This window comes from Eptatretus burgeri, chromosome 16, assembly GCF_056783735.1.
Source record: "Eptatretus burgeri isolate ZD-2024b chromosome 16, Ebu_testis_v1, whole genome shotgun sequence".
NCBI classification, from domain to species: domain Eukaryota; kingdom Metazoa; phylum Chordata; class Myxini; order Myxiniformes; family Myxinidae; genus Eptatretus; species Eptatretus burgeri.
Genome location: NC_140976.1, coordinates 21,214,519 through 21,285,885, shown reverse-complemented (window position 1 = coordinate 21,285,885; position 71,367 = coordinate 21,214,519). Strand labels below are relative to the sequence as shown.

Sequence of the window (71,367 nt, the reverse complement as noted above, 5' to 3'; positions counted from 1 at the left end):
ACATAAATAACGTGTCATATTTATCTGTTTTCAATATGTTAAAGTTAATTTGTCCACGTGATATTTTGAAAATAATTTACAGTGGATCCATTATTTTTTTTTTTTTAACCTCCGCCCATCGAATTAACCAATGAGGATAGCATTGGTTAAAAACCTCCGCTCTGGGCATTTTGAGAACTTTGTAAGAAAATAACTCCAGAAGAATATAAACAACAACTCGAACGGCACTTGGTGGAGCGTATTCCTCCGCCAGGCTGAACAGTTTACATCTCACTCATCGGCCGGATCTGGATTCGGACCTCAACCAACACCGAATGGCCTTGTTCTGGTCACCAATTCCAACTCATCCTCCAAGTTTAATCACAACTCGTCTACAACTTTTTGTAATATCTTGATACATATATATATATATATTTTTTTTTTTACGGCTATGGAAATTCGCAATACACCATAAAGGGTCCTCAGGTGAGATATATCGGTAAGTTCATGTGTAGTTAGCCCACACCTGTTGTTTGGAGGGAATATGTGTGATTCATCCGGGCTGTGATGCTCTGAGTTAGCCATTTTTCTTTTTCTATCGTTATTTTGGACAATTAAGCCGCCAACAACTCAAACACCACCACCTTCGCCTCTTAACCTCCACAACTCCATCCCGCAAACATCGCTTCACCGCCATTCCCAAACGACGCCCGCCAACAACCAAACCACCACAGCAAACCCCCCACCACCTTCGCCTTTCTCCTTCCACAACCATCAACCACACCACCAGTCAACACCAAACGTCATGCTGTCCAGGGCCCGTTCGGTAATTGATGCCGAACGTCTCGAGCCGCAGGTACAAATGGGTTCCCTTCAGGAGAGGAAAACGGATCAGGAAGGCTTCACGCCCCTTTTTGCCCGACCAATGGCTGAACGTCAGGTGGCATGGCCCCGCCTCCAAGCGCGTTTTCATCCGCGAATCTGCATACAGGCTCCTCCCCCAGTCTATAAAAGACGCGAACACGATGCAGCTCGTGTGTGTGTGTGTCCAGGAAGGAGTATGAAGAAACATGTCCAGAAAGGTGTCCAGCTCGTGTGTGTGTCCAGGACGGAGTGTGAAGAAATGTGTCCAGAAAGGTGTCCAGCTCGTGTATCCAGAAGGGGTGCAGAAAGTGGCGCCGGTCAGAAGTCATGAAATCTGAGGCATGTGTTTGCGGGGATCAGACGGCGAAGGGGACGGAGTTCGGAGTGGAGTTCGGAGTGGAGGTCGAGGGACGAGTCGCGGAGTGAAGCAGGGACGCAGAGGAGGGCGCAGGGGCGAGAGTTCACCAGAGTGAGGTGCGGTCCCGGGACTCCACTTGTGGGACGGAGCGTCCGCCATTCCCCTCTCCCAACCCCGAGTATCAACAATTCCCCCCCCCATCCGCGCTGAGATAGTGCCGGAAACCCCGTCCATTCCCCAACCCAACCGTGGTGCCTGTGCGACGCACGCCTGGAGGAGCTCACCGACCATCCCAGGGGCACGGTCAAGCGCGTTACGCGGATATTGCGGCGAGCCCGCCATCGCGCCACGAGGGTGCGGGTAAGACCCCTTCGGTCTCGTGGACCTGGCCAATCACCCAGGTCCCACGTTCATTTGGTCCACGGACCTATCTGCCCCCTTGCCTATGAGGATGGCTTTCGTTTTCTTTGCTTTTTGTGTAAATGTATGTGTGGCGCCAGTCTTGTAATTAAACCTGTAAAAGTGTGCTGTAAATAATTGCTTTTTATTCGGTTATAGCTCTGCGTTACTTTTATTGTTTTAACTGTTATATGTGCATTTTTGTATGGCTGTGTGTGTGTGTGTGTGTGTGTGTGTGTGTGTGTGTGTGTGTGTGTGTGTGTGTGTGTGTGTGTGTGTGTGTGTGTGTGTGTGTGTGTGTGTGAGAGAGAAATAAAAGTGCTTGCTTGTTGAACTGTTTTCCCGTTTCGTTGCATCCTTTCCTCCGTTGAAAGTTCCATCTTGCATCACGTAAGGGATTGGTAGTGGGTTGAAACACCCGATAAGTAATCTGAACCGTCGAGGTCGACGATAACTCCGCTCGGTTATCCCTGCAGTACGGAACGAAACGCTTAAGCGGTTCGTGTCCGAAGTCGACCTGCGGCGAGGTACGATCGCCCGGTCGACCACTCACGCAGGTACTTGGGTAGGTCGAATTTGGCAAGCAACCCTATCCTGCGCGGGTGGGCAATTGGCACGATCGTGGTGAGGTTAAACCCCCACACATGACTGGCTCCTGGCAGTAGTTCCAGGAGGGTCACGACTGAATTGTCCGTTCCGGTGGGCGATGCGTCACGATTCGAGTCACGTGGCCGATCGCACACCGGGCGGGCGAAATTCGTAACAATATATATATATATATATATATATATATATATATATATATATATATATATATATATATATATATATATATATATATGTCGTTTTTCACCCCATCTCTCAATGGTGAAGAATAACTTCAAAAACGAGGTAAGACGTTTCTCTCAAGTCCTGCGCACATTCAGTGTGGTCCCTTTATTGTATGTGAACTGGTGCAATCACCACATCCAAAACTCCACACGAGTTCGTGCTCCCAAGTCTTTCCAAGAGTGCTGCCCTCAGGACAGCTCTTCAAACATGATGCCCTGTATCATTAGTTTATGATGATGCATGCATACATGGGTGCACCAGAGCGTGGTTAAGCAGAGTCATGTGACCCGCCCATGTTCCGATGCTGTGTTGTGCTCGTGTCCGAATTAAACCTGTTGTTCCCACTTCAGAGCCTTCATCCCTGTCTATCGAGTACATTACATGCCTCCAGAGCCACAATCATTTTAATCCAACACAACAGTTCCAATGTTCTCATGGTTGATCGAGATGAAGGTTCTTTCTCTCATGATGAGGCAGATGTGACTATGATCAGCTCTTTGCTTCAAGGTGCTGATGCAGGGAAAAAGATCATGAAATGCTCAGTGATGATACGGACGTTTTTGTTCTCCTAGTTTCCTGGGTGTGGAGAACAGTGGTGTCTGCATCGGTCCAGATGGAGCGTTTGGATGGCTCAGTGTTAGATCTCAATGCTTCAGCTTCTCTGATTGGGCCAAAGTGTCTGCAGCTACTCGGTATGCATGCTTTGAGTGGTTGTGATACCGTTTCCTATCCTTACAAGGGGGTGGGGGGAGCGATAGTGCTGAAAGTACTCATGGTTGGTGATTTCCTAGGTTTGCTTTCCGTTCTTGGTGAGGAAGAAGCCTCCCAGTCTGAGCTGATGGAAACAGGTCTCTCCTTCTCTGTTGCACTGTATGGCCAACCACCTGGGACCAGGCTGCACGACACACGTTACACTGTGTACTCCACAAAGCAACGCAAGTGACAATCCATCAAGGCTCTTCCACCTACTGAGTCCAATCTGGTGTTGCATGTGCTCAGAACACACCTTCAGGTTATGCTGTGGAAGTCTGCTGATTGACAATCTTCTCCCTCAGTTGACATCACCAAGTTTGGTTGGGAGGTGTCTGATGACAAAATTCCTTCTCCGCGCAGAAAGCTTGGTCCACCAGTGCCTCTTGAACTTTCCGACATTGTTAGTTGCAAGTGTGGTGCCGAGGGCAAGGCTTGTAGAACAAGTCGCTGCACTTGCCATGGTGAGAAAATGTCTTGTACTTCATATTGTCTCTGCTCTGGTGAAGAAGGATGTAAGAATCCTCATACTCAGCGAGCTGAAGCTGAAAAATCTTGGGGCAATGAGTAGAAAGCTGACGAGTCTGACGATGACTATGGTGATGATTGATTTGTGTTGGAATTTTTTGTGATGCTGTTCCTCCATTATCTAGAACTGATGTTTTTCGATTTTTCATTCTTGTTCTTATTTCTCTCTGTCTCTATGACATAAATATCCTAAAATGAATAAATAAAAGTGTTCAACAAATTCATTTTGTCAATTTAGATGCCAAACTTGGGTGCGGAGACGAAGATGAACCACCTTGATCCATTGGGTTAAAATCGGATGGATTTGACATTTTGCTAAATTATTATCTGTGGTGGTAATATTGGATTTATGCTGATAGAGAATGATCTGAGAAGCTTCAAAATGGGTTAGATTAATTCCTGAGATCCAAAAACATAGGTGTAGACACCAAGATGAACATCCTTGCTCCAAAGGTTCAGAAGTTATGATGATTTAAAAATCATCTGGCAAATACGTTTTTCTATCCAATATGGCTGCCAAACCACATGACTTATGACGTCATAATTTTAAAACGAGATGCAGCAATGGTGTGAGTTTATATTTGTGAAGTTTCATGTCGATCGATGAAGCGGTTCAAGAGAGAAAATTTTAAAATATTTTCCTTCAATCCAATATGGCTACCAAACCATATAACCTATCAATGAATTATTTGTGAACACCCTGGTATCCCAAGGCTTGGGGAACGTGTGTGAAGTTTCCCCTTGATCGGTCCAGCCATTCTGAAGATGAGGATTAATAAAAGTTTAGGGTAAATCCAATATGGCTGCCAAACCATGTGACCTATGACATCATATCTGGGGAACCTTTTGTTCCTCATGGATAGGCGGTCATACCTGTAAAGTTTCGCCTCGATCTGTTCAGCCATTTTGGAGAAGATTTTTGAAGGTTTAAAAAAATAAAAAAATAAATAAGGCTGCCATACAACATGACTGATCACATCATTATTTATTTCTCTTGACCAATTTATCCCCTGATGACCCTCAAAAAGTTTCATTCTGATTGGGTGTGGAATTCTACGTATGAAATTATGATGTCATTACGAAGGCAGCTATGACATATAAAATCATTTATTCCCTATGGGGAGTACTTAACATCTGCCAAGTTTCAATTTTTTTTCCATTGAGAGGTTTTGGAGATATAGAGGTCCAAAGGTTTTCCTTTTTTTCCAAAACGGCTGCTACACCATGTGACTTCTGGCATCATAATTATAAATAAACCAATATACATGAGTAGTCGCACCTATGGTGAAAATTTCGTGTTAATCCGACAAGCGGTTGCAGAGAAAACTAGAAGGGCGCTCGGTCGAGCACATACCTCCGCCATGCAATGCCTGAACCACAAGAACATGTCGGCCCAACACATTTTTAAATGAAATATCATGCTATATATCATTTTGGGCCCCATCTCTCAATGGTGAAGAATCACTGAAAAAATTCTCGTAGTCGGATCTGGATCCGGATCTTCACCAAAAATCGAATCGATTTGTCTTATTTATTCCTTCGATTTTGCAAGTAACAAACAGACAGAGAGAAATTGGTGAAAACATAACTTCCTTCACCTTCGGTGGTGGAGGTAATGAACTTAAAAGGGAACAACAAAATGCAGACATGCACAAACGTACGTGACCGATTGCTTAATCCCACTTTTCGCTTTTTACGTGTGGGGTAAAATATTTTTTTTGGGGGGGGGGATGTATCCGGATTCGGATCTTCACCAAAATCTAATCAATTCTTCCTTGTCACACACCCAACCTGTCCACCAAATATCATCTGAATCCGTCCACAACTTTTTGAGATAACCTGTTCACAAACAGACAGACAGGGATGAAAACATAACCTCCATCCACCTTTGGTGGTGGAGGTAGCAAATCGAGAGGACAGCTCGATTTGTCTGTGCTGACTCGTGTGTTTCGCTTCACTGGCAATATGAGTAACAATAGACGAGGCCTGAGACAAGCATCTTCTTCTATATTCCTCTGCAGTTCGATCCGTGCGCCGCTCGGCAGATGACACTCAAGCACATATCAAGCACTTGGGACTCTGCCCCCTCTAAATCCAAGGGCTACCTAGAGTTAACAGAAAAATCCTCTAAATGCTGAGGTCGCTTTCTAATCTGTACAGGGCGACGAGGTAACACCGAAACAGATTCTTTCTGAACATAGTAATAATGTTTCAGACAATTATTGATTGTCATCATCATGGGCTTTATACATTAGAAAGGAGGCGTTACAAGGGGATATGATAGAGATGTTGAAGATAATGAAGGCTTTAGACAAAATAAGTACAGACGAATTATTCAGCACAGTAGACAGTGATGGGACCAGGGACCATAATGCCTGTAAATGGTCTCCCTGGAAAGGTAGTGGCAGCATAAACAGTGGTTAAGTTTAAATTGGAATTAGATAGATACCTGGAAGTATTGAAGATATAGGGGTATAGGGATATTGGCAGGACTTTGAGGTAGCTTGAGCATGGATGGGTGATTGTATGCCTCTGTGTGCCGTATGGTTTGTGGTGTTTTGTCAAGGGGTGATCTGTGATTGATGTGTGTTTGTCACCCAAGAAGCGCCTTCGCCCACTCCCCTCCCCCCACCCCAGAAAGAAAAAACCTGCAGAAAAACTACAAAAAAACTACAGAAAAACTACAGAAACCAGAAGGGCACTCTTTGACATCATAATGTCACTAGATATGCCTCCGCCCATATTATTACAATTATTACATCATTATAATACTTGTACCAAGTTTGATTTAAATCCCTGAAGCCAGATTCAAAATATTAAATAATTCTGGCTGCCAGACCATGCGTCCAATGAGGATGAAATTTAAAACATATATCCCCCATGACTACTCGATCATAACTCTGATGTTTCATATCGATTGATAAATCAGTTCAGGAAAAATAATGTTTTTAGATTTTTGTTCAATCCAATAATGGCTGCCAGACCATATGATCTATTCATGAATACCCTGGTATCCCTAAGGCTTGGGAAACATGTGGGTGAAGTTTCCTCTCGATCTTTCAAGCCATTCTGGAGAAGAATGTTTTAAAAAGTTTATTCTTCAAAAAAACTCAGAGCTGCCAAATCACATGACCTATGATGTCATAGGTGGAAAACATTTTGTTCCTCACAGATAGGCAATCATACCTGTAAAGTTTCACCTCGATCTGTTCAGCCATTTCGGAGAAGATTTTTTAAGGTTTTATGTTAAAACAAATATGGCTGCCAAACGACATGACCGATGATGTCATCAATTTCCCCCCCTCCCCCCCCCCCGTACAATTTAGCCCTAGATGACCCTCAAAATTTTTCATACTGATTGGATAAAGCGTTCGACTGATGCAATTATGACATAACGAATCCACCTGTGACATCATCAAAAAATCACACTTGTTTCCCATGGGGAGTACTTGACATCTGCCAAGTTTCAATTTTTTTGCATTGAGTGGTTTCAGAGATACAGAGGTTTTTCATTTTTTCCAACATGGCTGTCACACCAAGTGACCTATGATGTCATAATCATCATTAAAACAATCTACTTGAGTAGTTGCACCTTTGGTAAAAAAAATTGTGTTCATCAGATAAGCAGTTGCAGAGAAAACAGAAAATTAGCATGGACGTACGTACATCCGAACAACCCGAAAACATAATGCCACCGGGGACTTGTGCATCGACTGGACGCTCGAGCATGCGATGAGGAAGAAGGGGTTCGGGGTGAGATGTCAGGTGGTGGGCAGTGCAAAGCTTGTTACGTTCCGATGTTCGGTTGAATCTCATTCTTGGAGCATTTTACGACACAACAAACTGGCGACGAAGATGGGATTGAACTTCAATCCACCGACACCCTTTCTGCAAAACCCTGATGAGCCTTCAATGCCTTTTCTGGCCTGGACCCGTTTCTTTGAAAACTACGTGCTGGTGATACAGGATAATGCACTCACTGATGCCTGAAAGCACGCACTTTTGATACATGGCTCGGGAACAGAAGGTCAGAGACTCTTCTATGCACTAACTGTGGCTGATAATATCTATGAGACTGCACTTATGGCCTTGAGGATTTTTTTGTCTCAAGAGTTAACGTCGTGGCAGCATGATATAAATTTTGTCAACATGGTCAGAAAAATGGCGAGTCTACGGAACAATATATTGCTTCATGAAGGGAGATGGTCGTCACATGTGAGTTTGGAGAGCTGGCAGACGAAATGATCTGGGACCAGCTCGGCGAGAAAACAAACTCACCTCACATTAGATAACGTTTACTGCTACAAATGGAACTGACATTACAGAATAGAAAGCTATAACCATGGCACGACAGATTGAGTCAGCAATGTCGGAGGCACAGATCATAAGCCAAGGCACTGCCAGCGACATACAGGCCATACACCCTGTTTAGACACAGGATTCGCAGAGCAGAAAGAGACCCTTTAGACTCGCTGTGAGAGGGATGTCAGATGAGCGATCTCAACCGGCTCAAAGGAAAACGTGTTTATAGATGTGGATCTGTAAATCACACAGCCAACTCCTATGGATGCTCAGCAAAGGACACCCAGTGCAACAGCTGCAAAAAGAGAGGACACTTTGCTAAAGTATGCCGGGGCTCCAAATAGGTTCACAAAGTGACTGTCCCTGATGATGAAGTGTTGAGTGGAGACAATAGGGCTCGATATGCTGATAAGATAATGTGAACTGTACAAGTTACTGATGCCGGGGGAGAGCCGATGGACATTGAATTATTGTTAGATACAGGCTCGGTAGTGTCAATACTTCCCGAATCCGTCTACCTGCAATGTTTCAATAATGTGTCACTGACTGAGCTAAAACTACACCTGGTTAGCTCCCTGAGAAATCCGATACCTGTGCGTGGTTGCCTGCATGCGGATGTGACTTTCGAGAATTACTGTGCGCCCGCTGAATTTACATAGTGCGGAGCGGCACTGCCATTCTGGGCAGAGACCTGTTTGCTGCACTTAACATGCAACTACTGAATGGCCGTATCACTTCCACCACCCAAAGCACTGCAAAACAAACCCCAGTCGCAAATGTTACAGGTGACAGCATGGAGGGCACCATGGGTTGTGCAAAGGGATTTATTCATCTCGTTAAATTGTGACCCAATGTGACTCCAGTCCATCAAAAGCTGCACCATTTACCTTTGTCTGTGAGAGATGCTGTTTCACAGGAACTGAAGAAGCTTGTTAAACTGGATGTAATTGAGCCGATCAAATCATCGGAGTAGGTTTCACCAATTGTCGTGACGATGAAGAAAAACTGAGGGATTCGTCTGTGCGTGGATTGAAGAGAATCAGATAAAGCGGTGGTGATTGACGGATATCCTCTTCCGCATATGGAGGAAATGCTTGTGGAGCTGCGAGGTGGCACACTTTTCTCCACATTGGATGTGCAAAGTGAGTACCACCAGATTGTGCTGCATGAGCACAGCAGGGACCTTACTGCTTTCATTACACACGAGGGACTGTTTCGCGACAAACAAATCCCTTACGGGTTTGCTTCAGCACCAAGTTGTTTTCAGAGGATGATGTCTGATGAAAAAATTACGATGAAAAAAAAAATGTACGCATTTTCATCAAAAAAGACAAAAAGGTTAAAAAAAATCAACCGAAAAATCAACCCGAAATCCTGAAACACATGACAAACACCTCAGAGCGGTGCTCCAGCGCATCGATGTCGCTGGACTGAAACTGAACCTTTCAAAATGCCACTTCAGACAGAGCTGTTATTTTTAGGACATGTGGTGTCACACATGGGACTGAAACCTGAACCTGCCCATGTTGTTGCGGTGTCAGAAGCACCCCCACCGAAAGACGTACAGAGCTTGCGCACTTTTCTCGGGCTCACGTCATGGCATGCGAAGTTCATCTCTAACTATGCATCGGTCGTTGAACCCCTGAGAGAATTACTGCCGGGACCATCCACCTTCTCCTGGTCAGTCACAGCCCAGCAAAGTTTCGATTCAGTTGAATAACTGATTGTCAGTCGTCCAGCTCTCGCTCTCTTTGATCCAGAGCTGCACACCATAGTGACAACTGATGCCTCATATTATGGCCTTGGAGCGGTCCTGACGCAAATTCATGCTGACAAAACGGAGAAAACTATCGTATTTGCATCCCGAACGCTGACTGAATCGGAAAGAAAATATTCCATGGGGGAAAAGGAAGCACTTGGATGCATGTGGCCGACAGAGAAGTGGAGGACTTATTTCTGGGGTAGACATTTCACTTTACGGACTGACTACAGTCCTCTCACTACACTGCTTTCCACGAAAGGATTGGGAAGAGCTGGAATGTGCGTGGCCAGATGGTCCGCACGGCTTCTGTCATTTAATTATGACATTCAGCACAAGCCTGGCTCTGAAAACGTTACAGCTGATTGCTTGTCTCGCCTTCCACAACCTGCTTCAGAGCCCAGTCTGGAGGATGATGTTGAGGTTGTCATGCTCACGTCGACCCTCACTGCGGTGACAGCTGAAGAATTCAAAACTGCCTGTATTTCCTGCCCCATTCAAACAAAATTGCGTGAATTGCTTACAAAGCGCTGGCCAAAAATGTCAATCGGCTTGGATCTTGATCTCCTTCCTTACTTCAGATTGCAAACTGAACTGTCACTACAAGAGGACTGCGTGATGAGAGGTACTCACCGCCTTCTTGTCCCAGAGGCGTTACAGCCGCATTTCATCAAATTAGCACATGATACACACCAGGGCATAGTAAGGACAAAGCAGCAGTTAAGAGATCTGTATTGGTGGCTGGGAATGGACGTGCACGTCGAGTCCGCAATCAAGGCTTGCATTACTTGCCAGCAGCACAACAAGACAGCTGTGACACATGCATCACCACCATTACAGCTGGTTCCTTATCCTGATGCCGCTTGGGAGAAATTGGCAATCGACATAGTGGAACTCTTCAATTCTGTGCCACTGAATTGTCGTTTCGCTATTACTCTCATTGATTACTTTAGCAAATGGCCAGAAATTGCCTTCACCTTCCTGGTCACTTCCACTTCAGTGATCAAGTTCCTGTCAACTGTCTTCAGCAGAGAAGGTAACCCAACAGAGTTGATATCTGACAATGGTTCACAATTCACATCTCAGGAATTTGAAACCTCTCTGAAAGACAGAGACAGGAAGTTAGCAGTGTACTACCCGCAAATGAATGGGGAGATTGAGCGATTCAATAGAAGCTTAAAGGAAAGCGTTCTCACTGCTAACGTTGAAGGGAAAGACTGGAAAACATTTACAACAGACTTTCTGCAAACATACCGGGCAACTTGACATGCCACAACACAGCGATCACCTGCTGAAATGCTTCATGGAAGAGAGATGCACACCAAGCTACATGTATCTGGTTTGCAGATGCCAAAGCCAACACACTGTCACACAAAGACACGAGACTCAGAGTACAAGAGAAGTAGAACAAGAAAAGGGTGTACACCGCCAAACGCCGTGGAGCAAAGGCGGTGAACTTTGAATGTGGCTCCTTCGTCCAAGTGAGGAAACCTGGCGTCCTCCGAAAAGGACAATCCAAATTTTCAGCACCTCTCCAAGTTACGGAGCAAAGAGGATCTCACGCATACAAACTGTCCGATGGACGGGTCTAGAATGCGTCTCATTTAGTATCTGCCTGTCAAAGGAATGCAAGAGATGATGCCGAGCTACCACTCCTTCCTGACATCACTGCACCACCAGCGCAAGACACATCAGAATCTGTGCCGGTCGACTGGGATGCCAGAATTCGCAGACCTCCAGTCTGGACTCAAGATTATGTGATGAAGTAATGTGAAGTCCTTTGAGAATAAAAAAAAGGAGGCTAATTTAAACTGTTGCCATGTTTAGTACTACTTGTTGTATAGTTAGTCCATGCTGTGGCAATTACTACATTTCAACTTCGAGTTAATTTATATAATTGTTGTCCACTGAGATACGGCATGCATGTGGTTAAAGAAAGGGAACCCTCCATATGGTGTTGTGTATAGACTGGACGCTAGAGGGTACGATGAGGAAGAAGTTGTTCGGGGTGAGAGGTCAGGAGGTGTGCAGTGCAAAACTTGTTACGTTCCGATGTTCGGTTGAATAAAACCGTTGGAGAATATTGAATTCCTCATTCTTGGAGTATTTTACAACACAACAGGACTTCATCAGCGGAGGTATAACCAGAGAGTTGGTGTCAAAGCCACCCAATGCTCGCCTGTTGATACATTTATCGTTTTTAAAAGACTAGTCTTATAATATTTTATATAAAGCATTGCAGTGAAGTCTGATCCAAATAATTTTAAAGCAATATATGTATTTGTATATTGTAATCAGTAAAAAATAGTGTGGAAGATAAAAACATTAGAAAGGAAATAACTTGCACCAAAAAATTTAACATTTTCACGCTCACACTGACGCTCATGCCGGGGGTATCGCTATAGCTCTCTGTTCTTCGAACAGGTGAGCTAAAAACTACAGAAAAAAAATACAGAAAAAAAACCGACAAAATTTTGCATTTTTCTTTTTGATATAAATTGGTGTGATGTTTATGTGGCGCAGGCACGATGGGCCAAATGGCCTCCTTGTGCGTCTAAATTCCTCGTGTGTTCTTGTGTATCATGCACCAAGCTCTATACAGAGTATCAGTTCAGCTGAAGCAGTGTCTTGGCCAGAATGCAATCATGAAGAGCTTCCCACTCTGACGCAGGATACATACACACAAGGAAGTGATGTCATCTGGGGATCCTCTATAGAAAAGAGAAAGAGAGCTAACTTTGCAGCATAATTTGAGCTTGTCGAGTTTTGAGGTCACATTTTTTTTTTTTTTGTATACCTTGGTCGAGGCTCGTATGAGAGCTAACACACAACTCACAGCAAGGAGGCATGAGACAAGAGGGGCGGGAGTGGAAGGGACAAAACAGTGGGGAACAGACACATTAGGTGAACTGTGGAAGGGAGAGGGATGGGGATGGGACGGGGAACATGGCGAAGAGAAGATGGATATTACAGGGACTTTCAGGAAGGAAAGCAGGAGAATTGAAGGAAGTGGGGTTGGGTGGATTATCGGGGGTAGAAAAGATCAAGGATTTGGATGGGGGAAGATAAGAGGTGGTGGTGAACAGCTGTTTTGAAAGCCTGGAGGGAAGAATGGGAAAGAATCGAGTGAGGAAGTTTATTCCAAAGGCGGGAAAAAAGAGGAATGAAAGAGTGAAGATGAGCAGTGATTCGTGATTTTGGTAGTTTTACCAGAAGGGGGTTGTTGGCGGACCTTGAGCGCCCTGTGGAAATGTGGTGGGGACAAATCGCAGAGAGAGCAGGGGGGGCAAGGCTGGAGAGGAGTCGGTAGAAGACAGAAAGACCACCGACCAACCTGCGGTGATTGAGTGAGAGGCCCAAAGACTCAGCTTCATTGCGGGAGATGCCGATGATCTTAAATGCCTTGGTTTCGACAGCGTGAAGCCGAGAAAGGTGGGAGGCAGGAGCACCAGCCCAGAGGGGAGAGCAGTACTCCATCAGGCTACGGACAAAAGCTTTGTAAGTGGTCAGGAGCTCAAGAGGGCCGAGGAAGGACTTTGCACGACGGAGGATTCCCAGTCGGCGACTGGCTTTTGAGGCGAGGTTGGAAATGTGACTTTCCCAGGAAAGGTCATGGCAGATAGTGAGACCCAGAAGCTTGAAAGAAAAGACTTCTTCCAGAGGATTGTTGAGAAAGTGGATGGGGGGGGGGTTCTAAACGTTCCTTTTGAAGAGACATAGTGAGAGTGTGAGATTTGTCTGGATTGAAAGACATGTTCCACGTGTTGGACCAGTTTGTGATTTTATCCAGATCTGCAGTGAGCGAAGAAGCTGCTGCTTGCCGGTCTGAGGGATGACAGATGGTACGGCAGAGGGTGGAGTCATCGGCAAAGAGAAATAGAGGATTTTCCAGAGAGTCCGAGAGGTCATTGATGAAAACCAGAAAAAGAACAGGGCCCAGAACGCTACCTTGAGGAACTCCAGGAACTCCAGGAACTTATCAATATTATGAGAGTTGATAAGTCGGATTACTTTGGATTACATTCTGCGCAGTAAGTCCGAGAGGAGCACTCTATACAAGGATGAATCAATCATATATATATAGTTGAAGCAACTCTTCAGATGAGAAGAATCTTAAACATTTGAACAGGACTTCTAGTTTCTTGGAGGCAGACTTAGCTATTTGCTTAATGGGTGGATTCCAGGATAAATGTGTGGATTCTTGTGGGCAGGTGTGTGGACCACTTCCTTGAAAGTCAGCTGCAACCTGTATGCTGCCTTCTGTGTCACTGTTGTGAAGTGAAGCAAAAGGTGTACACCGACGGTGTTGGGACTCGCACCTTGATCCCTGGATTACTATGCTGTAATTACGAGAGACACAATCATGAACAAATATCATGGCTTATCACAACAAGGATAATATACCTTCACACAACACAAGAAGTCAAGAATAGGTCTATAATTTCTTTTTCATCATCAACCAAGCAATCAACCAAACAGCCCATCAATCAAACAGCCAATCAACCTGTGCACAAGCCAAACAGAATGATATCACGAGTATAACAAAACTACTCTGTCTATCTTCAGTCACCCCTGGTTTTATATTCATTTATAGAGAAGTACTCTTGAGCAAGACACATCTTGCGTTAAGTGGATCAAGCAACTTATTCCTGAGTAAAACACATCTCATGGTTAGTGGCTCAACTTGTTCTTGGACAAAGCACATCCCGTGGTTAAGCCGATAAGGACGTGGGTCCGGAGAATCACCGTATATGGGAGTCTTTCTCTGGGAAAAGCAATCAACAGAGTCCCTATTGTGGAACTTTTACAAGACATCAGCATTTCAAACAAAGTATCTTCACTTTGTCTTCAAGCACCAGATAGTGCTTTTCGACAGTACAGTCGTGCCATGGAGATGGGGAAATATTCTCTGCGTTGTATTTTACCAGATACAATTCATGGTTATATTTTGAATAATTAAGAAGCATCAGAACAGTAATAAAACAAATTTTAACTAAATGCAAGCAATAAAGAACTTTTAATCAAAAGAAGATATTTAAAAGTAAGTTTTGAATGAAAGAAAAGCTGACATCTCTATTTCTGCAAAAACGGCCTGCAACACGGTGGCAGTGGGCACCAAGCACCGCTCCACTGGAGACAGTGATCACCCAGGACTGCACTGGAGGGTCACTCAGCCTTTGTGAATGGTGAACCTGCAGCAGATGTGTAAATTCAATACAAATTTCACATTTCACAAACGCCTTGGGTGAAAAGTTAATTGGGTGAACTTTCATGTAACCATGAAGGGAATAATCAAAACACACACTCACATGGCTTTTACCTACAACACATGGCTCCGTCTCAGCAAAAACCCTAACTTTAACATTTCTGAAAATTTCATGCTGACAGAGTCATAATGAGTGCTTCGACGAGCATATAGTTTAACAATGAAAAACTCATATGAACCACTACAGTAAGTGTAGGGAGAACACAGTCAAACTCACTTTGGCAGTTACTACAATGTTAGCTGGAGTTGGTCCTTTTTGTCACCCGTCAGTCCATGTCGCCACCTCTCTCACCCAACCGGACATCAGCTGATTGTGGCTACCAAGACTCTTCACCGCTTTGAACTCTTCCTTTGTGTATGTGCTTTTCCTAACCATCAGGTAATCCATCATGTCCTCCTATCCAAATTGTGGGACTCTCTCCTCAGCGTTGCACCACTCACTCAGCTCGATTTCATCTGCATCGAGACCACCAAGAAGTTTGAGTTTATCCTCATACCTCACTTTTACAATGCCTGGGAACATCTCTGAATATCTCTTGCTTTCTTTCAGCATTTTCTTCGGCTGCTCCGACATTTTAAATAGCAAAGTTTTTCAATGGGCAACGCGAACAAAGCAGCAAACAGTACGTTCACGACACCACATGACATGATTCCGGTAAGAACCCAGACAACATGGCCGCTACAGCGTGAACTACTGGCTCATTTGGATATATCTTGGAACCCTCCATAGATATTACTTCAGTTTGTGCTCCTAAGAACTTGCTGCTTGTGTACCTCCACCATTAGCGAGATCACAAAATACTCGACAAGCCACTACATCGCATGATTATTGTGTGGCCATTGACAACTCAAGGGTGGGCCATTATGATGTTTGTTTCTTTCCCTTCACTGCCAAACTCTGGAACTCTTTACCTTCTCATGTCTTTCTAAACTCTTATGATCGGCCTCGATGAGGACTCATAGTCCGTGACGGAGCCTTTAACATAAACAGTCCTCAGATATCAGGGGTGTGTTCTGTTAGCAAGCTGCTTGACACTGGCTTGCTTGATAAAAACCTCTCAAGTATGCACTCCAATGGAACGGAGTGCTCGGCACCGCTTAACAACATGGTGGTCGTCAATAGTAACAATGCCATTGTGGGATTTGAGCAAATGCTGTTAAGGGCTGTCATTTTCAGTTTTGCTTCATCGTCTTGTGACAACTTCCAGTTTTTACCTCTGACACTAAAGGTGGACAGAGGTTATGTTTTCAGCCTTATCTGTCTGTTTATTTGTTTGTCTGTCTGCGGGCAGGATATCTCAATAGGTTAAGGATGTATTTGGACGAAATTTGATAGACAGGCTGGGTGTGTGCCAAGGACGAGGTTGGTGGACAGGTTGCATGTGTGACAAAGACGAAAAGGAAGAATTGATTCGATTTTGGTGAAGATCTGGATCCTGTTGTGGCAATTATCTGGGCCAAGTTATCTGGATCTGGGCCAAAAACGATCCTACACTCCTACAAAAAAAACGATCCTACAAAAACGAGTGTGTGTGTGTGTGTGTGTGTGTGTGTGTGTGTGTGTGTGTGTGTGTGTGTGTGTGTGTGTGTGTGTGTGTGTGTGTGTGTGTGTGTGTGTGTGTGTGTGTGTGTGTGTGTGTGTGTGGCAATTATTCCTTTCAATGTGCTGGTTATGATGATGGTGTTTAAACCAAAAGAAAATAAATCTCACTCACATTTAAAATGCAATGACATGCTGTAAATGGCATCCAGCTAATGGTTACTCCTCCGTCCTCTCCAGTGGTTGGTGAAGAAGGAAGGATTTCTTGCGTTGAGCTGCCGTGGCTTTAAAATGGTGTTGAAGATGGCAAGCAGAAGGGGAGAGTCTTTTGTTGTCGTTGTGGTCCTTTGGCCAAACAAACAAAATCCACTTTGCATGAATTCCACGTAAAACTTGACAAGCAATGCAAAAATTAAATTTCATTCTGACGACAGCAGAATTAGTTTTTCATTTCAATAAAATACCAAATTTCATGTTTTTGATGTTTTTAAATGATAACGATTGAGTTTGCATTTGCTGCGGACCTATGATGACATTGCATCCAGATCATACCCGCGAAGTTTTCGTGGCGTGCATTTCAAACTGTTAGATCTGATAAATTTGGCCTTTGAATTTCATCATTCGGTTTGCAAATTTTGTGATTCCATCACTGTGCACATCGAAAAGTTACGCTGCGTTCAAAAATAATGGATTCATTCACGTCACCATTAGTAACCAATCATAGAATTGACCCTTTTTGCAAAAAAAAAGTTTTAGGGACATTCCCGCCTCCAGGTAACGTGTACGGGCCATGACGGAATCACGTTTTTCCGTGACGGAGTCACAACTCCATGTGACTCCATCACAATTCGATGTGATTCCATCACAATACCATGTGATTCCGTCACATGCGTTTCTGGTTCCTAGGGGTCTTCTGCTCTGTTCAAATCAATTTGAAGTATCATATTTCGAACAATCATAATCATTCAATGATGTAATTATCCCCATCCATTTTTCCTTTAACATTCCGATTGAACATGGTGAAAACAGCGGCCGAACGTCAGAGAGAAAGAAGAGCGCGGATCAAAAGCAATCACAACGATCAAGGAGTTTATAAAGCAACGGAACGTTCACGAAAGTCTGCGGCCCGTTTGCGAATGACGGAGAACCAGCTCAGGGAATTACGAAAGCACACGACACTATCGATGCACAAACACAGACTCACACTTGTTGCCCAAGAAGACGAAGACGCCACTGTGTATTCTCCTTATATGTGCACGGCAAGTGCCGGTAAGGCCAAGGGAAGAGCATCCTGAGCACTTCCTAAAAGTCCAAGGAAATGCAAATTTGTTGTGCAAGCTCTTGCTGCCGAATATGGAACCATTTCGTCCATGTCTGGCTTCCCCTCGTTCGAGTGGTTTACCTCCCGAAGATGTCGATCGCATTATAAATTTCTACCTAAATTATTCGATTTTGCGTGTGATGCCTGACAAGGCCGATACGATGGTCATTAGGTCTCCTGGTCAACCAAAAAAAGAGAGACAAAACTGCATCTAACTGTCAGGAGTACCATGTCTTCATCAAAGACCATCCGAACGTATCTGTCAAACAGTCGAAATTCGCCGAACTACGACCAGCGCATGTGTTGCCCTTTTTGTTCGTTTTCAACTTTTATTGCATTTTATGCAATGAACAATATGTTGAGCCTGTATTCGAAGATTGGATACAGTGTTGTGCATGCAAACTGTGGGCACATGAAGTGCTCAGCTTATGAAGTGCTTGGGGACTTCATCTGCGATGAGTGCATGTAGTCTACGCAGGTGTATCTGAAATGTACGTTCATGCGTTGTGTTGTGTTGTTTACGTTGAATAGTTTGTGCTTCCATTCCATTTGTTTATCAAAAAGTTGCACTCGTGATTCCGTCACGGATATTTTGTGATTCCGTCACGACAGTTTACCGGCCGTGAAAATTGGATGAGACTACTTTCGAGCAGAAAGTGGGTGAAATTCATTAGTTCATCAGTTGAGCTTTTGTGATATGTATCGCGCAGTTGCAAGAATTCGGCATACGAGCAGAGTTTTCGTAATAAAGATGTCTTTCCGTAACCTATGTCCTTTGGTGTGTGATTCCGTCACACAATGTCAATTAATGATTAGTAATGAAGTGCTATTTGACTTGGAATTTATTTTCCACTGATCATTCCTATTGGTTATGTTTGTCATTACAAAAGCATTATCATCGTGACATTTTGGGATATAACTTGAAAATGTGAATCTGAATTCAGAAAAGTCTCGTGCAAATGGCGATTCTGTCTTGCTGGAATTCATGTTTGCTCAATTGTCATGGAAATGTCGAACAAAAGTCACTATAAAATATTAATCTGTTGAGTGACTCATGAAAAGGGATGATGAAAGGCTTGGAAGGAAAGGCATGCGAGCGACGAACGTGTCGTGGTGATGAGCTCCCGTGAAGTACGCCTTACAGTATCCATTGTGTCTATTGGCTCTCTGGAAGGACTCCACTGATTGGCTACGAGTGTTCATATGTTTTCTTTATCACAAATATGACCAAAATGTAAAGAAAAAAGATCATGACTTACGACACTGCATGCAGTACAACATGATATACAACATGAGAAAAGGATACGAATAAAAAAGCAGGTGTGATATTTAAATAATTTAATGGCATGATGTTCATCAATCAGATGCTGGGAAATCTGCAAGAAGAATGGGAAACAATGACAAACATCATGAGAACAGCAATGTCCGTCCCGTTAGAGTTAAGAATAAAACGTTACCAGGAGTGGGGTTCGAACCCACGTGGATCTAAATCCATTGGATCTTAAGTCCAACGCCTTAACCACTCGGCCATCCTGGTACTTGTTGAGATTTGTACCTGTAGCCCGACAGATGTTTCACTCATTTCCTCCACTTGGAGGCAGTAAAGACAAGACGATTCTGCTTTCAACCTCGAACAGCTCCGTTTGTTATCAGATTTGCTAACATCGGTTCATCCACAGCAAATTATGCTCCCAGGAGTCATGTGTGTGTGTGTGTGTGTGTGAGAGTGTGTGTGAGTGTGTGTGTGATTGTGTGTGTGTGTGTGTGTGAGTGTGTGTGAGTGTGTGTGTGTGTGAGTGTGTGAGTGTGTGTGAGTGTGTGTGAGTGTGTGTGAGAGTGTGTGAGAGTGTGTGTGTGTGAGAGAGTGTGTGAGAGAGTGTGTGTGTGTGTGTGTGAGTGTGTGTGTGTGAGTGTGTGTGTGTATGAGTGTGTGTGAGTGTGTGTGTGTATGAGTGTGTGTGTGTGTGTGTGTGAGTGTGTGTGTGAGAGAGTGTGTGTGTGTGTGTGTGTGTGTGTGTGTGTGTGTGTGTGTGTGTGTGTGTGTGTGTGTGTGTGTGAGTGTGTGAGTGTGTGTGTGTGTGTGTGCTGCGTCTGACTGAGTTGGATTAAGAGGAAGAAGAAGAAGCCGTCGTTGTTTTCCCACGCATTGTCAGCACAAAGTGAGAAAGACGTCATGATGTGTTTATCAACCAGGAGATATGAAGAGAAACTGAACAACGAACCGAACAGAGAACACAATGTCCAGAGGGTATGTGAGGGTCTCAGAAGGCCCACCAGGTGTGTAACACAGGTCTCTCGGAGGGGAAGCACCGACATCATGAATGTTCTCCGAGTTTCATTCGGTCAAGTTCCATCTGTTCAACATCGTTTAAATCCATTTCTTGTCCCTTCAATTATCGCATTGCTTTGACGTCCGAGATCCGAGGCCTCCCTGTTCCATGCGACGCCATCTATTTATTACGTACGAAAATATGGCGAAACTTTTTCCGACACTCGTCCAACCCCTGACCCTTGCCCCAAGCATGCCCCAGCTCGAATCATTTTGTATTGAGAATGCCAGGCCGTGGAAGGACTTATTAAGCTGCTCTATACACCTTGACATGGCGTGTGTTTAAAACATGGGCATTCTTCAGGTTACTTGTTGTTAATTAGCCTAATCAACGCAGGAGACCATGACGATCAGTTTGTTGTGTCATATTCTACATCAGAACGCTCCAGTAGAACTCCACAAAAAACATGCCTCACACACCTCATCCATTTATGGTCAAGATGTCGGACTTCCTGTGTGGGGAGGGCACAGACACTCTCCATGTTTACTTCAATAAAACTCCGAAAAAACCGATTTCCTCATGCTTTCAAGCAAAGATATAGAAAAATAAATGTGTTGGTCATTTATTTATTTCGACATTATCGATAACGATGTTTACATCTCATTCAATGCATGAACATTCAGGAAAGCCTCCTCTCATGGCTACTCGTGTTCACATGTTTGCTTTATAACAAATATGAGCAAAATGTAAAGAAAAACATGAAATTGCTCATTGAGCAAGGAATTGCCGGAATAACTTTGTCATATCTCCATGATCTCTGAAAAAATAAAAACCTGGAAATCAATTTGGTTCTTATAAGTCGATAGTGCTCCTGTTTAATGAGTTATAGCACTTAGTTTGGTCATGATCAGAACTTGGAAGTCAATCGGACGTGAAATGGTGTTTTTATCACAATTTGAAACTTTTGACCCCCCTGATATTCAACCCCTGACCACTAAGAAGGGTGTTGGTGTGACACCCCAATGAGACATATGGTTGGATGCAGAATTGGAAGATGCACATTTTGGATTTGGTTTGAAGTCGATACGACCATTTTAGCGGAGGTTATTGCGAAAATAAGAATTTCGGTTTTTCGGTGACCTTGACCTTTGACCTAGATTCACCAAAAACGACAAGTGTCTAAGTTGGACCATGGCCGACGTCTGTACCCAGTTTGGTCATGATCGCTGAAACGGTGTGACTGCTACAGGGTAAACTAGAAAGGCCACTCAGTGGAGCGCATACCTTCGCCAACGCTACATTTTGCCCCCCCCCCAGAAACCATTGATTGTGAGGGTATTTAATCCCATACCACATCTGCCATCTCATATGTGTTATGATGGTTTAAAAACATTAAATTTCCTGCTGTTTGACACTGATTCACATACATTGTACAATTTCTGTATGAACTCCCTGACCTTTTTGGGTGTCAGTGTCAAATCAATCTGATGACACCACCACCACCACTGGGACCATACTCTGTGCAGAGCGTTGGTGCTGCCGAAGCAGTCTCCTTGGCTATTGGGAACAATCCTGGATGGGTCGCCACTCCAACACAGGATACCAGCCAGCATGCTGGCACTCATTTTGCCGACCTCGGAAGGATGACAGGCAGAGTCAACCCCACCTGGTATTAATTCAACAGCCGAGTGGGATTTGAACTCAGGATACTCGGATCCTAAGCCCACCACCCTAACCATTAAGCCAACACCAGGCATATCTGATGACAACTGGTCACATTATAAGAAATCAAATATTACACATCACAGGATAGGGAATTGAATTCTAAACATTTTGAATCTACTTACATGCAAATTGTATAAGAATTGACCGCGTTATGATAATAAAGGTCGTTGACCCCCCTGACCTTTGACCCAAACCGCTAACAAAGGTAATGACGTCATTGTATCATATCATATATCACAAGATTGGGCATTGAATTCACAACATTTTGGCATTGGTTGCATGCAAATTGGATAAAAATCGACCGCACTATGGTAAAAAGATGATTTTGACCTTTTCATGACCTTGACCTTGACCTTTGACCCGATCGCTCCCAAAATGTAATCAAATGGTCCTCGGATAATAACCAATCATCCCACCAAATTTGCTGCGATTCAGTTCAATACTTTTGGAGTTATGCGAATAACAAACAAACAAACAAACACACATATTCACAAATAAATAAATAAATACACAGCGATCAAAACATCACCTTCGCAACAAAGTTTGCGAAGGTAACAAACACACAAACAAACAGACAGACAGACAGACATACATAGAATGAAACACACAACTGACCAACATAATTGCGGAAATCCAAAGGATTACGATAACTAATAATGAGTGACTACACTGTATGCAGTACAACATGATATTTCAAAACGTTATGGATGGATTATGACAAAACTTGTTTTTTCAGTTTTGCTTGATCCTCTTGTGACAACTCTGTACATACCAGGTATGCGTCTGAACATTTCATTGGTTGTTGTGTCATTTTCAATCCGACAACGGCAGACATTTTTGCGAACATGACGAAGTTCCTCCCTTGATCGCTTTGTCCATTTGCAAAATGACTCGGTGAGCTGTTTGCTAAGCGGTTGATATGCACCGACTGGCTTGGAAAGCGAGAGAGAGCTGCTTGCGAATAGAAGCCAAGATTTTCATTGAAACTTATCATTGTACAGTACAAAGTAAATATAATGTCCATTTGAAGATTATTCAACAGCCTGGTCCAGAGATTCGCCAGTCGATTCCACAAAGTGAACCGATTTACAATCCAACGGTGCAAACTCCGAACAATCCATTCAACCACTTGTAATGAAGAATCCATCGGTTTGATTTTTGATAAATAACTCCTCACACTGAACTCACAAAACCTTCCACAACTACACTGGAAAGGACAATTCCTTCAGACTCTTGAAACACCCACACAAGCATCTGTAATACAAAAGGAGCTCAGTCTCGGTATACCTGTATCCATCCCTGCCTGTGTGCATCTTGATGGCAACAATTGTCCTGAAGGGGATTCCACGAGTCAAGCCGAATCTGCAAACAGCATGATAAAAAGATGAGTAAGGTGAGGATAGATGGGCCAGTTTCAAACAGTTTGATAAAAAGATGAGTAAAGTGAGGATAGATGGGCCAGTTTCAAACAGTATGATAAAAAGATGAGTAAGGTGAGGATAGATGGACCAGTTAAAAACAGAATGATAAAAAAATGAGTAAGGTGAGGATAGATGGGCCAGTTTCAAACAGTCTGATAAAAAGATGAGTAAGGTGAGGATAGAATGGCCAGTTTCAAACAGTATGATAAAAAGATGAGTAAGGTGAGGATAGATGGGCCAGTTTCATACATTGTGATAAAAAGATGAGTAAGGTGAGGATAGATGGGCCAGTTTCAAACAGTCTGATAAAAAGATGAGTAAGGTGAGGATAGAATGACCAGTTTCAAACAGTCTGATAAAAAGATGAGTAACGTGAGGATAGATGGGCCAGTTTTACACAGTATGATAAAAAGATGAGTAAGGTGAGGATAGATGGGCCAGTTTCAAACAGTCTGATAAAAAGATGAGTAAGGTGAGGATAGAAGAGCCAGTTTCAAACAGAATGATAAAAAAATGAGTAAGGTGAGGATAGATGGGCCAGTTTTAAACAGTATGATAAAAAGATGAGTAAGGTGAGGATAGAAGAGCCAGTTTCAAACAGTATGATAAAAAGATGAGTAAAGTGAGGATAGATGGGCCAGTTTCAAACAGTATGATAAAAAGATGAGTAAGGTGAGGATAGATGGGCCAGTTTCAAACAGAATGATAAAAAAATAAGTAAGGTGAGGATAGATGGGCCAGTTTTAAACAGTGTGATAAAAAGATGAGTAAGGTGAGGATAGAAGAGCCAGTTTCAAACAGTATGATAAAAAGATGAGTAAAGTGAGGATAGATGGGCCAGTTTCAAACAGTATGATAAAAAGATGAGTAAGGTGAGGTTAGATGGGCCAGTTTCAAACAGAATGATAAAAAAAATGAGTAAGGTGAGGATAGATGGGCCAGTTTTAAACAGTATGATGAAAAGATGAGTAAGGTAAGGATAGATGGGCCAGTTTCAAACAGTGTGATAAAAAGATGAGTAAAGTGAGGATAGAAGGGCCAGTTTTAAACAGTATGATAAAAAAATGAGTAAGGTGAGGATAGATGGGCCAGTTTCAAACAGTATGATAAAAAGATGAGTAAGGTGAGGATAGATGGGCCAGTTTCAAACAGTGTGATAAAAAGATGAGTAAGGTAAGGATAGATGGGCCAGTTTCAGACAGTGTGATAAAAAGATGAGTAAGGCAAGGATAGATGGGCCAGTTTCAAACATTATGATAAAAAGATGAGTAAGGTGAGGATAGAAGGGCCAGTTTCAAACAGTCTGATAAAAAGATGAGTAAAGTGAGGATAGAAGGGCCAGTTTTAAACAGTATGATAAAAAGATGAGTAAGGTGAGGATAGAAGGGTCAGTTTCAAACAGTGTGATAAAAAGATGAGTAAGGTGAGGATAGAAGGGCCAGTTTCAAACAGTGTGATAAAAAGATGAGTAAGGTAAGGATAGATGGGCCAGTTTCAAACATTATGATAAAAAGATGAGTAAGGTGAGGATAGAATGGCCAGTTTCAAACAGTATGATAAAAAGATGAGTAAGGTGAGGATAGATGGGCCAGTTTCATACATTGTGATAAAAAGATGAGTAAGGTGAGGATAGATGGGCCAGTTTCAAACAGTCTGATAAAAAGATGAGTAAGGTGAGGATAGAATGACCAGTTTCAAACAGTCTGATAAAAAGATGAGTAACGTGAGGATAGATGGGCCAGTTTTACACAGTATGATAAAAAGATGAGTAAGGTGAGGATAGAATGGCCAGTTTCAAACAGTATGATAAAAAGATGAGTAAGGTGAGGATAGAAGAGCCAGTTTCAAACAGAATGATAAAAAAATGAGTAAGGTGAGGATAGATGGGCCAGTTTTAAACAGTATGATAAAAAGATGAGTAAGGTGAGGATAGAAGGGCCAGTTTCAAACAGTATGATAAAAAGATGAGTAAAGTGAGGATAGATGGGCCAGTTTCAAACAGTATGATAAAAAGATGAGTAAGGTGAGGATAGATGGGCCAGTTTCAAACAGAATGATAAAAAAATAAGTAAGGTGAGGATAGATGGGCCAGTTTTAAACAGTGTGATAAAAAGATGAGTAAGGTGAGGATAGATGGGCCAGTTTCAAACAGTATGATAAAAAGATGAGTAAGGTGAGGTTAGATGGGCCAGTTTCAAACAGTATGATAAAAAGATGAGTAAGGTGAGGATAGATGGGCCAGTTTCAAACATTATGATAAAAAGATGAGTAAGGTGAGGATAGAAGGGCCAGTTTTAAACAGTATGATAAAAAGATGAGTAAGGCAAGGAAAAATGGGCCAGTTTCATACATTGTGATAAAAAGATGAGTAAGGTGAGGATAGATGGGCCAGTTTCAAACAGTCTGATAAAAAGATGAGTAAAGTGAGGATAGATGGGCCAGTTTCAAACAGTGTGATAAAAAGATGATCAAGGTGAGGATAGAAGGGCCAGGTTTAAACAGTATGATAAAAAGATGAGTAAGGCAAGGAAAAATGGGCCAGTTTCATACATTGTGATAAAAAGATGAGTAAGGTGAGGATAGATGGGCCAGTTTCAAACAGTCTGATAAAAAGATGAGTAAAGTGAGGATGGAAGGGCCAGTTTTAAACAGTATGATAAAAAGATGAGTAAGGTAAGGATAGATGGGCCAGTTTCAAACATTATGATAAAATGATGAGTAAGGTGAGGATAGAAGGGCCAGTTTCAAACAGTGTGATAAAAAGATGAGTAAGGTGACGATAGATGGGCCAGTTTCAAACAGTATGATAAAAAGATGAGTAAGGTGAGGATAGATGGGCCAGTTTCAAACAGTGTGATAAAAAGATGAGTAAGGTAAGGATAGATGGGCCAGTTTCAAACAGTGTGATAAAAAGATGAGTAAGGTAAGGATAGATGGGCCAGTTTCAAACATTATGATAAAAAGATGAGTAAGGTGAGGATAGAAGGGCCAGTTTCAAACAGTATGATAAAAAGATGAGTAAGGTGAGGATAGATGGGCCAGTTTCAAACAGTATGATAAAAAGATGAGTAAGGTGAGGATAGATGGGCCAGTTTCAAACAGTATGATAAAAAGATGAGTAAGGTGAGGATAGATGGGCCAGTTTCAAACATTATGATAAAAAGATGAGTAAGGTGAGGATAGAAGGGTCAGTTTCAAACAGTGTGATAAAAAGATGAGTAAGGTGAGGATAGAAGGGCCAGTTTCAAACAGTGTGATAAAAAGATGAGTAAGGTAAGGATAGATGGGCCAGTTTCAAACATTATGATAAAAAGATGAGTAAGGTGAGGATAGAAGGGCCAGTTTCAAACAGTGTGATAAAAAGATGAGTAAGGTAAGGATAGATGGGCCAGTTTCAAACATTATGATAAAAAGATGAGTAAGGTGAGGATAGAAGGGCCAGTTTCAAACAGTATGATAAAAAGATGAGTAAGGTGAGGATAGAATGACCAGTTTTAAACAGTGTGATAAAAAGATGAGTAAGGTGAGATAGATGGGCCAGTTTCAAACAATATGATAAAAAGATGAGTAAGGTGAGGAATGATGGGCCAGTTTAAAATAGTGTGATAAAAAGATGAGTAAGGTGAGGAATGATGGGCCAGTTTTAAACAGTGTGATAAAAAGATGAGTAAGGTGAGGAATGATGGGCCAGTTTTAAACAGTGTGATAAAAAGATGAGTAAGGTGAGGATAGATGGGCCAGTTTCAAACAGTATGATAAAAAGATGAGTAAGGTGAGGATAGATGGGCCAGTTTCAAACAGTATGATAAAAAGATGAGTAAGGTAAGGATAGATGGGCCAGTTTCAAACAGTATGATAAAAAAATGAGTAAAGTGAGGATAGAAGGGCCAGTTTCAAACAGTATGATAAAAAGATGATTCAGGTGAGGATAGATGGGCCAGTTTCAAACAGTATGATAAAAAGATGAGTAAGATGAGGATAGATGGGCCAGTTTCAAACAGTATGATAAAAAGATGAGTAAGGTAAGGATAGATGGGCCAGTTTCAAACAGTATGATAAAAAAATGAGTAAAGTGAGGATAGAAGGGCCAGTTTCAAACAGTATGATAAAAAGATGATTCAGGTAAGGATAGATGGGCCAGTTTCAAACAGTGTGATAAAAAGATGAGTAAGGTGAGGATAGATGGGCCAGTTTCAAACATTATGATAAAAAGATGAGTAAGGTGAGGATAGATGGGCCAGTTTCAAACAGTGTGATAAAAAGATGAGTAAGGTGAGGATAGATGGGCCAGTTTCAAACAGTGTGATAAAAAGATGAGTAAGGTGAGGATAGAAGGGCCAGTTTCAAACAGTGTGATAAAAAGATGAGTAAGGTGAGGATAGAATGACCAGTTTCAAACAGTGTGATAAAAAGATGAGTAAGGTGAGGATAGAAGGGCCAGTTTCAAACAGTCTGATAAAAAGATGAGTAAAGTGAGGATAGAAGGGCCAGTTTTAAACAGTGTGATAAATAGATGAGTAAGGTGAGGATAGAATGGCCAGTTTCAAACAGTGTGATAAAAAGATGAGTAAAGTGAGGATAGAAGGGCCAGTTTTAAACAGTGTGGTAAAAAGATGAGTAAGGTGAGGATAGAATGGCCAGTTTCAAACAGTGTGATAAAAAGATGAGTAAGGTGAGGATAGAAGGGTCAGTTTCAAACAGTGTGATAAAAAGATGAGTAAGGTGAGGATAGAATGACCAGTTTCAAACAGTGTGATAAAAAGATGAGTAAGGTGAGGATAGAATGACCAGTTTCAAACAGTGTGATAAAAAGATGAGTAAGGTGAGGATAGAATGACCAGTTTCAAACAGTGTGATAAAAAGATGAGTAAGGTGAGGATAGAAGGGCCAGTTTCAAACAGTGTGATAAAAAGATGAGTAAGGTAAGGATAGATGGGCCAGTTTCAAACATTATGATAAAAAGATGAGTAAGGTGAGGATAGATGGGCCAGTTTCAAACAGTCTGATAAAAAGATGAGTAAAGTGAGGATGGAAGGGCCAGTTTTAAACATTATGATAAAAAGATGAGTAAGGTGAGGATAGAATGACGAGTTTCAAACAGTATGATAAAAAGATGAGTAAGGTAAGGATAGATGGGCCAGTTTCAAACATTATGATAAAAAGATGAGTAAGGTGAGGATAGAAGGGCCAGTTTCAAACAGTATGATAAAAAGATGAGTAAGGTGAGGATAGATGGGCCAGTTTCAAACAGTATGATAAAAAGATGAGTAAGGTGAGGATAGTTGGGCCAGTTTCAAACAGTGTGATAAAAAGATGAGTAAGGTGAGGATAGATGGGCCAGTTTCAAACAGTCTGATAAAAAGATGAGTAAAGTGAGGATGGAAGGGCCAGTTTTAAACATTATGATAAAAAGATGAGTAAGGTAAGGATAGATGGGCCAGTTTCAAACATTATGATAAAATGATGAGTAAGGTGAGGATAGATGGGCCAGTTTCAAACATTATGATAAAAAGATGAGTAAGGTGAGGATGGAAGGGCCAGTTTTAAACATTATGATAAAAAGATGAGTAAGGTGAGGATGGAAGGGCCAGTTTTAAACATTATGATAAAAAGATGAGTAAGGTGAGGATAGAAGGGCCAGTTTTAAACATTATGATAAAAAGATGAGTAAGGTGAGGATAGAAGGGCCAGTTTTAAACAGTATGATAAAAAGATGAGTAAGGCAAGGAAAAATGGGCCAGTTTCATACATTGTGATAAAAAGATGAGTAAGGTGAGGATAGATGGGCCAGTTTCAAACAGTATGATAAAAAGATGAGTAAGGTGAGGATAGATGGGCCAGTTTCAAACAGTATGATAAAAAGATGATCAAGGTGAGGATAGAAGGGCCAGTTTTAAACAGTATGATAAAAAGATGAGTAAGGCAAGGATAGATGGGCCAGTTTCATACATTGTGATAAAAAGATGAGTAAGGTGAGGATAGATGGGCCAGTTTCAAACAGTCTGATAAAAAGATGAGTAAGGTGAGGATAGAATGGCCAGTTTCAAACAGTATGATAAAAAGATGAGTAAGGTGAGGATAGAAGAGCCAGTTTCAAACAGTATGATAAAAAGATGAGTAAGGTGAGGATAGAAGGGCCAGTTTCAAACAGTATGATAAAAAGATGAGTAAGGTGAGGATAGATGGGCCAGTTTCAAACAGTATGATAAAAAGATGAGTAAGGTGAGGATAGATGGGCCAGTTTCAAACAGTGTGATAAAAAGATGAGTAAGGTAAGGATAGATGGGCCAGTTTCAAACAGTGTGATAAAAAGATGAGTAAGGTAAGGATAGATGGGCCAGTTTCAAACATTATGATAAAAAGATGAGTAAGGTGAGGATAGAAGGGCCAGTTTCAAACAGTATGATAAAAAGATGAGTAAGGTGAGGATAGATGGGCCAGTTTCAAACAGTATGATAAAAAGATGAGTAAGGTGAGGATAGTTGGGCCAGTTTCAAACAGTGTGATAAAAAGATGAGTAAGGTGAGGATAGATGGGCCAGTTTCAAACAGTCTGATAAAAAGATGAGTAAAGTGAGGATGGAAGGGCCAGTTTTAAACATTATGATAAAAAGATGAGTAAGGTAAGGATAGATGGGCCAGTTTCAAACATTATGATAAAATGATGAGTAAGGTGAGGATAGATGGGCCAGTTTCAAACATTATGATAAAAAGATGAGTAAGGTGAGGATGGAAGGGCCAGTTTTAAACATTATGATAAAAAGATGAGTAAGGTGAGGATGGAAGGGCCAGTTTTAAACATTATGATAAAAAGATGAGTAAGGTGAGGATAGAAGGGCCAGTTTTAAACATTATGATAAAAAGATGAGTAAGGTGAGGATAGAAGGGCCAGTTTTAAACAGTATGATAAAAAGATGAGTAAGGCAAGGAAAAATGGGCCAGTTTCATACATTGTGATAAAAAGATGAGTAAGGTGAGGATAGATGGGCCAGTTTCAAACAGTCTGATAAAAAGATGAGTAAAGTGAGGATAGATGGGCCAGTTTCAAACAGTGTGATAAAAAGATGATCAAGGTGAGGATAGAAGGGCCAGGTTTAAACAGTATGATAAAAAGATGAGTAAGGCAAGGAAAAATGGGCCAGTTTCATACATTGTGATAAAAAGATGAGTAAGGTGAGGATAGATGGGCCAGTTTCAAACAGTCTGATAAAAAGATGAGTAAAGTGAGGATGGAAGGGCCAGTTTTAAACAGTATGATAAAAAGATGAGTAAGGTAAGGATAGATGGGCCAGTTTCAAACATTATGATAAAAAGATGAGTAAGGTGAGGATAGAAGGGCCAGTTTCAAACAGTATGATAAAAAGATGAGTAAGGTGAGGATAGATGGGCCAGTTTCAAACAGTATGATAAAAAGATGAGTAAGGTGAGGATAGATGGGCCAGTTTCAAACAGTGTGATAAAAAGATGAGTAAGGTAAGGATAGATGGGCCAGTTTCAAACAGTGTGATAAAAAGATGAGTAAGGTAAGGATAGATGGGCCAGTTTCAAACATTATGATAAAAAGATGAGTAAGGTGAGGATAGATGGGCCAGTTTCAAACAGTCTGATAAAAAGATGAGTAAAGTGAGGATGGAAGGGCCAGTTTTAAACATTATGATAAAAAGATGAGTAAGGTGAGGATAGAATGACGAGTTTCAAACAGTATGATAAAAAGATGAGTAAGGTAAGGATAGATGGGCCAGTTTCAAACATTATGATAAAAAGATGAGTAAGGTGAGGATAGAAGGGCCAGTTTTAAACAGTATGATAAAAAGATGAGTAAGGCAAGGAAAAATGGGCCAGTTTCATACATTGTGATAAAAAGATGAGTAAGGTGAGGATAGATGGGCCAGTTTCAAACAGTCTGATAAAAAGATGAGTAAGGTGAGGATAGAATGGCCAGTTTCAAACAGTATGATAAAAAGATGAGTAAAGTGAGGATAGAAGGGCCAGTTTCAAACATTATGATAAAAAGATGAGTAAAGTGAGGATAGATGGGCCAGTTTCAAACAGTGTGATAAAAAGATGAGTTAAGTGAGGATAGAAGGGCCAGTTTTAAACAGTATGATAAAAAAATGAGTAAGGTGAGGATAGATGGGCCAGTTTCAAACAGTATGATAAAAAGATGAGTAAGGTGAGGATAGAAGGGCCAGTTTCAAACAGTATGATAAAAAGATGAGTAAGGTGAGGATAGATGGGCCAGTTTCAAACAGTGTGATAAAAAGATGAGTAAGGTAAGGATAGATGGGCCAGTTTCAAACAGTGTGATAAAAAGATGAGTAAGGTAAGGATAGATGGGCCAGTTTCAAACATTATGATAAAGAGATGAGTAAGGTGAGGATAGATGGGCCAGTTTCAAACAGTATGATAAAAAGATGAGTAAGGTGAGGATAGATGGGCCAGTTTCAAACAGTATGATAAAAAGATGAGTAAGGTGAGGATAGAAGGGCCAGTTTCAAACAGTATGATAAAAAGATGAGTAAGGTGAGGATAGATGGGCCAGTTTCAAACAGTGTGATAAAAAGATGAGTAAGGTAAGGATAGATGGGCCAGTTTCAAACAGTGTGATAAAAAGATGAGTAAGGTAAGGATAGATGGGCCAGTTTCAAACATTATGATAAAGAGATGAGTAAGGTGAGGATAGATGGGCCAGTTTCAAACAGTATGATAAAAAGATGAGTAAGGTGAGGATAGATGGGCCAGTTTCAAACAGTATGATAAAAAGATGAGTAAGGTAAGGATAGATGGGCCAGTTTCAAACATTATGATAAAAAGATGAGTAAGGTGAGGATAGAAGGGCCAGTTTCAAACAGTGTGATAAAAAGATGAGTAAGGTGAGGATAGAAGGGCCAGTTTCAAACAGTATGATAAAAAGATGAGTAAGGTGAGGATAGAAGGGCCAGTTTCAAACAGTATGATAAAAAGATGAGTAAGGTGAGGATAGATGGGCCAGTTTCAAACAGTATGATAAAAAGATGAGTAAGGTGAGGATAGAAGGGCCAGTTCCAAACAGTGTGATAAAAAGATGAGTAAGGTAAGGATAGATGGGCCAGTTTCAAACAGTATGATAAAAAGATGAGTAAGGTGAGGATAGATGGGCCAGTTTCAAACAGTATGATAAAAAGATGAGTAAGGTGAGGATAGATGGGCCAGTTTCAAACAGTATGATAAAAAGATGAGTAAGGTGAGGATAGATGGGCCAGTTTCAAACAGTATGATAAAAAGATGAGTAAGGTGAGGATAGATGGGCCAGTTTCAAACAGTATGATAAAAAGATGATTCAGGTGAGGATAGATGGGCCAGTTTCAAACAGTATGATAAAAAGATGAGTAAGATGAGGATAGATGGGCCAGTTTCAAACAGTATGATAAAAAGATGAGTAAGGTAAGGATAGATGGGCCAGTTTCAAACAGTATGATAAAAAAATGAGTAAAGTGAGGATAGAAGGGCCAGTTTCAAACATTATGATAAAAAGATGATTCAGGTAAGGAATGATGGGCCAGTTTTAAACAGTGTGATAAAAAGATGAGTAAGGTGAGGAATGATGGGCCAGTTTTAAACAGTATGATAAAAAGATGAGTAAGGTGAGGAATGATGGGCCAGTTTTAAACAGTGTGATAAAAAGATGAGTAAGGTGAGGAATGATGGGCCAGTTTTAAACAGTGTGATAAAAAAATGAGAAAGATGAGGAATGATGTCAGGTCAGGTATGGGAGCATGTGCCAGAACAGCGCGTCGCTGCGTCCACTTTCCGCCGGTACTCCAGGGGCCTCCGTCTGGCCATCCCCCAGGCAGATGCCAGGCCCATCCCCATCTCCTTGAGATGATGGTCAACCTGCTGCAACCATGAGGCACGTGGTCGGCCCACTGGCCTCCTCCACTCATGAGACTCCCTCGCTGAGAGAATCTGGTGAGCAGGATCAGCGTCAGGAAAACGAGCCACATGTCCATACAGCCGCAGCTGACGCTCACGGACTATGCAGGTAACAAATCTCATCCGAGTCTCTCTCAGCAACCGCTCGTTGGACACAAAATCCGACCAGCGATAGCCAAGGATTCTCCGAAGAGACCTGGTACCAAAGGAATTAAGTCTCCGTCTCAGATCCTTGGTCAAAGTCCAAGTCTCGCACCCATAGAGCAAGACTGGAAGTACCAAGGACCTGAAGACTCGGACTTTCGTCCTCCCGCACAGGTACCGGCGGCGCCACACCCCATGATCCAGTGAATCCATGACTCCCCAGGCCCGACCCAGACGTTTATTGACCTCCGGCTCACAACCTGCGGAGACATGAATATCACTGCCAAGGTAAGTGAATCTATCCACGACCTCAACATCCTCACCACAAACAGACACAGACAGGACAGCAGCATCCAAGATGTCACCGAAAGCCTGGATCTTTGTTTTGACCCAATAAATCCGTAATCCCAACGGCTCCGACTCCTCATTCAGCACCTCGAGGGCCCCCAAGAGGATGTCTAAAGTCTCCGCAAAGATGACTGCATCATCTGCAAAATCAAGGTCCGAGATCTTGACATTGCCAAACGATGCACCGCAACTTGATCTCTCCGACATCCTCCCAAAAATCCAGTCCATACAAGTGCTGAAAAGTGTGGGGGCAAGTACACATCCCTGACGAACTCCAGTAACAACTGGAAATAAGTCAGAGGCGGTACCACCACACTTCACAGCACTCTCAGTACCAGAGTAGAGTTCAGACATCAGATCGATCAGTTTCGGTGGCACCCCACGAAGACCAAGAATCCTCCAGAGGACATCCCGATTCACTGAATCGAACGCTTTACAGAGATCAACATAGGCTGCAAGCAGCCCCTGCCGAAACTCTCGTCTGCGTTCGGTGAGGACACGAAGTGCAAGGATACGGTCAATCGTTGACCTCTTTGGTGTAAAGCCTGACTGCTCTGGACGCTGGTGCTCAAGCAGATGGTGGCGAACCCTATCAAGAATTATCCGAGCAAAGACCTTGCCCGGCACTGAGAGCAGCGTCACCCCTCGGTAGTTGTTGCAGTCTTGGCGATCACCCTTCCCTTTCCAGAGAGGGACAACAAGGCCCCTCTTCCAGTCAGTTGGGATGATGCCTGTGTTCCAGGCAGAGCACAAAACTGCATGCAACGACGCGAGTGCAGCATTTCCACCAGCCTTGAGAAGTTCGGCATGGATGCCACAGATCCCTGGAGCTTTGCCCCGTTTCAACTGGTTCACCGCAGCCCGTGTTTCCACAAGCGATGGTGGACCACAGTTGATTCGAGGGTCAGCAACAGGGATTGTAACGCCCTTGACGTCCAACTCGACAGCTGGGGGATCAACCTGGTACAACCGCTCGAAGTAACCGGCCCAGCGGGCCTTCACTTCAGACTCCTCTGTCAAGAGCTTACCACTCTCTGCTCGAACTGCAGTGCTCCGAGGGATGGGCTTGGATGAACGTAATGCGCGAATTCCCCTGTAAGCGGGACGAGAATCACCTGTCCACAGGTGATGCTCTACCCCCTCACAGATTCCTCGCACATAGGCCTCCTTGTCCACCCTCAGTGCACGTACAGTTTTACGCCTCAGCTCCCTGAACAGCTCAGCTCTGCCATTCAGCCTGGCCCTGCGACTCTGGTCAATGGTATCCAGTGTCCCTTGAGAGACAAAATTCTTCTTTGCCCTGCGGTGAACTCCAAGGCATCCACCGGCAACATCAAGGACGGTGGTCTTGAAGGTGTTCCACAACTCTTCAGGACCCCCCAAAGCACCCAGACCCCCCAAGTGTCCACTCAGCCTGTTCGCAAACTCCTCAGCTACTCTCTCATCCCTGAGCTTGGCAACATCCAGCCTAGGCTGGGATGGTACCATTCTCCAGGATTTATGGTGCAGCTTTAGAGTTGCTACAACAAGCCTGTGGTCAGTATTGAGGAACTGAGCACTCCGGTAGACCCTGCAGTTCTGGATCATCCTCCAACGACCGTCAATGAGGACATGGTCAATCTCCTTTGCCACACCGCCAGCGTTGGAATACCAAGTCCAGCGATGAGCTTGCGGGCGCTGAAACCATGAACCAGCCACCCTAAGTCCATGACTTCTTGCAAAGTCAAGGAACTTAGTGCTATTCTGGTTCATAGTTCCTGACCCATGGGGACCAACACACACCTCATAACCATCCCTATCAGTTCCAGTCGATGCATTGAAATCCCCCAAGACTAGAAGTGTATCTCGTCTGGGGCACTGATCAACCACAGACTCGAGTGTGGTGTAGAATGCATCCTTCACGGTAAGATCACTCGCCTCAGTCGGAGCATAAATAGAGACCAGGGAAATGACACCTAAGGAGTGACGAATCCTTAATCTCATAATACGCTCGTTGACCGGTGTTACCTCAATTATCATTGGGGTCAGCTTATTGGACACAGCTACAGCAACTCCTTGGGTATGGTAACCATCAGAGCGACCAGACCAATAGTAGGTGTAACCACCCACCATTATCTCGCCGCAATCCGGTCTCCGAACCTCAGAGAGAGCTGCAATCCCGATGTCCAAACGCTTGAGCTCAGATGATAACAGAGACAGGTGATCATCCTCTCTTAGGGATAGGACATTCCAGGCACCCACCCGAAGGGACCGCCTCAGGTTAACCCAAGGAGACCGCCGTCTGGTGGACGACACCTCAGCACCACTCCGACACACTCTCCCGCAATCTGACCCAGGGATGTTACCCCGTGGTTTCCCTCCTATCAAAGATTGGGGGTCCCGAAGGCTTTGCCCCAATCCCATCATCCGGTGAGCTGCCCTGCGAAGGGAAGCTGCACAGGAGGTACTCCCACGGAGTGGGTTTTCAGATTTTTTTGCGTTTTTGCGTTTTGCGGAATGAAGCGTTTTACGGTGGCTGGAGTGCAAATCCTGCCACCAACCTCCTAATAAGAAGTGACCCAACTGCAGGAGGACGTCCGCAGACACAGTTGGGCACTAGATATGGATGGCCGTTGGCTCACAAGGAGCTCCTCCGCCCTTTGGGAGGAATGATGGGCCAGTTTTAAACAGTGTGATAAAAAGATGAGTAAGGTGAGGAATGATGGGCCGGTTTTAAACAGTGTGATAAAAAGATGAGAAAGGTGAGGAATGATGGGCCAGTTTTAAACAGTGTGATAAAAAGATGAGAAAAGTGAGGAATGATGGGCCAGTTTTAAACAGTGTGATAAAAAGATGAGTAAGGTGAGGAATGATGGGCCGGTTTTAAACAGTGTGATAAAAAGATGAGAAAGGTGAGGAATGATGGGCCAGTTTTAAACAGTGTGATAAAAAGATGAGTAAGGTGAGGAATGATGGGCCAGTTTTAAACAGTGTGATAAAAAGATGAGAAAGGTGAGGAGAGATGGGCCAGTTTCAATTCACATGAAAACAATAACTCTTCAACTCTCTTCTTCTTCACATAATAATGATGAGTCTCATTCAATCCCGGTTCCTTCTCTCGTTTAGATTCAGAAAACGTTTATTTTCAACATTCAATTTTATTTTCATAACAGTAAAATATATATCGCCCTATGAAACAGTATTTCTGATTATACACCGCCTTTTAAAGCACCACAAAGCAGGTGCCTCCACTTGCAACACAGGTGAGAAATGGATACGAACAAACAAGCAGGTGCGATATTTCAATAATTTAATGGCACGATGTTTATCAATCGGATGCGGAAATCTACAAACATCATGAGAACAGCAATGTCCGTCCCGTTAGGGTTAAGAATAAAACGTTACCAGGAGTGGGGTTCGAACCCACGTGGATCTAAATCCATTGGATCTTAAGTCCAACGCCTTAACCACTCGGCCATCCTGGTACTTGTTGAGATTTGTACCTGTAGCCCCACAGATGTTTCACTCATTTCCTCCACTTGGAGGCAGTAAAGACAAGACGATTCTGCTTTCAATCTCGAACAGCCGCGTTTGTTATCAGATTTGCTAACATCGGTTCATCCACAGCAAATGATGCTCCCCGGAGTCATGTGTGTGTGAGTGTGAGTGTGTGTGTGTGTGTGTGTGTGTGTGTGTGTGTGTGTGTGAGTGTGTGAGTGTGTGTGTGTGTGTGTGTGTGTGTGTGTGAGTGTGTGTGTGTGAGTGTGTGTGTGTGTGAGTGAGTCTGTGTGTGAGTGTGTGCGAGTGTGTGTGTGAGTGTGTGCGTGTGTGTGTGTGAGTGAGTGTGTGTGCGAGTGTGTGAGCGTGTGTGTGTGTGGGTGGGTGTGAGTGTGTGGGTGGGTGTGAGTGTGTGAGTGTGTGTGAGTGTGTGAGTGTGTAGGTGGGTGTGTGAGTGAGTGGGTGTGTGAGTGCGTGAGTGTGTGTGAGTGTGTGTGTGAGTGTGAGTGTGTGAGTGTGTGAGTGTGTGTGTGAGTGAGTGTGTGTGTGAGTGTGTGTGTGAGTGTGTGTGTGAGTGAGTGTGTGTGAGTGTGTGTGAGTGTGTGTGTGTGAGTGTGTGTGTGTGAGTGTGTGTGCGTGAGTGTGTGTGTGTGTGTGTGTGTGTGTGTGTGTGTGTGTGCATGCGCTGCGTCTGACTGAGTCGAATTAAGATGAAGAAGAAGAAGAAGCTGTCTTTGCTTTCCCACGCAATGTCACCACAAAGTGAGAAAGACGTCATGACGTGTTTATAAACCAGGAGATATGAAGACAAAATAAAAATTTACCCCCGTGTGGGGGTGACGGTCATCTCTATAATGTTTTTTACTATCATAATTGATGAACCGTTGCCAGATATCTCCTAAAATGACAGACCAGATAGGTTTTGAAAATGGCGACTTTCACAACTTTCGTGACCTCGTGACCTTGACCCTGACCTCGAATCCGGGAAAAAATATGTCGTTGGGTTTCACTCATCGACCTCTACCCACATTCCAAATTTAATCAAGATCAAAAGTGAAAAGTTTTCTTTGTACCGGGAGGTGTTTTTGACCATCTTCCAGGTGACGTGGCGGCCAAACGGGACGGAAATTCAAAAATCTATCCGGTTAGATACAAGATAATATTTTTTACTATCATAATCAATAAACAGTTGCCGAATATCTTGTAGAATGGAAGACGAGATCGGTTTTCAAAATGGCGATTTTTATAACTTACGTGACCTCGTGACCTTGACCCCGGACAAAAGTTATATCGTTGTGCAACACTCATCGACCTCTACCCACATACTAAGTTTCATCAAGATCGGAAAGAAAAATTGTTGACGGACGTACGGACGGACAGACATTTCGTCCGGCTTTATTAGGTCATCTCGGTAGAGATGACCTAAAAACGAACCGAACAGAGAACACAATGTCCAGAGGGTATGTGAGGGTCTCAGAAGGCCCGCCAAGTGTGTAACACAGGTCTCTCGGAGGGGAAGCACCGACATCATGAATGTTCTCCGAGTTTCATTCGGTCAAGTTCCATCTGTTCAACATCGTTTAAATCCATTTCTTGTCCCTTCAATTGTCGCATTGCTTTGACGTCCGAGATCCGATGCCTCCCTGTTCGAGCGACGCCATCTATTTATTACGTATGAAAATATGGCGAAACTTTTTACGACACTCGCCCAACCCCTCACCCTTTCCCCACGCATGCCCAAGCTCAAATCATTTTGTATTGAGAATGCCAGGCCGTGGAAGGACCTATTAAGCTGCTCTATACACCTTAACATGGCGTGTGTTTAAAACAAGGGAATTCTTCAGATTATTTGTATTTAATTAGCTTAATCAACTCAGGAGACCATGACGATCAGTTTGTTGTGTCATATTCTACATCAGAACGCTCCAGTAGAACTCCACAAAAAACATGCCTCACACACACAAACACACCTCATCCATTTATGGTAAAGATGTCGGACTTCCTGTGTGGGGAGGGCACAGACACTTTCCATGTTTACTTCAATAAAACTCCGAAAAAACAACCGATTTCCTCATGCTTTCAAGCAAAGATATAGAAAAATAAATGTGTTGGTCATTTATTTATTTCTACAGCATCGTCAACGATGTTTACATCTCATTCAATGCATGAACATTCAGGAAAGCCTCCTCTCATGGCTACTCGTGTTCACATGTTTGCTCTATTAAAAATATGAGCAAAATGTAAAGAAAAAAATAAAATTTCTCGTTGAGCAAGGAATTGCCGGAATAACTTTGTCATATCTCCATGATCTCTGAAAAAACAAAAACCTGGAAATCAATTTGGTTCTTATAAGTCGATAGTGCTCCTGTTTAATGAGTTATAGCACTTAGTTTGGTCATGATCATAAGTTGGAAGTCAATCGGACTTGAAATGGTGTTTTTATCACAATTTGAAAGTGTTGACCCCCCTCACATTCAACCCCCGACCGCTAAGAAGGGTGTTGGTGTGACACCCCAATGAGACATATGGTTGGATGCAGAATTGGAAGATGCACATTTTGGATTTGGTTTGAAGTCGATACGACCATTTTAGCGGACGTTGTTGCGAAAATAAAAATTTCGGTTTTTCGGTGACCTTGACCTTTGACCGAGATTCACCAAAAACGATAAGTGTCTAAGTTGGACCATGGCCGACGTCTGTACCCAGTTTGGTCATGATCGCTGAAACGGTGTGACTGCTACAGGGTAAACAAACACACAAACAAACAGACAGACAGACAGACACACACAACTGACCAACATAATTGCCGAAATCCAAAGGATTACGATAACTAATAATGAGTGACTACACTGTATGCAGTACAACATGATATTTCAAAACGTTATGGATGGATTATGACAAAACTTGTTTTTTCAGTTTTGCTTGATCCTCTTGTGACAACTCTGTACATACCAGGTATGCTTCTGAACATTTCATTGGTTGTTGTGTCATTTTCAATCCGACAACGGCGGGAATTTTTGCGAACATGACGAAGTTCCTCCCTTGATCGCTTTGTCCATTTGCAAAATGACTCGGTGAGCTGTTTGCTAAGCGGTTGATATGCACCGACTGGCTTGGAAAGCGAGAGAGAGCTGTTTGCGAATAGAAGCCAATATTTTCATTGAAACTTATCATTGTACAGTACAAAGTAAATATAATGTTCATTTGAAGATCATTCAACAGCCTGGTCCAGAGATTCGCCAGTCGATTCCACAAAGTGAACCGATTTACAATCCAACGGTGCAAACTCCGAACAATCCATTCAACCATTTCATTGAAGAATCCATCGGTTTGATTTTTGATAAATAACTCCTCACACTGAACTCACAAAACCTTCCACAACTACACTGGAAAGGACAATTCCTTCAGACTCTTGAAACACCCACTCAAGCATCTGTAATACAAAAGGAGCTCGGTCTCGGTATACCTGTATCCATCCCTGCCTGTGTGCATCTTGATGGCAACAATTGTCCTGAAGGGGATTCCACGAGTCAAGCCGAATCTGCAAACAGCATGATAAAAAGATGAGTAAGGTGAGGATAGATGGGCCAGTTTCAAACAGTTTGATAAAAAGATGAGTAAGGTGAGGATAGATGGGCCAGTTTCAAACAGTATGATAAAAAGATGAGTAAGGTGAGGATAGATGGACCAGTTTGAAACAGTATGATAAAAAGATGAGTAAGGTGAGGATAGATGGACCAGTTTCAAACAGAATGATAAAAAAATGAGTAAGGTGAGGATAGATGGACCAGTTTCAAACAGTATGATAAAAAGATGAGTAAGGTGAGGAATGATGGGCCAGTTTCAAACAGCATGATAAAAAGATGAGTAAGGTGAGGAATGATGGGCCAGTTTCAAACAGTATGATAAAAAGATGATGAAGGTGAGGAATGATGGGCCAGTTTTAAACAGTGTGATAAAAAGATGAGTAAGGTGAGGAATTATGGGCCGGTTTTAAACAGTGTGATAAAAAGATGAGAAAGGTGAGGAGAGATGGGCCGGTTTCAATTCACATGAAAACAATAACTCTTCAACCATCTTCTTCTTCTTCACATATTAATGATGAGTCTCATTCAATCCCGGTTCCTTCTCTCGATTCGATTCAGAAAACGTTTGTTATTTTCAACATTCAATTTTATTTTCATAACAGTAAAATATATATCGTCCTATGAAACAGTATCTCTGATTATACACCGCCTTTTAAAGCACCACAAAGCAGGTACCTCCACTTGTAACACAGGTGAGAAATGGATACGAACAAACAAGCAGGTGCGATATTTGAATAATTTAATGGCACGATGTTTATCAATCGGATGCGGAAATCTACAAACATCATGAGAACAGCAATGTCCGTCCCGTTAGAGTTAAGAATAAAACGTTACCAGGAGTGGGGTTCGAACCCACGTGGATCTAAATCCATTGGATCTTAAGTCCAACGCCTTAACCACTCGGCCATCCTGGTACTTGTTGAGATTTGTACCTGTAGCCCGACAGATGTTTCACTCATTTCCTCCACTTGGAGGCAGTAAAGACAAGGCGATTCTGCTTTCAATCTCGAACAGCTCCGTTTGTTATCAGATTTGCTAACATCGGTTCATCCACAGCAAATGATGCTCCCCGGAGTCATGTGTGTGTGAGTGTGAGTGTGTGTGTGTGTGTGTGTGTGTGTGTGTGTGAGTGTGTGTGTGCGAGTGTGTGTGTGAGTGTGTGTGTGTGTGTGTGTGTGAGTGTGTGTGTGCGAGTGTGTGTGTGTGTGTGTGTGTGTGTGTGTGTGTGTGTGAGTGCGTGTGTGCTGTGTGAGCGAGTGCGTGTGTGCTGTGTGAGTGTGTGTGAGTGTGTGTGTGAGTGAGTGAATGTGTGCTGTGTGTGAGTGTGGGTGTGAGAGTGTGTGTGTGAGTGTGTGTGTGAGTGTGTGTGTGAGTGTGTGAGTGTGTGAGTGTGTGTGAGTGTGTGTGTGAGTGTGTGTGTGAGTGTGTGTGAGTGTGTGTGTGAGTCTGAGTGTGTGAGTGTGTGTGTGAGTCTGAGTGTGTGTGAGAGTGCGTGTGAGTCTGAGTGTGTGAGTGAGTGTGTGTGTGTGAGTGTGTGTGTGTGTGTGAGTGTGTGTGCGAGTGTGAGTGTGAGTGTGTGTGTGTGTGTGTGTGTGTGTGTGAGTGTGTGTGTGCGAGTGTGTGTGTGAGTGTGTGTGTGTGTGAGTGTGTGTGAGTGTGTGTGTGAGTGTGAGAGTGTGTGCGAGTGTGAGAGAGTGTGTGAGTGTGTGTGCGAGTGTGTGTGCGAGTGTGTGTGTGAGAGTGTGTGTGAGAGTGTGTGAGTGTGTGTGAGTGTGTGTGTGAGTGTGTGTGTGTGTGTGAGAGTGTGTGTGTGAGTGTGTGTGTGTGTGTGTGTGTGTGTGTGAGTGTGTGTGTGTGTGAGTGTGTGTGAGTGTGTGTGAGTGTGTGTGTGTGAGTGTGTGTGTGTGTGTGTGTGTGTGTGTGTGTGTGTGTGTGTGTGTGTGTGTGTGTGTGTGTGTGTATGCGCTGCGTCTGACTGAGTCGAATTAAGATGAAGAAGAAGAAGAAGCCGTCTTTGCTTTCCCACGCAATGTCACCACAAAGTGAGAAAGACGTCATGACGTGTTTATAAACCAGGAGATATGAAGACAAAATAAAAATTTACCCCCGTGTGGGGGTGACGGTCATCTCTATAATGTTTTTTACTATCATAATTGATGAACCGTTGCCAGATATCTCCTAAAATGACAGACCAGATAGGTTTTGAAAATGGCGACTTTCACAACTTTCGTGACCTCGTGACCTTGACCCTGACCTCGAATCCGGGAAAAAATATGTCGTTGGGTTTCACTCATCGACCTCTACCCACATTCCAAATTTAATCAAGATCAAAAGTGAAAAGTTTTCTTTGTACCGGGAGGTGTTTTTGACCATCTTCCAGGTGACGTGGCGGCCAAACGGGACGGAAATTCAAAAATCTATCCGGTTAGATACAAGATAATATTTTTTACTATCATAATCAATAAACAGTTGCCGAATATCTTGTAGAATGGAAGACGAGATCGGTTTTCAAAATGGCGATTTTTATAACTTACGTGACCTCGTGACCTTGACCCCGGACAAAAGTTATATCGTTGTGCAACACTCATCGACCTCTACCCACATACTAAGTTTCATCAAGATCGGAAAGAAAAATTGTTGACGGACGTACGGACGGACAGACATTTCGTCCGGCTTTATTAGGTCATCTCGGTAGAGATGACCTAAAAACAAACCGAACAGAGAACACAATGTCCAGAGGGTATGTGAGGGTCTCAGAAGGCCCGCCAAGTGTGTAACACAGGTCTCTCGGAGGGGAAGCACCGACATCATGAATGTTCTCCGAGTTTCATTCGGTCAAGTTCCATCTGTTCAACATCGTTTAAATCCATTTCTTGTCCCTTCAATTGTCGCATTGCTTTGACGTCCGAGATCCGATGCCTCCCTGTTCGAGCGACGCCATCTATTTATTACGTATGAAAATATGGCGAAACTTTTTACGACACTCGCCCAACCCCTCACCCTTTCCCCACGCATGCCCAAGCTCAAATCATTTTGTATTGAGAATGCCAGGCCGTGGAAGGACCTATTAAGCTGCTCTATACACCTTAACATGGCGTGTGTTTAAAACAAGGGAATTCTTCAGATTATTTGTATTTAATTAGCTTAATCAACTCAGGAGACCATGACGATCAGTTTGTTGTGTCATATTCTACATCAGAACGCTCCAGTAGAACTCCACAAAAAACATGCCTCACACACACAAACACACCTCATCCATTTATGGTAAAGATGTCGGACTTCCTGTGTGGGGAGGGCACAGACACTTTCCATGTTTACTTCAATAAAACTCCGAAAAAACAACCGATTTCCTCATGCTTTCAAGCAAAGATATAGAAAAATAAATGTGTTGGTCATTTATTTATTTCTACAGCATCGTCAACGATGTTTACATCTCATTCAATGCATGAACATTCAGGAAAGCCTCCTCTCATGGCTACTCGTGTTCACATGTTTGCTCTATTAAAAATATGAGCAAAATGTAAAGAAAAAAATAAAATTTGTCGTTGAGCAAGGAATTGCCGGAATAACTTTGTCATATCTCCATGATCTCTGAAAAAACAAAAACCTGGAAATCAATTTGGTTCTTATAAGTCGATAGTGCTCCTGTTTAATGAGTTATAGCACTTAGTTTGGTCATGATCATAAGTTGGAAGTCAATCGGACTTGAAATGGTGTTTTTATCACAATTTGAAAGTGTTGACCCCCTCACATTCAACCCCCGACCGCTAAGAAGGGTGTTGGTGTGACACCCCAATGAGACATATGGTTGGATGCAGAATTGGAAGATGCACATTTTGGATTTGGTTTGAAGTCGATACGACCATTTTAGCGGACGTTGTTGCGAAAATAAAAATTTCGGTTTTTCGGTGACCTTGACCTTTGACCGAGATTCACCAAAAACGATAAGTGTCTAAGTTGGACCATGGCCGACGTCTGTACCCAGTTTGGTCATGATCGCTGAAACGGTGTGACTGCTACAGGGTAAACAAACACACAAACAAACAGACAGACAGACAGACACACACAACTGACCAACATAATTGCCGAAATCCAAAGGATTACGATAACTAATAATGAGTGACTACACTGTATGCAGTACAACATGATATTTCAAAACGTTATGGATGGATTATGACAAAACTTGTTTTTTCAGTTTTGCTTGATCCTCTTGTGACAACTCTGTACATACCAGGTATGCTTCTGAACATTTCATTGGTTGTTGTGTCATTTTCAATCCGACAACGGCGGGAATTTTTGCGAACATGACGAAGTTCCTCCCTTGATCGCTTTGTCCATTTGCAAAATGACTCGGTGAGCTGTTTGCTAAGCGGTTGATATGCACCGACTGGCTTGGAAAGCGAGAGAGAGCTGTTTGCGAATAGAAGCCAATATTTTCATTGAAACTTATCATTGTACAGTACAAAGTAAATATAATGTTCATTTGAAGATCATTCAACAGCCTGGTCCAGAGATTCGCCAGTCGATTCCACAAAGTGAACCGATTTACAATCCAACGGTGCAAACTCCGAACAATCCATTCAACCATTTCATTGAAGAATCCATCGGTTTGATTTTTGATAAATAACTCCTCACACTGAACTCACAAAACCTTCCACAACTACACTGGAAAGGACAATTCCTTCAGACTCTTGAAACACCCACTCAAGCATCTGTAATACAAAAGGTGCTCAGTCTCGGTATACCTGTATCCATCCCTGCCTGTGTGCATCTTGATGGCAACAATTGTCCTGAAGGGGATTCCACGAGTCAAGCCGAATCTGCAAACAGCATGATAAAAAGATGAGTAAGGTGAGGATAGATGGGCCAGTTTCAAACAGTTTGATAAAAAGATGAGTAAGGTGAGGATAGATGGGCCAGTTTCAAACAGTATGATAAAAAGATGAGTAAGGTGAGGATAGATGGACCAGTTTGAAACAGTATGATAAAAAGATGAGTAAGGTGAGGATAGATGGACCAGTTTCAAACAGAATGATAAAAAAATGAGTAAGGTGAGGATAGATGGACCAGTTTCAAACAGTATGATAAAAAGATGAGTAAGGTGAGGAATGATGGGCCAGTTTCAAACAGCATGATAAAAAGATGAGTAAGGTGAGGAATGATGGGCCAGTTTCAAACAGTATGATAAAAAGATGATGAAGGTGAGGAATGATGGGCCAGTTTTAAACAGTGTGATAAAAAGATGAGTAAGGTGAGGAATGATGGACCGGTTTTAAACAGTGTGATAAAAAGATGAGAAAGGTGAGGAGAGATGGGCCGGTTTTAATTCACATGAAAACAATAACTCTTCAACCATCTTCTTCTTCTTCACATAATAATGATGAGTCTCATTCAATCCCGGTTCCTTCTCTCGATTCGATTCAGAAAACGTTTGTTATTTTCAACATTCAATTTTATTTACATAACAGTTGAATATCTCTCGCCCCATGAAACAGTCTTCTTCTTGTTTCGGCTGCTCCCTTTAGGGGTCGCCACATCGGATCATCCATATGATCCGCATCGTGATTTGGCACGTTTTATGCCGGATGCCCTTCCTGACGCAACCCTGGTCGCCTCTTACGATGCAGGGATATGGTACACCTATTTTAACCGGGGTATACACCGGTCCAGTACACTGGTACTCATTTCGCCGACCTCGGAAGGATGACAGGCTGAGTCAACCCCCTGGTGTATTAATTCAGTGACCCAACGGGGCTTGAACTCAGGACCTTTTGGATCCCAAGCCGCTGCCTGAACCACTGCGCCAACACCAAGCTATATCGCCCTATGAAACAGTATTTCTGATTATACACCGCCTTTTAAAGCACCACAAAGCAGGTACCTCCACTTGCAACACAGGTGAGAAAAGGATACGAACAAACAAGCAGGTGCGATATTTCAATAATTTAATGGCACGATGTTTATCAATCGGATGCGGAAATCTACAAACATCATGAGAACAGCAATGTCCGTCCCGTTAGAGTTAAGAATAAAACGTTACCAGGAGTGGGGTTCGAACCCACGTGGATCTAAATCCATTGGATCTTAAGTCCAACGCCTTAACCACTCGGCCATCCTGGTACTTGTTGAGATTTGTACCTGTAGCCCGACAGATGTTTCACTCATTTCCTCCACTTGGAGGCAGTAAAGACAAGGCGATTCTGCTTTCAATCTCGAACAGCTCCGTTTGTTATCAGATTTGCTAACATCGGTTCATCCACAGCAAATGATGCTCCCCGGAGTCGTGTGTGTGTGTGTGTGTGTGTGTGTGTGTGTGTGTGTGTGTGTGTGTGTGTGTGAGTGTGTGTGTGTGTGTGTGTGTGTGTGAGTGTGTGTGTGTGTGTGTGTGTGTGTGAATGTTTGTGTGTGTGAGTGAGTGTGTGAGTGTGTGTGGGTGTGAGTGAGTGTGTGGGTGTGTGAGTGTGTGTGTGAGTGTGTGTGTGTGAGTGTGTGTGTGTGTGTGTGTGTGTGTGAATGTTTGTGTGTGTGAGTGTGTGTGTATGTGTGTGTGAATGTTTGTGTGTGTGAGTGTGTGTGTGAGTGTGCATGTGTATGTGTGTGTGTGAGTATGTGGGTGTGTGTGTGTGTGTGAGTGTGTGTGTGTGTGAGTGTGTGTCAGTGTGTGTGTGTGTGAGTGTGTGTGTGTGTGAGTGTGTGTGTGTGTGTGTGTGTGTGTGTGTGTGTGTGTGTGTGTGCGTGCGCTGCGTCTGACTGAGTCGAATTAAGATGAAGAAGAAGAAGAAGCCGTCTTTGCTTTCCCACGCAATGTCACCACAAAGTGAGAAAGACGTCATGACGTGTTTATAAACCAGGAGATATGAAGACAAGATAAAAATTTACCCCCGTGTGGGGGTGACGGTCATCTCTATAATGTTTTTTACTATCATAATTGATGAACCGTTGCCAGATATCTCCTAAAATGACAGACCAGATAGGTTTTGAAAATGGCGACTTTCACAACTTTCGTGACCTCGTGACCTTGACCCTGACCTCGAATCCGGGAAAAAATATGTCGTTGGGTTTCACTCATCGACCTCTACCCACATTCCAAATTTAATCAAGATCAAAAGTGAAAAGTTTTCTTTGTACCGGGAGGTGTTTTTGACCATCTTCCAGGTGACGTGGCGGCCAAACGGGACGGAAATTCAAAAATCTATTCGGTTAGATACAAGATAATATTTTTTACTATCATAATCAATAAACAGTTGCCGAATATCTTGTAGAATGGAAGACGAGATAGGTTTTCAAAATGGCGATTTTTATAACTTACGTGACCTCGTGACCTTGACCCCGGACAAAAGTTATATCATTGTGCAACACTCATCGACCTCTACCCACATACTAAGTTTCATCAAGATCGGAAAGAAAAATTGTTTGACGGACGGACGGACGGACAGACATTTCGTCCGGCTTTATTAAGTCATCTCGGTAGAGATGACCTAAAAACGAACCGAACAGAGAACACAATGTCCAGAGGGTATGTGAGGGTCTCAGAAGGCCCGCCAAGTGTGTAACACAGGTCTCTCGGAGGGGAAGCACCGACATCATGAATGTTCTCCGAGTTTCATTCGGTCAAGTTCCATCTGTTCAACATCGTTTAAATCCATTTCTTGTCCCTTCAATTGTCGCATTGCTTTGACGTCCGAGATCCGATGCCTCCCTGATCGAGCGACGCCATCTATTTATTACGTATGAAAATATGGCGAAACTTTTTCCGACACTCGCCCAACCCCTCACCCTTTCCCCACGCATGCCCAAGCTCGAATCATTTTGTATTGAGAATGCCAGGCCGTGGAAGGACCTATTAAGCTGCTCTATACACCTTAACATGGCGTGTGTTTAAAACAAGGGAATTCTTCAGATTATTTGTATTTAATTAGCTTAATCAACTCAGGAGACCATGACGATCAGTTTGTTGTGTCATATTCTACATCAGAACGCTCCAGTAGAACTCCACAAAAAACATGCCTCACACACACAAACACACCTCATCCATTTATGGTAAAGATGTCGGACTTCCTGTGTGGGGAGGGCACAGACACTTTCCATGTTTACTTCAATAAAACTCCGAAAAAACAACTGATTTCCTCATGCTTTCAAGCAAAGATATAGAAAAATAAATGTGTTGGTCATTTATTTATTTCTACAGCATCGACAACGATGTTTACATCTCATTCAATGCATGAACATTCAGGAAAGCCTCCTCTCATGGCTACTCGTGTTCACATGTTTGCTCTATTAAAAATATGAGCAAAATGTAAAGAAAAAAATAAAATTTGTCGTTGAGCAAGGAATTGCCGGAATAACTTTGTCATATCTCCATGATCTCTGAAAAAACAAAAACCTGGAAATCAATTTGGTTCTTATAAGTCGATAGTGCTCCTGTTTAATGAGTTATAGCACTTAGTTTGGTCATGATCATAAGTTGGAAGTCAATCGGACTTGAAATGGTGTTTTTATCACAATTTGAAAGTTTTGACCCCCCTGACATTCAACCCCCGACCGCTAAGAAGGGTGTTGGTGTGGCACCCCAATGAGACATATGGTTGGATGCAGAATTGGAAGATGCACATTTTGGATTTGGTTTGAAGTCGATACGACCATTTTAGCAGACGTTATTGCGAAAATAAAAATTTCGGTTTTTCGGTGACCTTGACCTTTGACCGAGATTCACCAAAAACGATAAGTGTCTAAGTTGGACCATGGCCGACGTCTGTACCCAGTTTGGTCATGATCGCTGAAACGGTGTGACTGCTACAGGGTAAACAAACACACAAACAAACAGACAGACAGACAGACACACACAACTGACCAACATAATTGCCGAAATCCAAAGGATTACGATAACTAATAATGAGTGACTACACTGTATGCAGTACAACATGATATTTCAAAACGTTATGGATGGATTATGACAAAACTTGTTTTTTCAGTTTTGCTTGATCCTCTTGTGACAACTCTGTACATACCAGGTATGCTTCTGAACATTTCATTGGTTGTTGTGTCATTTTCAATCCGACAACGGCGGGAATTTTTGCGAACATGACGAAGTTCCTCCCTTGATCGCTTTGTCCATTTGCAAAATGACTCGGTGAGCTGTTTGCAAAGCGGTTGATATGCACCGACTGGCTTGGAAAGCGAGAGAGAGCTGTTTGCGAATAGAAGCCAATATTTTCATTGAAACTTATCATTGTACAGTACAAAGTAAATATAATGTTCATTTGAAGATTATTCAACAGCCTGGTCCAGAGATTCGCCAGTCGATTCCACAAAGTGAACCGATTTACAATCCAACGGTGCAACCTCCGAATAATCCATTCAACCACTTTTATTGAAGAATCCATCGGTTTGATTTTTGATAAATAACTCCTCACACTGAACTCACAAAACCTTCCACAACTACACTGGAAAGGACAATTCCTTCAGACTCTTGGAACACCCACTCAAGCATCTGTAATACAAAAGGAGCTCGGTCTCGGTATACCTGTATCCATCCCTGCCTGTGTGCATCTTGATGGCAACAATTGTCCTGAAGGGGATTCCACCGAGTCAAGCCGAATCTGCAAACAGCATGATAAAAAGATGAGTAAGGTGAGGATAGATGGACCAGTTTCAAACAGTATGATAAAAAGATGAGTAAGGTGAGGATAGATGGGCCAGTTTGAAACAGTGTGATAAAAAAAATGATTCAGGTGAGGATAGATGGGCCAGTTTGAAACAGTATGATAAAAAGATGAGTAAGGTGAGGATAGATGGACCAGTTTGAAACAGTATGATAAAAAGATGATTCAGGTGAGGATAGATGGGCCAGTTTGAAACAGTGTGATAAAAAGATGAGTAAGGTGAGGATAGATGGGCCAGTTTGAAACAGTATGATAAAAAGATGATTCAGGTGAGGATAGATGGGCCAGTTTGAAACAGTGTGATAAAAAGATGAGTAAGGTGAGGATAGATGGACCAGTTTGAAACAGTATGATAAAAAGATGATTCAGGTGAGGATAGATGGGCCAGTTTGAAACAGTGTGATAAAAAGATGAATAAGGTGAGGATAGATGGACCAGTTTGAAACAGTGTGATAAAAAGATGAGTAAGGTGAGGATAGATGGACCAGTTTGAAACAGTATGATAAAAAGATTATTCAGGTGAGGATAGATGGGCCAGTTTGAAACAGTGTGATAAAAAGATGAGTAAGGTGAGGATAGATGGACCAGTTTGAAACAGTATGATAAAAAGATGATTCAGGTGAGGATAGATGGACCAGTTTGAAACAGTGTGATAAAAAGATGAGTAAGGTAAGGATAGATGGGCCAGTTTGAAACAGTGTGATAAAAAGATGAGTAAGGTGAGGATAGATGGACCAGTTTGAAACAGTATGATAAAAAAATGATTCAGGTGAGGATAGATGGGTCAGTTTGAAACAGTGTGATAAAAAGATGAGTAAGGTGAGGATAGATGGACCAGTTTGAAACAGTGTGATAAAAAGATGAGTAAGGTGAGGATAGATGGACCAGTTTGAAACAGTATGATAAAAAGATGATTCAGGTGAGGATAGATGGGCCAGTTTGAAACAGTGTGATAAAAAGATGATTCAGGTGAGGATAGATGGGCCAGTTTGAAACAGTGTGATAAAAAGATGAGTAAGGTGAGGATAGATGGGCCAGTTTGAAACAGTATGATAAAAAGATGATTCAGGTGAGGATAGATGGGCCAGTTTGAAACAGTGTGATAAAAAGATGAGTAAGGTGAGGATAGATGGACCAGTTTGAAACATTATGATAAAAAGATGATTCAGGTGAGGATAGATGGGCCAGTTTGAAACAGTGTGATAAAAAGATGAATAAGGTGAGGATAGATGGGCCAGTTTGAAACAGTATGATAAAAAGATGATTCAGGTGAGGATAGATGGGCCAGTTTGAAACAGTATGATGAAAAGATGAGTAAGGTGAGGATAGATGGGCCAGTTTGAAACAGTGTGATAAAAAGATGATTCAGGTGAGGATAGATGGGCCAGTTTGAAACAGTATGATAAAAAGATGAGTAAGGTGAGGAATGATGGGCCAGTTTAAAACAGTATGATAAAAAGATGAGTAAGGTGAGGAATGATGGGCCAGTTTTAAACAGTGTGATAAAAAGATGAGTAAGGTGAGGATAGATGGGCCAGTTTGAAACAGTATGATAAAAAGATGATTCAGGTGAGGATAGATGGGCCAGTTTGAAACAGTATGATAAAAAGATGAGTAAGGTGAGGATAGATGGGCCAGTTTGAAACAGTGTGATAAAAAGATGATTCAGGTGAGGATAGATGGGCCAGTTTGAAACAGTATGATAAAAAGATGAGTAAGGTGAGGATAGAAGGGCCAGTTTGAAACAGTATGATAAAAAGATGAGTAAGGTGAGGAATGATGGGCCAGTTTAAAACAGTATGATAAAAAGATGAGTAAGGTGAGGAATGATGGGCCAGTTTTAAACAGTGTGATAAAAAGATGAGAAAGGTGAGGAGAGATGGGCCGGTTTTAATTCACATGAAAACAATAACTCTTCACCCATCTTCTTCTTCTTCACATAATAATGATGAGTCTCATTCAATCCCGGTACCTTCTCTCGATTCGATTCAGAAAACGTTTGTTATTTTCAACATTCAATTTTATTTACATAACAGTTGAATATCTCTCGCCCCATGAAACAGTCTTCTTCTTCTTTCGGCTGCTCCCGTTAGGGGTCGCCACAGCGGATCATCCGTTATGATCCGCATTCTGATTTGGCATAGTTTTTACGCCGGATGCCCTTCCTGACGCAACCCTGGTCGCCTCTTACGACACAGGGATATGGTACACCTATTTTAACCGGGGTATACACCGGTCCAGTACACTGGTACTCATTTCGCCGACCTCGGAAGGATGACAGGCTGAGTCAACCCCCTGGTGTATTAATTCAGTGGCCCAACGGGGCTTGAACTCAGGACCTTTTGGATCCCAAGCCGCTGCCCTAACCACTGCGCCAACACCAGGCTATATCGCCGTATGAAACAGTATTTCTGATTATACACCGCCTTTTAAAGCACCACAAAGCAGGTACCTCCACTTGTAACACAGGTGAGGAAAGGATACGAACAAACAAGCAGGTGCGATATTTGAATAATTTAATGGCACGATGTTTATCAATCGGATGCGGAAATCTACAAACATCATGAGAACAGCAATGTCCGTCCCGTTAGAGTTAAGAATAAAACGTTACCAGGAGTGGGGTTCGAACCCACGTGGATCTAAATCCATTGGATCTTAAGTCCAACGCCTTAACCACTCGGCCATCCTGGTACTTGTTGAGATTTGTACCTGTAGCCCCACAGATGTTTCACTCATTTCCTCCACTTGGAGGCAGTAAAGACAAGACGATTCTGCTTTCAACCTCGAACAGCTCCGTTTGTTATCAAATTTGCTAACATCGGTTCATCCACAGCAAATGATGCTCCCCGGAGTCATGTGTGTGTGAGTGTGTGAGTGTGTGTGTGTGTGTGTGTGTGTGTGTGTGTGTGTGTGTGTGTGTGTGTGTGTGTGTGTGTGTGTGTGTGTGTGTGTGTGTGAGTGTGTGAGTGTGTGTGTGTGTGTGTGCTGCGTCTGACTGAGTTGGATTAAGAGGAAGAAGAAGAAGCCGTCGTTGTTTTCCCACGCATTGTCAGCACAAAGTGAGAAAGACGTCATGATGTGTTTATCAACCAGGAGATATGAAGAGAAACTGAACAACGAACCGAACAGAGAACACAATGTCCAGAGGGTATGTGAGGGTCTCAGAAGGCCCACCAGGTGTGTAACACAGGTCTCTCGGAGGGGAAGCACCGACATCATGAATGTTCTCCGAGTTTCATTCGGTCAAGTTCCATCTGTTCAACATCGTTTAAATCCATTTCTTGTCCCTTCAATTATCGCATTGCTTTGACGTCCGAGGCCTTCCTGTTCCATGCGATGCCATCTATTTATTACGTACGAAAACATGGCGAAACTTTTTCCGACACTCGCCCAACCCCTGACCCTTGCCCCACGCATGCCCCAGCTCGAATCATTTAGTAATGAGAATGCCAGGCCGTGGAAGGACCTATTAAGCTGCTCTATACACCTTAACATGGCGTGCGTTTAAAACATGGGAATTCTTCAGGTTATTTGTAGTTAATTAGCCGAATCAACTCAGGAGACCACGACGATCAGTTTCTTGTATCATATTCCATATCAGATCGCTCCAGTCGAACTCCACAAAAAACATGCCTCACACACACGAACACACCTCATCCATTTATGGTCAAGATGTCGGACTTCCTGTGTGGGGATGGCACAGACACTATCCTTGTTTACTTCAACAAAACTCCGAAAAAAACCCGATTTCCTCATGCTTTCAAGCAAAGATATAGAAAAATAAATGTGTTGGTCATTTATTTATTTCTCCATCATCGACAACAATGTTTACATCTCATTCAATGCATAAACATCAAGGAAAGCCTCCTCATGGACCAGCGGCCAATCAGGTGCATCGTTTGTTTCGCTTCGTCACTCAGGCCGTTAAACCAAGCAATTTGATTGTCTGGTTCAGTTTGACACTTTTCGCACAGTCTTGACCTGCTTCTAGATCTCGAGAGTCTGATACGGGATCATCGGAAAGTGATAATTGACGGACCTACACCATCGAAGTGGCTGAAACTGACCGAGTTTCTGGAAATGTGGAAAGAATGTAATTCATGTGAAAAGATTATTGTCAGAGTCTGCATTCAGTATCACATTTGATCGTGAAAATGTGCTTTTCAAACATAAACCGAAGTGTTGGTGAAGTGGTTTACTTTTGTTTTTCACCAACACATCATGTAGTAGTCTGTCTGGTGGGACAGTTTGTGCCATTTGGATGCAGAAATAGCAACTCAGGGTCGCCATTCCTCGACTGCCTCAAAAATCTGAACCCGAAAAGAATTGACGAGGGCAAGACCCCTGGCGACCCCGCTGGGGACCTGGGCGGTGCCCAGAGCCCCGGCTGTTTGGTTCTTACTCTTCTGGTCTGTTGTGGGTTGACAGCTCTGTCCCAACCCGTCGTCTGTCGAGGATTTCCCATCCAACAACACTCATGAAGCTCTTGGACAGCATTGCTGCGCTTCAAAACTGACAGACCCAAAACAGCCCAGATTGGTCATTTTCCTTATTCTTCTTCTTCCACATCTTTTTAGATCCACATGGAGGATCTCTAAGTCTTACTCACGTTGTTGTTCTTGTGGACTTTTTTGTTTCACAGCCTCCAGTTTTCATCGAAACTTCCTGAAACTTGGCATATATATGTAAAAATACCCTGCACAGACAGTAACCATCTCCGATTTTGAAAATTTCTCCTACAAAAAAAGTTATGACGTCAAAATATCTCCGTTAATGGAAATCGCCTAAAAAATTATCTCAAACTAGGCAAGCTTTTTGAATTCTGTTTGCGGGAATCGAACAAGGCATTAGCAGGGATGAATTACCGCACATATGATACATCACTATGATGTCATATCAATTTTTATGACGTCATTCCTATTTTTTGTTTCACAACCCAGAGTCTTCATCGGATCTTCGTGAAACTTGCCATGTATATGCAGAAAGCCCACGCGCAGGCAGTAACCATCTCCGATTTTGGAAATTCTTCCGAGAAAAAAAAGTTGACGTCATAATATCGCCGCTAATGGAAACCGCCTCTACCATTATCTCCGAAACTAGGCAAGCTGTTTGAATTTTGTTTGCGGGAATCAAGCCGGGCATTAGCACAGATAATTTATCGCAAACCTGATACATCACAATGACGTCATATTCCTTTTTATGACGTCATCATTAAAAGGACGAGGATGTTAGCTCATTCGAGCTTGTTTTCTTCAGACAGCCAAACTCAAAATTGGTTGCAGCTCAGTACTTGGATTAAACATGAATCAACTGCATTTGTAGTGTCCATGGCTGCTCAAAATTTTCATAACGTAAAAGGATGCCACAAAGGCATCGCTGTGGAGATGCATTGTACAATGAAGGCCCAAGAGGAGTGTGTGGGACAATGTCTGTCAATCAGCCTGGTGGGGGTAGCCCATGGCATGGCAACACAATTAGCTGAGAGCCAATCACAGCTATGTGGGTGTGGCTAATGGTGGAATATTGCTCGCAGTCCGACAACAGAAAACCATTTTCAAGTCAGACTACTTCAATTATGACGATTCTTCAGTCTTCACATCTTTTGTGTTCTTCTGTTTTGTGTTCACCCCGGCGGTTATAATGACAAGGTATTTCATAGTGCAATAAAAATTAAAATCTCCAGCATGTAAATACATTTTTTTAAACTATATAACGAGGACTACACTCGCCGAGTGTATAGTCTCACCTCGCACATTCATTCTGAACAAAAATACTGTTGTTAACTGAACATGCTACTATTATGACCCACTGCCATTATGGCCTATGTAACCATGTCATCCATGCACTCTATTATGTCACATAGTTTCTTGGAATAGGTTATCCATCCATCCATCCATCCATTGGGACTAGACTCTGTGCAGAGCATCGGTGCTGCCTAAGCAGTTTCCTTGGCTATTGGGCACAATCCTGGACGGGTCGCCACTCCGACACAAGACACCAGCATGCTGGCACTCATTTTGCCGACCTCGGAAGGATGACAGGCCGAGTTAACCCCACCTGGTATTAATTCAACAGCTGAGTGGGATTTGAACTCGGGACCCGAGGATCCCAACCCCCCCCTCCCCGCCCTAACCATTCAGCCAACACCAAGCATATACCAGCAAGCTGGCACTCATTTTGTCAACCTCAGAAGGATGACAGGCAGCCAACCCCACCTGGTATTAATTCAACAACCAAGTGGGATTTAAACTCAGGATCCTATTATCCCAAGCCCCCCACCCTAACCATTTAGCCAAGACCAGGCTGAATGGGTTATGAATGTCATAAATTTAGTTCTTCATTCACATAGTGTCAAAGATGAGATATATTAAGTTTCAGATTTTTCAGACAAAGATTTCAATTGAACCTATTATGTCTGGAATACCACTTCATCAATTATGTCATCGTTATCGTCCTATATACCCCATGGGGAGTTGATGACATATGCGAAGTTTTGATGTTTTTTGTTGAGCGGTTCCAAAGAAAATGATGTCCAATTTTTTTTCCTTGGATCCAATTTGGCTGCCATACCATGTGACCTATGATGTCATAAGTTTAATTGTTCACTCACATCAGGTCATAGATCAGATATATGAAGTTTCAGATTTTTGGGATAAGGATTTCAATTCAAGCAATTATGGTTGGAATACGACTTCGAAAATGATGTCATCATTATCACCCTATATGCCGCATGGGAAGTTGACATGTGCCAAGTTTCAATTTTTTTCATTGAGCGGTTTCAGAGAAAATTATGTCAAAATTTTTACTTTAATCCAATTACGGCCTAATATGTCAAAGTTAGCAACAAGGTCCCTCCTATGTTTAAAGTTTTGCATTGATTGGACAGGCGGTTTGCAGAGAAAAACATTTTTAAAACAAAAAGATATCGATGTGGACACGCACGCGCGCGCGCGCGCGCGCGCGCGCACACACACACACACACACACACACACACACACACACACACACACACACACACACACACACACACACACACACACACACACACACACACACACACACACACACACACACACTGGCATCAAAACCTGTATATGGATAATTTCGGTCTACCAATGGAGATTGCAATGCTTCAAATTTAATGCCAAGAAGAGGGAGAGGAGTAAGAGGACGATCTTGAAGGTAGATTGGCGACTTAGCCAAGGTGGAGAGGCTCGAGGGAAGACGGAAGAGTAGGCCTCTGACAGTGTGCGTGGCTTGAGAGCTAGCGCACGCGAGAGAATTGGGGAGATGGCTGAATGATGATAAGAGCTGGATGAGCACTGTGAGAGGAGGGGAAGAATGGGGAAGGGGCAGGTGTGCTGCACAGGTCTCTCAGAGTGGAAGCACTGACATAATAAACAGAAGGGATGTAAAAGAGAAGATGGAAGAGTAGGCCTCTGACTGTGCGTGGCTTGAGAGCTAGCACTCTGTCGATGCAGGGTGATAGGACTTATGTGCCAAGTGACTCACATGAGACTCTTGAGAAAGACTCCGAGGAAGACGTGGCCAGCGATGGAGAGCTCTGTCAGGAACAGATGAGAAGTGAACGAAGCTCTATGGACGGCGGAGTGAGTCGTTTCGGCCCCATGGATGATTGAGTATCAGACACATTGCATGATGGAGCTGTGGGCGGTTGCTGTATCGCGAGGCTTGTGACGAAAGTTGAAGCTCTCACGAGCCGCCCACAGAGAAGGGAGGTAAGCCCGAAGTGATACGATACCCGAGGGACACAAAAGGAGCTGAGTTGTCGTGAGAGAATGGGGGAGGGGCAGGATGATGAGAAGAGCATTGCGAAAGGAGGAAAAGAATGAGGGAGGGGCAGGAGGATGGGAAGAGAAAAGTGTGTTGAAAATAAAAGAAAATAAAACATGAAATATTGAAACACAAACTCCTCAAAGAAATTCTGTGTCTGTATAGTATCTGTGCAATCGCGAATCCTAGCAGATGGTATGTGTGCTGAAAAAGAAGTAGCCTGCACCTCCTCTTGTGAAGAAAAAGATCGCCTCACACAGAGACAAATATCTGCATGGAGTCGAAAGACTGATAAGGTGCTACCTGTTGTTGGCAAAGAAAAGATCAAGCTCCACAGAAGAAATACAAAGAAAGAAATATACCATCAGAGATGGGGAATCCCCCGCCATTGAATGAAAAAGGTCATACATATTCCAGATAATGAGGGAGGTGAATTGGAAACAAGACACCATTTGGTCAACATCTCGAAAAAGATCCCCAGGGGTGAGGAACGTAGTAACCAAAATAATTGAAATCAGATAAGCGGTTTTCCATTTATGACAAAAAACTTTTTTTTTCAAGATGGCCACCCCAGTCGGCCATCTTGGATCCGGCCACGCCCAAAATCAATAGGGTTCTTCCTTTTCAGGTGGTACATGTGTGACCCAAATTTCAAATCGATATGGCAAACAATTTATGAGTTATCGCACTCACAGCTATAAATGTTGACGCCCGGACGGACGGACGGACGGACGGACAGCCGGACGGACAGCCGGACGACCTGGGTGACAACAATATCCCCCTTCCACCACGCGGTGGGGGATAACAATGGAGCAAAGCAGAGAAAAAAAATCATCCTTCAATGCCGGTCTATTCAGTCCATGAGCTTTGGGGGATGAAAGGCAGGGGGAACTGATTCATGGAGCAGCAAGGGAAAACAAAACTGGTAACTAGATTAGAGACGGTCCTATTGTATAAATTCCCATGATTGCCTCGACAGAATATAGGTCACAAGAGAGAAAACTAATAAAAGATAACAGACAAAGCCAGAGAACAAGTGGCAAAAGATTTGAAGAGAATGGAAAGTCGAGGAGTTGCCGGGAGTTGGAAGAGGGAGAGTGAGTAGGTGACCGTGATGGCACAGGAAGAGACTAGGTGGCAAAACCGGGGCTTGGAACACAATGTGGCATCAGAGACCCAGCGACTAGGACAACAAGTGATGGAGGGAGAATGACTGGGTACGGACCATACCCATTAACATAAACCAGGGGGCACTTGCACCAGTGGGGAAGATAAGGATGGGAGGGGTGGATAGTGAGGTTCATGAAGAGGAGGGAGAATGACAGAACGGAGGAGAGGAAGATGAAGTGCAGGGAGGGGCAAAAAATAATGGCCAGGAAGAGGATGGAGAATGGCAGAATGAGGGAAAGGAAGAAGACAATAAAGATGAAGAGCAGCTTGAACTGGAGGAAGAGCTGGTCAACGCAATGGAGGAGATGAGACTGATACCACTCAGAGAAAGACCACAACTCTACAAAATAGAAAATAATAAAAAGACACAAATACTGGTGAGGTGAACCAACACAGCACTCAGAAAAAAATCATACAAGGATCAGCCGTATCAACACCATGAGCTTTGCAGTAGCATTGCTCATTCAAGAAAAAGTAACAGGCAAACATCGCTGCAAGAAAACTAAACTAGCCCCTACAAACAAAGATCATGTACCACCAGGGAAACGGAGATAGATGAAACAGGGAGAACAACTGAGAAAAGAAACGGGACAAATGCAGCAGTTTATATGTGGAAATAGAAGCCCAAAGCTATTAAAGAGAATACAAAAAATAAAATATACATATAAAGCCGAGGACAAAAACCTAGAGGCAAAGGTTGCTGAAAACAAACTCTCAATAGAAATGACAGCAAGGAAGATTAAAAAAAAAAAAACCTATGACGAAGTTAACAAATGGAGAAAACAAAACCAATTGTTTAAAAACAACCCAGAGAGATTCTACCCTGAACGAAGGAATAAAAAGCAAGATGTAATAAGTCCCCTGAAAAGGATAGAGTTGAAAAAATTTGGAAAGCAATCTATGAAGACCCAAAAGAACATAATGAGTCGGATTGGATCCAAAAATTGGAAAAGAAGAAGCACTATCTAAAAAAAACACCCTCAGCGATAAGAAAAAAAAATTAAATAAAGAACTTGCAAAAATGACAAACTTTAAAAAGCCAGGCTCGGATGGAGTTCCAAATTTATGGCTAAAGCAACTAGATGCTCTCCACAATCACAACGCTTGAGCATTCAATGAACTTATCCAAGGAGAGGAGGTAATGGATGAATGGCTCACAGAAGGTAACACCTTCCTCATCCCAAAATCAGAGGAGACCCAACTACCTCAAAAGTATAGACCAACAACCTCTCCACCAACAACAGGAATGATGTACCAATACCTAATGCAAGAAGGAGGCCTCGAGGCAGAACAGAAGGGATGTAAAAGAGGATGCTATGGAACAAAAGACCACCTACTACTAAACAAGGCCATACTCAAAACCTGTAAAACCAAATTGTCCACAGCTTGGATAGACTCCCAAAAAGGCTTTTGATAGTGTTCCACATTCTTGGATGACACAATGCATGCAATCGTACAAGATCAACCCCAAGATAATCAAACTGATTGAGAAAGCAATGGAGCTATGGAACACCACATTAATATTGCAATACTAAAAAGGAAAGATCAAAATACTAGGAGTGAAGACATGTCACAGGATCAGGATCTTCTCGAGAGATAGTCTTTCACCCTTCCTGTTTTGCCTGGCCCTGGACCTACTGAGCAACCTCATTAATGAGGAAGGAAATGGATACACCCGAACATCTAACAAGAGAACTTCCAAAGAGGCAGGAAAGGTGACACATCTACTGTACATTGATGATTTAAAACTCTTTGTACCGAATGATGAAAAATTGGGAGAACAACTGAAATTAGTGAAACAGGGTAAATCAACAAAAACGGACAACATAAAAATCGACCTAGATACAACAATACAGGATCTAGACAACGAAGCATCATACAAATACCTTGGAGTAGAAGAGAGCCACCAAATATGTGACAAACAAATGCGCAAAATAATTGCCAAAGAATACTTGCGTAGAACGAGGCTGATCCTGAAAAGAATATCAGGTCAGGTCAGGTATGGGAGCATACGCCAGAGTAAGGCGTTGCTGCGTCCACTTTCCGCCGGTACTCCAGGGGCCTCCGTCTGGCCATCCCCCAGGCAGATGCCTGGCCCATCCCCATCTCCTTGAGATGCCGATCAACCTGCTGCAACCATGAGGCACGTGGTCGGCCCATTGGCCTCCTCCACTCACGAGACTCCCTCGCTGAGAGAATCTGGTGAGCAGGATCAGCGTCAGGAAAATGGGCCACATGTCCATACAGCTGCAGCTGACGCTCACGGACGATGCAGGTAACAAATCTCATCTGAGTCTCTCTCAGCAACCGCTCGTTGGACACAAAGTCTGAACAGCGATAGCCAAGGATTCTCCGAAGAGACCTGGTACCAAAGGAATTAAGTCCCCGTCTCAGTTCCTTGGTCAGAGTCCAAGTCTCGCATCCATAGAGCAAGACTGGAAGCACCAAGGACCTGAAGACTCAGACTTTCGTCCTCCCGCACAGATACGGGCAGCGCCACACCCCATTATCCAGTGAATCCATGACTGCCCAGGCCCGACCCAGACGTCTATTAACCTCTGACTCACAGCCAGCAAAGACATGAATATCACTACCAAGGTAAGTGAATCTCCCCACGACCTCAACATCTTCACCACATCTCACCTCACCTCAAAAAAGAATATCTCACCCCCAAAAACAAAATCAAAGCCATTAATCAACTAGCAATACCAGTATACCAATACAGCTGCGGAATAATAAATTGGCCACAAACGGAAAGCAACAAAGTAGATATCAAAACAAGGAAACTCCTCAACATCCACAAAATGTTCTACAAAAATCAATGCACCCCGAGACTGTACCTGCCGAGATGAGAATGAGATAGCAGCCTGATGGAACTCAACCAAGTGCACAGAATTACATCTGTCGGACTGGCTGAATATGTGAAAAGTTCAACAGACTACAGAATCAAATAGGTATACAAACACGAAGACAGCAAGCCAGAGAAGGTATCCCTAACCCACCGAGCAAAAAAATTCCAAAGACAGGTGCAATTGGAAGATGTCATGCATTAAACCGAAACAGCAATGAATACAGCAGTCCCAGTAATAGCAAAAAATATGAAAGAAAAATAGAAAGCGAAATATTGACAGATATACACCGACAACTGGGAGAATGACAAAAGAGAATGAAGATATAAAAATAGCTCCGTGGGGGACTGACAATTATTTCCCCAAAGGCAGGATGAAGATGAGGGATTGGGGGAAGGGGCAATGACCCCCCCCCTTCTTGAAGTGCTATTGTCATGGGGAGCACAACTTAAGTTACTGGCACAGTCCTTATGTTTCATGAAGAGTTTAGTCTGCATCTAGTCGTTGGTTTCAGAGATGATTTTAAAATAAATCACCCAGATTTGAGGCAAAACCCCCCATTTCAGCCTCTTGTAGGGGCCTGATCCAGATGGGAAGCACAGCCCCATGAGACCTTACTGTTCTGATGTATCGTACCAAATTTGGTCCACAGCAATAATTTAGTTTGTGAGAAAAATATGTTTTTGTGAATATGAGAGATTTGGAGAGGGAGGCTGTGGCCCCCTTTCCAGGGGACATATGGCCATGGGGAGCACAACTTAAGGTTAGGGCATGGTCATGATATCGCACGGCCAGTTTGGTCTGGATCCAGTTGTCAGTAACTGAGAAGATTTTTGAATTAAATACAGTACCGTACTAATATTTGGGACAACCTCCCCTTAAACTCCCAATAAATGGGCGATCCAGATGGGCTGCACAATCCCCTGAGACCTTGCTGTCCTGATGCATTATACCAAATTTTGTTTCCTCACTCAAGTAGTTGTGGAAAAACGATGTTTTCGTGAAAATGAAAGATTTGGAGAGTTGGCCCGTGACCCCGTTTCCTGGGGAGATACGGCCATGAGGAGCACAACTTAAGGTTAGGGCATGGTCCCGATTCCTCGTGGCGAGTTTGGTCTAGATCTGTTTGGTAGTTTCTGAGAAGATTTTAAAATAAAATATCAATATCTGGGGCAAAACCCCCCTTCAACCCCCACTATAGGGGGCACATCTGGATATGGAGCACAACCCCATGAGACATTGCCGTCTTGATGCATTGTACGAAATTTTGTCCATATCGGTCAGATAGTTTGTGAGAAGATTTTTTAGTCAATTGTTCATGCACGTATGGCCAGAAACCGGGACCCAATTCATCAGCATAATTTTGAGAAATAACCAAAAAGAGTTGGACAAATTAGGCATGAACAGACGGCTCATTGGAATGGCTAAGAAGAGGTCAGCTCAACTGGGATAAAAACATGAATCATTATTTATCACATATTCAGCCAGTCGGACAGATGTCATGAATGGCTTGAAGAAAATGGCAGGACTGAGTCAATCAGACAGGTGTAGGTTCTGCAAGGTAGAAACAGAAAGAACAGACCACCTCCTATCAGGATTTTAAAAACTCATGTCAGCACAACTGTACACACAGAAGCACAACAGGGTTTGTAGAGTTATCAACTGGCACATCTGCAAAAACTTCAATATCCCAGTCCCAGAAAACTCATGGAAACATGAACCAAAAGTGATAATTGAGAACAAGGAAGTAATTCTCATGTACAAACTCATGATCCCATCGAGCATAAACATAGAAAACAGTGTCAGTTAAAAGTTAGATGTTATGGTATTTGTGAGTCAGCATGAGGAAATGCCTGTACATGAACGATTAAAATTGACTGTTTCATGTTGTAAGTTTCATGCAGCACACATGGGTAAATTGTAATAAAAATTGCTTGATGTAATGAGCAAATTCGACTGTAGATGGCAGTATTGTATTGTAAACTACCTGGTGAGATTCATGAAGATGCCGGAATGCTCTCAGACAAAACTTCCAGTATGGACGAGAATCGCAGTTACAGGAAGGCACAAAATCGTTCTGTGATACTATATAAACCCACAAGAGGGAGGTATCCCCTGATGTTGGCTTAATGGTGAGGTTGGTGAGCTTAGGATCCTGGGATCCTGAGTTCAAATCGCACTCGGCTGTTGAATTAATACCAGGTGTGGTTGACTCTGCCTGTCATCCTTCCGAGGTCGGCAAAATGAGTGCCAGCTTGCTGGTATCCTGTGTTGGAGTGGTGATCCGTCCAAGCTTGTGCTCAATAGCCAAGGTGACTGCTTAGGTGGCACCAATGCTCTGCAGAGAGTATGGTCCTGATGATGGGTGACATGTGACGAGATGCGTGCATCGTTCATCCCCATGCTTGATTTAACTCTGATGAGTGAAAAAGGTCTTAATGTCCAGAGTGGTTTTAATGTGTGGAGCTGATTGTTATCAGGTTGATTAAAACTCATTAAGATTGTGTATCGGGAAAGGATTCCTTTGAGCTTTTTAATCAACTTGAACGGGCCAGCACACGAGTGAGAACGACGTGACGGGAATCGATCGTTCGACAGCCATGGTGGACGAAGTGAACACGATTGAGTTGAGCCAGCAGGACAGAGACACTGGGTGGAAACAACTTAATGCGGGAATCGGAGTTGGACATTGCATTGAATGTAATGGTGACCTTCCTCATTTGACTGTGTGTTTGTTTATTTGAAATACAAGTTTCAGAAACGTTATGCTGTTGATGTGGTCACTGTAACGTCACTCAGAAGTCACAGACCCCAACTGACAAAGATCCATTTTATTGGTAGCTGACCGGTACGATCGTTCAGACTGGTGAAGTGCAAACCTTGGGTTGCAGTCGTTAGAGGATGAGCTGGGTTTGGCACTACGAACAACAAATATACACCATTGGGAAGGAAATCCCGAGGTGCATATAACACCGACACAAAGCATTGCAACCAGATATAGTATTTAGGTATAAAAAAAAGAAAAGAAGGCATTGCTAACTGAGGTATCAGTTCCCAGCGAATTTTAGCTTAAATAATGCAGAAATTAAGAAAATGACCAAATACCAAGATCTCAAAAATGAAGTGAAAAGATCCTGAAAACTGAAGAATGCCAAAATTGTACCAGTGATATTTGGAGCAACAAGAATGGTGAAGAAGAGCATCACATAGATCTTAAAACCCATCCCTTGGAATATTAATTCAAACGAACTACAGTTGGAAGCTGTCTGGGGCTTAAGGCCCGGTCACACCTTGACGTTTTAGCCAGCGATGGCAACGTATTAAAATGTATGTAAAACGCTGGCTTACGTTGAACTTTTGATGTTTTTTTTTTAAAGATTCGGACGTATTCATAGTGACTTGGTCTTATGTATAACGTATTAGTAACGGACACGGAACGTTTCGTTGTGTTATAGATAACTTATACCAACGAATGCTGAACCTGTTGTCGGCCTACACAACCGATGCCCAATGATAGTCTAACTTAGGCATAGCGCGTTGCACGCATCGCCGACGATGTCGTGACGTAGCCTATTAAAAGGCTGATGCACAACGATTCGAATCATAACTGCCGTAGAAATGGAAGTGACAACATCGCGGTCACACCTTGGCGATCTTGCCAGCGTATGCCGACCAAAGAAAAATGTGTCTAAAACGTTGGGGCACGTCGAATACGGTATGAGTAAGTTTGGTATACGTGAGTAGAACGCTAAAGTACGCTATCATACGTCGTAGTAAGTAGAGTACGTCAAGAAATTTTAAACATGTTCAAAATTTTTGGACGTACTCGGCGTATGACACACGTTCCGCATGCGATGGGGATAAGTTTTACACACGATATGTGGACGCTGACACACGTCCACAAAGGCTACTTATAAGCTACTCATAAGTCGAAACACGTCGTGGTAATGTCTTTTTTACGCGAAACTTATTTCTAACTTATGTTTGACGTGCTTTGAACCAATTCTTTACGTAGTCCCAACACACATCGACGTATGTCGACGTATTCCAATGACGTCTTCCGGTCGACAAAAAAAAATAAATGAACGTGTTTCTAACTTACAACTGCCATATAAAGACGTGTTCCCAGCGGTTTTGGGAATTGGTATATAAAAATGCTGCTCATAAAAGGGGAACCCAACAGTGTTTTCGAGTCCTTTTGGAGTTGATGTCCATGTCAGCAGTAACAGTATCAGTATTAGTATTAGTATTAGTATTAGTAGTAGTTTGTTCATGTTGGCAGTAGTCGGTGAGTGTGAGGGGGAGGGTGTGGGTTATGATGGATCGTCCTTGCGTCCGTGTGTCTACGGGTAGGAGACATCTTTTCACCATTGTTCGAAGTTCTTCGCGGCTAATTTTTTATGGAGCTTTTTCAACAATTAGCTATAGCTTGTTTTTACGATTTAGGTCTATTCATAACGGGTTGGACAAATGCACAATGAACTAATAATGTGCATAGAGTGCTTTGATTACTTATAGATACGGTATACCAACGAATAATTATCGTGTAGCTGGCGTTCACAAACTATGCCCAACGATAGCCTAACTTATCCATATCGTGCGGCAGTTTATCTTTGCCGGTGACGTAGGGTTTGCTATTCATAGGCTGCCACTCAACGATTTAAATGGCTGCATCTCCACTATTGAAAGTAGATGCTTGCGCTCAACAATTCGATTTTTTTTACACTCAACGACTTTTAAACGGTACCACTCAGCTATTTTCATTGTTTACAATGAACGATTTAAATTGCTGTCACTCGCCTTTGTTTTTTGACGCTGAGGTTTTGAAATTTGAAGCGTTTCTTCTGAACGTGTTAAAACGCTCATACTCGACTATTTTAAATAGACGCTGCCGATGGACAATTGGAATCATAGCCAAGCTAGACATCGAAGTGTGAACATCCTCGTCATGCCGAAGAAAAGTTTGAAGAATGCTGCAAATAAGTGTCCTGGCCGTGGCCGTGGATGTTGACGCAAGGACGATCCATTATACCGACGTCTTTCAGCCTATGAGTCACTTAAAAGTAACGTCTGTCGACGTGTGGCAACGATCGCGTAACGTGCCAACAACACGTTAATCATTGGTTAGAAATAAGTTTCGGGTACCTAAACATTACCTCGGCGTGTCTCAACTTATGATTAACTTACAAGTAGCATGTGTTGACGTCTGTCAACGATTGCAGACCGTGCATACATTTTTTTTGAATTTGAATGAATTTTATTTTAGAATCTTTGAGTGATTTCAAAAAAACAAACACACACCCCACATATGAGAATAACAATCAACATACACACACACACACACACACACACACACACACACACACACACACACACACACACACACACACACACACACACACACACACACCAATAGTCTCACATTCCTTTCAGAATGAAAGACCAAAAAACATTTTTATAAAATGGAAAAGGATATATGGATGTTGTGCCAAAAGGTATGATGGTCACATGAAATTATCATGTAAAACCAGCCCTACATCTTTCTTGGTCACATCGTTTTCGGCATATCATCCATATATCCTTTTCCATTATTACCCTGCATCGTGTAAAGTGAGGTTAAGTAATTGGTTCACTCTGTCTGTCTGACTACAGACATCAATCTGTGATCGAGGAACGACTTAATTTCAATTGAATGCTATATTTTGAACATGAATCGGAACACGAACCTGCAGTTTAGCAGTACTTTGGCTTAGAATTTGGCAAATTGTACGGAATCTCATCTGGAGCGCGATTTGGAGTGAGAAGTATGGTTAGCGTTTTACTGCCTGTCCGGCAGTTAAACAAAGGTGAAGATAATTCCAAACAGAAAACTTACTATTTTTTGGGATGTCTTAAAGGACACAAACAACAGGCACGAAGGACTAATTTAATTGTTAAATAAGGTGGTGTAAAAGACAGCGCATCAACGGTGGTAAACTTCCGAAAAAGATATGTTTGTTTTTCTTTTTTTCTCTGAACTTTAAAACTTTTATTTTATTTCATTTGAATTATATCCTTGAATATTGTATGACACAAATCCCTTTGTTGGCATTTCTGAAAACCTTGAGTGCAGCAGTAAATGAACAAAATATTCCGCCATTGTATGCCATCTCGAGCAATCGATTTTTTCCACTCGTGCTCTGTTAAGAATATTGAGATTCAGACAAAATTGTGGCTCGTACGAAATATAGATTGTGCTCAGAAACGCAAAGCAAGAGTTGAGAAGACTCTTCCCAAGTCCTTTTTCTCAAGACCGCATGGGGTACTTAGGTGTTCTACGAGCAACCGAGTTTAAAATGTTTTTTTTTATTTCTTCTACTTCCATATACGGTAGATCCAAAGGAGATTATTTTGCATCCCACAAAACATTTAGAATTCCAAGTGTTTGGAATTCTAATTGTTTGAAAAACAATTAGAATTCCAAACACTTGTTTCCTTTATGACGTGAGGTTGATTTTTTTTTTTTTACTGACAGGAGCAGCCGCAGGATCCCTGTAATTTGGTACATGAATTAATGCTTCCTTCTCCCAGGTGTTGAAACGTATCGAGAATTGCAGATTTACTTTACCCACAAACTTTACCTTCCATATCCCCACGAGCCACCGACGGCCAGCATTCGTGACTCATTTCTCAACTAAACTCATTTTCTGCACCATAGTCCATATGGTGTGGTGTTTATGAGTCCTGCATCCCGATTATGCGTGCAAATTAGAAACAAGCAAACAAAACCTCAATTTCAGCACTGCAACTGCGATCCAATAAGGAGTTGGTGAATTAACCCAATAAGCCTCGACCTGATGCAAACCTGACCTTCACGCTTCGTACGGGATTCATCATCCGGATGACCGTTGGTTCCATTAACCCAGTGCAGAGAAAAGGATATCAGGTAAATAACCACGTGGAGAATTTGTCCGGGTCTTTGTAAATGCAAAATCGAAGCACGTACCACAAACTCAAATAAGTACCAAAAAAACAAACAACGGCTCAGCTGTGTTATTTCATCCACAGCACATCATCCTTCATCAGGGAATATGTGAACTGTGCGTGTGTCTGTTATTCCGTCTTGAGGGGGTAGGGGGACACAAGCCACTAGTACATCACGCGACTCAACGAACCAATTGCAGATCAAGGATGTGACTTCTTTTTGGCATTCCTCAAAGCAACATGGATCCTGATGGGAGAATTTGGGCCGTTTGTTTCGTCCCTCCATTAGTGCATCAATACGTCGATGCGTCAAATTCCCGTTGTTATAAAATCTTGGTAAATAAAAGGCAGTGGTTTCAGAGGTTCACAGATTATTGTGTACCCCCAGTGCATGAAAGTCCACCGTGTGAGTTGTAATTCTGCCATTGCGAGATGGAAATCTTCACGTCGTGGCCTCTCAGGACGAGTCACGCGGGCGATCGACCTTCTAACATCTCCGCGCTGTTCCTGCTGATAGGACAATCCTCTACTTTGCTTTCACATTGGGTCTGCCGTTTTCTCTGTCAGAATGCATACATGGATGTGTAATTTCAATTATTGCAATTCAATCGCAGGCACATGTAATTATGAGAGGTCAATCTTAACTGAGGTGTGCCACAACATCACAAGGCACTACTGCTCCCACACACCTGCCATGCCCCCTCGTCCCACTCCCACCTGCAATGACCGAGCTGGAAATTCAGCTTCAGCGGTACAAAAGCCAAGACCCTCCAAGATGAAAGGGCAGTGGAATTGTAATTAAAAATATTTTTCTCTTGCTGCTCTGCCCACCAACGAGACATGGTCCAAATGAAAGTAATTTTTCACAGCTCATAAAGTCCCCTGGCTATAGAATCTGTAGCCTTCAGAGGTAGATTCTCGCCACTCAAGCTCAGTCATGACTGCTTTCTATACATTATACATGTCTTCATATAAGAGTCCAAATGATATGTCAAAATCCACTGAGGACTATTACTCCATTTGGATGAAGTAAAGGTGAGCTGTTAGGAGTCACCTTTGTATTACGTTTGGAGATATTTTGGTGGAAAGGGAGGTGGGATAGATTGAGAACCCAAAATTGAGAAAAGGAAGAATAGTAAGTTGTGTGGTTGTGGGGAGGAGAGGGGGTGGAGAAGTAAAGCAGGGGGGACTGAGAGAGGAGAGGAGATGACTTGAGGGATAGGATGATGCGGGATAAGCAAAGGGAGAGATCATTATGATTCTACACATGTCGTGATTGTGATGTCTGTGAGAAGGTCTCGTCAAAAAGTGAACGTGCTGTCTGAGTTTGTTCATCCCTCACCTGACAACACTTCATCGTCCTTCCCTCTAATCCCTGGCCCCTACCCCCCCCCCCAAAACACACCCTGGTGATGTGTCTGCTCCCATGGTTCTCCACCTCACTCCTCCTTCTCCCCATCCCCTAATGAAAATGGGTAAAGAGTACATTGGGTTAGTACATGGTAGACAATGGGTAAACTGATATATTTAATTGATTGGGTATGCATAAAGTGCAGGCATGGTGGGACAAATGGCCTCCTCCTGTGTCCAATTTCCTGGTGAGATTGAAAGGAGATGAGAGTTTAAGGGGAAAAATGTAAGAAGATGGACACAAGTGGGGAGTGGTAATGGTGAGGAAGATGGGAGGGGTTCGAGTGGTTGATAAGTCTTGGTGGCATTTCACATCTGAGCTGTCTGCTCAAGATGAGCTTGAGCAGACAGCTCAGTGGTGGTGCAGGTACAAGGCACACATACATCATGCTATTTGAAGCGTGCAAAGCCTGAACTGTGTATACCTCGGTAGATCCACGTCACAGTCCCTTCGGGTTGTGCAAATAACGTCATCATGTAATTATACGTTTGTCGTAAAAACAAACAAGAAAAGAAGCTGCTTCGGCTTCCGAGGCAACCCTTTCGATCATGATCATCTGTGCCTGAGCAATACTCGATGTAAAGCGGACATCCTGAACTAATCCTTGCATCTCATATCAGGTGTATCCACGGTGTGTGTCCATACCTGTGTCACGGTGCAAGTTCTCTTGAAATTATTCTCTTTGATGGAAAAATGCACATACGTCATGAGAAAGGTCAAATAAGCAGTTGCAGAGTG

At 42.8% G+C, this 71,367-nt stretch overlaps 1 protein-coding gene and 5 non-coding genes across 19 annotated transcripts; all 6 read right to left on the bottom strand.

The window, feature by feature from the left end:
- Window positions 1-14,193: 14,193 nt before the first annotated feature.
- LOC147010672 (uncharacterized) lies at window positions 14,194-53,782 on the bottom strand. 14 transcript variants are annotated; one of them, XM_085858949.1, is made up of 7 exons: window positions 53,152-53,782; window positions 50,304-50,379; window positions 45,526-45,600; window positions 40,660-40,734; window positions 23,180-23,254; window positions 16,752-16,921; window positions 14,194-14,962 (listed from the first exon to the last, which is right to left on the bottom strand). In XM_085858949.1, the coding sequence occupies exons 2-6, from the start codon at window positions 50,327-50,329 to the stop codon at window positions 16,789-16,791; spliced, it is 384 nt and encodes a 127-aa protein (XP_085715075.1). In that variant the 5' UTR covers window positions 50,330-50,379; window positions 53,152-53,782; the 3' UTR covers window positions 14,194-14,962; window positions 16,752-16,788. The 14 variants fall into 14 exon arrangements, 5 of the variants coding, with proteins under 5 accessions (XP_085715075.1, XP_085715074.1, XP_085715076.1 ...); XM_085858948.1 differs by having other exon boundaries at window positions 53,565-53,782; XM_085858950.1 differs by having other exon boundaries at window positions 53,054-53,168.
- On the bottom strand, window positions 19,352-19,434 carry TRNAL-UAA (transfer RNA leucine (anticodon UAA)). The gene has a single exon. It is a non-coding gene; the product is annotated as a tRNA-Leu (tRNA).
- TRNAL-UAA (transfer RNA leucine (anticodon UAA)) lies at window positions 37,098-37,180 on the bottom strand. The gene has a single exon. It is a non-coding gene; the product is annotated as a tRNA-Leu (tRNA).
- Window positions 41,612-41,694, bottom strand: TRNAL-UAA (transfer RNA leucine (anticodon UAA)). The gene has a single exon. It is a non-coding gene; the product is annotated as a tRNA-Leu (tRNA).
- On the bottom strand, window positions 46,818-46,900 carry TRNAL-UAA (transfer RNA leucine (anticodon UAA)). Its single transcript has one exon. It is a non-coding gene; the product is annotated as a tRNA-Leu (tRNA).
- Window positions 53,051-53,133, bottom strand: TRNAL-UAA (transfer RNA leucine (anticodon UAA)). The gene has a single exon. It is a non-coding gene; the product is annotated as a tRNA-Leu (tRNA).
- Window positions 53,783-71,367: the final 17,585 nt, after the last annotated feature.

Excerpts from the sequence above, each read along its gene's own strand:
- LOC147010672 (XM_085858949.1), bottom strand. The coding sequence starts at position 50,329 with ATGCACACAGGCAGGGATGGATACAG. Across the intron at positions 40,735-45,525 it reads ACAGGCAGGGATGGATACAG|ATTCGGCTTGACTCGTGGAA; the intron begins GTATACCGAGAC and ends TGCTGTTTGCAG. Across the intron at positions 23,255-40,659 it reads ACAGGCAGGGATGGATACAG|ATTCGGCTTGACTCGTGGAA; the intron begins GTATACCGAGAC and ends TGCTGTTTGCAG.